Source organism: Furipterus horrens, unplaced genomic scaffold, assembly GCF_987537825.1.
Source record: "Furipterus horrens unplaced genomic scaffold, mFurHor1.1.pri manual_scaffold_33, whole genome shotgun sequence".
Lineage (NCBI taxonomy): Eukaryota > Metazoa > Chordata > Mammalia > Chiroptera > Furipteridae > Furipterus > Furipterus horrens.
In genome coordinates, this window is record NW_028327203.1 from 568,205 (window position 1) to 639,768 (window position 71,564).

A 71,564-nucleotide genomic window follows, 5' to 3' on the forward strand; every position below is an offset into this window, starting at 1 on the left:
AAGCCTGAGGATGTGCTCGAGGATGCGCCTGCACCGACTGCTCCAGGGATTGGTAGGCTGGTGGTCCTCTGACTTCTTGCAGTGTTCCCAACAGAGGCAGAGCCCTTGGGGGTGGAGGCTGAGAGGGACACCACGGTAGAGGCCACTGTGCTGCTGGTGGTGCCCAGCCCTTGGTTGGAAGCATGGGAGCTCTGCTTGGGTGCAGGTCCGTGGGTGGGCATGACGGCGGTCGCAGCAGCGCCTCCGAGCGTACGCTTTTTCCCAGCCCTGGCGCCAGGGGTCGTGACCAGGGTGCCCTGGCGGGTGCGCTTCTGCGTGTTCTGTCCGGAGCTTCCCCCAGGGCACTGAGTGGCCGTGCCAGACGGGCCGGGAGCCGATGACGAGGCAGCCAAGGCAGGCCTGGGGCCGGCGTGCGTTCCCGGGGGGGCCTGGGCGATGCTGCACAGGGCTGGCTGGCCTACAGTGGAGACTGGGGCCTGGGCTGGGCCTGAGGCTGCCCATTTTCTGCCTCGAGAGCTGGGTGGAGCCCCCGAGGGAAGTGCATAGGGAGCGGGGCTGGTGTCCATGGGGGTCACCCTGCTGTCAGAGGCTGGCCTGGGAGGTGGGCTGGTGTCCATGGGGGTCACCCCGCTGACAGAGGCTGGCCTGGGAGGTGGGCTGGTGTCCATGGGAATCACCCCGCTGTCAGAGGCTGGCCTGGGAGGTGGGCTGGTGTCCATGGGAATCACCCCGCTGTCAGAGGCTGGCCTGGCAGCCAAGCCTGCAGATGTGCAGGCCGAGGGGCTGGCGCTCAGCAAAGAGGTGACTGGAGCACCGGCGGACACAGGGGCACTGAGGGCAGGCACAGGCTGCGGGCAGGAACGCAAAGGCTCTGGAGCCCCGCAGCCCGAGAGGGCCCACGCCTCACCACGCAGAGCCCTGAGGATGGTCCGCCACCGCGCTTCTCGGTCTCTGTCCAAATCTTCTGGGGTCACCTTGTACCCAGGGTCGGGACCTGGTGGCAGGCTTAGAGGGGGCCCTCGCCTGCGCGGGAGCAGGCAGACCTTCCTTTTGCGGCGCCTGGAGGGTGCTGTGTCCCCTCTGGTGGCACCCCGGCCCTGCTCAGGCTGGCTCAGCCTCCGTGGCAGGGCGGCAGCTGAGGAGGGAGCCCCAGGGCGCTGCTGCCTCAGCGTCTTCCCGGCACTCTGGGGCAGCCCGGCTTGGCAAGGGGCGGCATGCGTCCCCCTCTCCACCGGAGGGCAGCCTCGGGTGGAGCTATAGGAGCTGGTGCTGGGGTTCCTCTTCCTGCAAAGGCAGGGGGAGCCCCTCACGGAGGCCTGGGACTTACCACGCCTTCCGTCTTCCTGGCCCTGCACCTGGAGGGTGCCCTGCAGGGGCCCAGGCCTGAGCACCGCGGCACGGAGGCCTCCCTGGGCCCCAGGGAGCCTGCAGGTAGGCGGGGCTCCCTCACAGCCCTCACCCTCACTCTCTGGCACAGTGGGCACCCCACCCTTCCTCACCTACCTCCTCCCCGTGCCCCCCACAGGCCCACTGGTACAGGGACCTCAGGATCCCGAGCAAACGCCATAGGCTCTGGGGGATCCTCACACAGACACTCACGAAGGCTGCAACACCGCATGTGAGCAGGTGCTGGCGGGCTGGCCCTGCAGGAGGTGGAGGAGCGCGGACAACTGGGTGCCGCTGGCGGATCAAGGGAAACTGGCCACCTGGGGGAGCTCTGAGCTGGCCCCCTGGTCCCCAGGACGGGGGGTGGGGGCAGAGTGCACTCAGGCAGTTGCCCATTGGGCGCGTCTGGGAGCTCTGTCCCGGAGCACAGAAACCTTCCTCAGCAGCCAGCGAGAGCTCGCCAGGAAGTATCCCTTGGGGCTGTTGCCTGGATACACTTGGAACTCCCTGGTGGGGGGGCGCGGGGAGGGCCGGCAGGAGGAAGGCGCTCGCGCCAGCTTGCCCAGATTCTGTGGCAAGGGCGCGCCCAGATGCCTCTCGAGGTCGCTTCCGTGCTTCTCCACCTCGAGCTGGGGCACGGGCAACGGCCGCCGCGGGCCCTCCGACGGCCTCTCCTACCTCCGCAGCAGCCGCCGCTGGGAGCGCCGCCGCTACCACTCCAGCCGCTGCCACCCACCGCTCCTGCCGCTCCCACGGCTCCCGCCACCGCCGGCCCCGGTCCGATCACCGGCTCCCCCGCTCCCGCTGACGCCGCCCCCGATACCGCCGCCGCGGACCCCGGTCCCAAAGCCACCGCCCCCGCTCCCGCCGCCGCCGGCCCCGGGTCCCACAGACCCCGCTCCCGCTCCAGCCGCCCCTCTGAAGGCCTCTCCTACCTCTGCCGCCACTGGGACCGCGTCCTCCGCCGCCGCCGCTCCCGCCGCCCCTCCGACAAGTTCTCCTACCTCTTCCGCCGTTGGGACCGGGGCCGGCAGCGGCTAGAGCGGTAGCGGCGGCGGCGGAAATAGGAGAGGCCGTCGGAGGGCCGGTGGCAGGCGGCGCGGGGTCGGTGGCGCCGCCTGTCGGATCAGCGGCGGCGTCTTTGACAGAAGCGGGGACGGCGGCGGAGGTGCTACCGGCGGGAGGGCCAGGAGCGGCGGCGGAGAAGACGGGAGCGGGGGCGGCGGGAGAGCCGGTGGCCCATAGCACCTCCGCCGCCTCCCCAGCTCCCGCTCCCGGCGCTCCCGCCGCCGCGGCCGCCGACCCGGTCCCACCGCCGCCGCCCTCCCCGCTTACGCCGCCGCCGGACCCGGTCCCACTGCTGCAACCCCCGATCTCGCCACCACCGGCTCCGGACGCACCGCCGCCGCCCACGCTCCCGCCGCCGATGGCCCCGGGTCCCACAGACCCCGCTCCCGCTCCAGCCGCCCCTCCGAAGGCCTCTTCTACCTCCGCCGCCACTGGGACCGCCTCCTCCGCCGCCGGCGCTCCTGCCGCCCCTCCGACAAGTTCTCCTACCTCTTCTGCTGCTGGGACCGGGGCCGGCAGCGGCTGGAGCGGTAGCGGCGGCGGCGGAGGTAGGAGAGGCCGTCGGAGAGACGGTGGCGGGCGGCGCGGGGTCGGTGGCGCCGCCTGTCGGATCAGCGGCGGCGTCTTTGACAGAAGCGGGGACGGCGGCGGAGGTGCTACCGGCGGGAGGGCCCGGAGCGGCGGCGGAGGAGACGGGAGCGGGGCGGCGGGAGAGCCGGTGGCCCATAGCACCTCAGCCGCCTCCCCAGCTCCGGCTCCCGGCGCTCCCGCCGCCGCGGCCGCCGACCCGGTCCCACCGCTGCCTCCCTCCCGGCTCACGCCGCCGCCGGGGCCGGTCCCACCGCCGCCGCCCTCCCCGCTCACGCCGCCGCCGCCGCCGCCACCGCCGCTCCGGGCGCTCACACCGACCGCACCTCGGCCGCCGCACCCCCCCCTCCGCTCAAGCCACCGGCGCTCCCGCTCCCGCCGCCCCTCCGACGGCCTCTCCTACCTCCGCCGCCGCTGGGGCCGTCGCCGCCGCCGCTCCCGCTCCGGCCGCTGCCACCCACCGCCTCCTCCACCGCCGCAGCTGAGAGTACTCTGCGGGCCCCACACCAGCCCACCCAACCTGAAGGATCCATCGCCGCGCCCCACCTTACGCAAGTGACCTTACGCGGCTGTCCAGACGCCCCGTCCACACGTACGCGTGCGCAGATGACCCCACGTGGGCACGTACGCGTGCGCGGATGACCCCACGTGCGCGTGCTCGCAGATGACTCCTCGTATGGAGGCGTGGTCGGCGCAGGGCTCAGGAGGGGCGTCAGCTGCGGTGCGCGGGCGGCGAGCTCTCAGCGAGGACAGCGGAAGGGGGCGGCGCGGGCGCGCTCTGTTCCAGAACGGCGGGAGGAGGACGAGTGACTCGGAGGCTGCCAGGTGCGGGCCTGGAGGGGTGCGACGGGCGGAGGTGAAGGCGGGGCTGCCGTCCCGGCAGGTCGGGGTGGCGGTGAGGAGAAGCCCAGGTGAGAAGGCGGACGGAGGCGCGTCTGGAAGGAGGGCCGGAGCCCTGTGAGCCGTGCGGGAAGAGGTGGGCCGGGGAGAAGGCTGGACCGGAGACGTCCGCGGCACGCGGTGAGAGGGGGAAACTGGAGGCGGGGTGGGGGGAGGGCCCGGGCAGAACTGGGGGGAATAGGAGCGGACTGAGGCCTGCGGAGCGGTGACCTGTCGGTGGGCGGAGGTGACAGAGGCCCCGAGAGGCTGGAAGGAGAGCTGGGGAGGCAGGGCACGGGACAAGGGGCCCGCCGCTCCCACAGGTTTGGGGGTTCCTTCCCCGTGCGGAGGAAGAGGGAGCAGAGCGAAGCAGCGTCGCCGCAAACCGGCCCTCCCTCCAGGCCTCAGCCGTGACCGGGGCGGGAGGGCAGGTCGGGCGGGTTTGCGCAGCTGGCGCCGGCTGGGGGTTCACGGCGCTGTGCTGGCCAGGGCCGCCGGGCTGCTGCTCTTTTCTCCCGGGAAGAAGAGAGACGGGGACCCTGGCGCCCCGGGAGCGTGGTCAGGAGCGCAGGACTTCTCCGGTTGCCAGCGGAGCCGGAGGAGGGAGGGAGCGGTGAGCCGTGCTGCCCCCTGGGGGCCGAAGCGGGCGCTCTGGACGTGCGGGCGAGGGGCCGGGGCCCGCGGGCGGCGTCTGGGCAGCGGGCTCGTGGCGTGGGCGCTGTGCTCTCCAGACCGTTCTCCTGCTGCTCCGGGGCCGGGAGGGAGACGTCCTGGGGTTCGTGTCTCCACTGCAGCTGGAATGTCCCCCAAGGAATGGATGTAAGCAGGACGGCTAGAAGGGGACCCAGGGCCCGGCTGAACTGTGCGGCGCAGGCCGGTGCGGCAGGGGGCGCCCGACCGCCCCCGTGTCCCAGGGTTCTCCCGTGCGCCTGCGTCTCGCTGGTCCCGGGCTGGCTCTGTGTTGTCAGGCCGCGTCCGTGGCTCCGCGCGGTGCCGCTGGGCCGAGGTGCTTCACCGGCTTCTGCAGCCCCGGGGGGCGCCTCCGGGGACCGGGAGGCGCAGGGGGGCGGCGGGAGCGTCATCTACAGAGGGCCCGCAGAGTCGGCTCGGTGAGGACATTCGTGGGGTTTTGAGGTTTTTGTGTGGCGTCAGGGAGAGTTTGGGTGAGGGTTAGGCGGACAGAACACAGGCTTGTTTGTGTTTTGCTGCAAATGATGGACAGATTTAGGCGATTTGAGACTTAGTAAACACGTCTTGTGGAATATTAAAAATGTGTGCTGTGAATAAGTAATCTCTAGAAGTGATCGAATTTGTTTATCAGTGTCAACCTAAAGAATACTGGTGTCCCAGAGAATTGACAATTTCTTACTCTTAGTTTTCACAAGGAATTAAAATTTTTTAAAGGTTAAGAATTCAAGTGAAAGGTCCAGAAAAAAGCCGTAAAGTACTGTGTGTAAGAGAAAGGTATTGAGATACGGGCATGTATATTTCAGAGAAATGTAATTAAGTTTGTTCTAAGTGAGGCTGGTTGTGCCAGAGTGGACAGAGGAAAAGCAGGACAAAAGCTGAATGTCAGAAGGAAAGTGGAAGGTCCGTGATGAGAAATGCAGAGAGAGGACGTTTTCTATACGGTGAAGCCGAATACGATGGGACGAAATTCCATTAAGTAAATGAATGTAAATATGAAAAGTGAGCTGACGTAGAAGCACGGTTCAGTTCTATTTTATTTTGTTGAAATGACAATAATTTTTCCATATTGTGTAGCACCAGATAAGGTAGTATGAGAGTTTTTCTGCCTATAAAAGAGATACTATGTTTCCTTAAAATGTTTCTGCTTCATATCGTTTCAGTCAGGTCTTTGATTACTAAAGAAGACAGTCTTCTGCATCCTAAGAACGGAAGATGTGATAATCACATACTGACCCAGAGCTGCTGTCACAGGACCCCTGCTCTCTCAGGTAAGACCCCTCCTGACACTCACAGGACTCAGAGGGGCAGTGACTGGACACCCCACACTCCCTGCCAGGACTCAGAGCTGACATTCCAGCACCCCCTAATCTCTCATGCTGGACTCCTCCACACCGTCCCATGGCCAGGGCTCCGTACTCTCTCCGGTAAGACCCCTCCCGGCACTCAGAGAATCCACGGCTGAAGTGACAGGAGTCTCTATGCAGGCAGAGAGAGTGGAACCCCCCACAGGCTCAGATGCACACTCCAGGAAATGCTCTTCCCTGCTGCCATCTAGTGCACATCCTGAGACCGGCGCCTATGTACTCAGCAGCAGCTCTTACCATTTTGCAAGGGCAATATGAATCTCCAAGGCAACTCACGCCACACCTTGCTCGGGATGTCTTACAGACGCATCCGTCGTGGTAGGGCCCGCAGTACCTGTGGCAGGACCCGCTACTCTCACGTGACACTCCTCTCCATGGTGGCTCGGGGGATAGTGTTGCAGCTACATAGGTGAGATGGAACGCTCTGAAGCCGTGTATAAAGTAAGGAAAGGATTTTAATAATGACCAGGAGTTGGGCAGACCCTGAGCCGGTCTCTAACATGCTCCAACCTGCAATGGAGTCTAAAACGCGGACTTTTTATACTGATGAGGCCCCCTTTGCTGCTGCTTTGGCGGGAAACGGCCTTAGGAAGAGGGGGCTGGGCAGGACTGCAGGAATGTCTTGGCAGTAACAGGAACAGAAATTGGCAAGGCTATAAGGTTGTCTCTGGTGGCAGCATAGCTCTTCAGCCAGGGACGAACTCCCTGCGAAGCAATCTGTCTTCAAAGGGCTAGACATTCTGCAAAGCACAACCTTCACAAATGTTCTAAACCAGACACAAGTAAATGGAAGGTGATAGAGGCTGAGGTCCTTTTAGCTTGTAAATCACCAATTGCTACACTCCTTCTGACATTCCTCTCTTCAAGGCTTTTTAGCAAGTCCTTGCTACTTTTTACAAAGAACATCTGAAGCCCCTACGTGTTTACGTATTTAGCAGACCTTTGAAACTTTTTACAGGGACTATTTGGTGCCCCTACAACAAGATCCACTATTCTGTCTGGTGCGACCTTTCCCCAAGCTAACAAGACATACAGCTAGTTTGACCAGACCCCCAGTTCTCCCAGAGAGAGCCCCCTGTTCACAATCACAGAACTCAGAGCTGAAGTGACATGGCCCCTTACTCTGTCAGGTGGGAGCCCCTCCTCATACTCATAGGACCCTGAGCTGATGTCACTGGACCCGCTATTCTTTCTGGGTGAAACCCCTCACCACATTCACCGGACCCAGAGCTGACGTGACACAACCCCTTTTTCTCTCTGATGGGACTCCTTCCAGTGCTCACAAGATGCAGCGCGATTTTCAGAGGACCCCCTACCCTCCCAGACTGGCCGCCTCCACTCACAGGACCTTCACCTGATGTCACAGATCTTGCTCTACTCTTGGGTGGAACTCCTCATCATAGTAATAAGACTCCACACCGAAACAACAGGGCGCCTCACTGTCTCTGGTGGGTCAGCCAACGACCACAGGAGCAAAGGCTGAAGTTACCGTACCCTCTGCCGTCTCAAGTGTGACCGTACCCGACAATCACAGGACCCAGAGCTGATGGGACAGGATGACCTACACTCTAAGGGAGGGGCCCTTCCCCACACTCAGGAGACCCAGAGCTGATATGACAGAAACCACTGTTCCCGCTGGTGGGACTGTTTTCCAAACTGATAGGAGACAGAGCCAATGTGACCGGACACCCTACTCTCTCTAGTCAGACCCCTCCCCGCAGTCACTGGACACAAAGGTGAAAGGTCAGGACATTCCATTTTACAGGGAGACACCTTTCTGACCCTCACAGGACACAGTTGTGTAGTAACAGGACACTCCAGCCTCTCATGTGTGATCCTCTCCACATTCCAATGACCCAGACCTGATGTCACAGGACCCACTATGCTCTCAGGTGGGGCCCCTCCCCTTGCTCATAAGCCCCAGAGCTGACCGGACACAAGCTTTGATTTTCTTTGGTGAAGACCCAGAGCTCGCATTACAGGGCTCCATGCTCTCTTAGGTAATACTTCTCCCAACAGCCAGAGGACCCAGGGCTGATGTGGCAGGTCGCCCTGCCGTGTCAGAGTGGGGCCCCTTTGTACACTCTGCTGCACACTGCCTGCCATCTAGTGCGCATCTGTGGAATAACAGCCGAGACGAGGCCGCCAGGAAATGCTCTTTTTCGTTGCCATCTTGTACATCTTGGGAATAGCACCTTTTTTCGAAGCATCTGCTCTTATAATTTTGCAAGGAGACTTGAAGCCCCAAGGCACCTTACACCACCACTAGCTAAGTATGTTGTGTACACCTGTGTTTCCATTCCAATTCTAATACTCTTCTGCACGTGGGGTTTCTGACTCTCATGTGAGTGAGGTTCCCATGCCTACGTATGTCTAAAATTTGGTTATTTTCATTGGCTAATCTGTGTCATACCTATTGGGTTATTGGACCAGCCTAAAGATTCTTGAGGTTAGAGGAAAGATTGCTTCTCCACCACGTAGGCAAGCGAGCAGTGAGGTATTTAATAGGTAAATTTGGGGAGTACATATATGTCACCATTTCCTTAAGTAAGGTTTAGCAATTTAGCTAAAGCAACTTATTCTCAAAACTGAGTGATTATGTCAGTGAAATATGGAACAAGGCACCATTTTAGCTTGTGGCTATAAACCTTTTATTCAAACTTTCAAAGGTGGTAATGAAGGGGGCCAGAATTTTCTACTCGGCATGTTGATTTTAAACTGGCTGTTAAGAAAGGAAAGACTGAGAAATTACTTATGTTTATCATCTCAGTTCTTCCTAAGCAGTTTAATGGCCAAAATTTGGTTTAGGAAAAGAGCTTTAGCACAATCACCTTAGCTTGAGACAGTAATAGTCCTAGCAAAAGCCCGTCCACCCTCTTATCTTACTTCTTGTGTGTTATAGTCTTTGGGGGGTCGCCGAACAAAAATTAACCTGCCAGGTATGCTGCCTTTTTTCTAAATTAACCTGAATGTACCCATTTCACCATTAAAGTCCAAGACTCTGTTCTTCCGTTTTCCAAAATGTCCTTTATACCCGATATCACCTCATTGTGTTTGGCATTCATTTCAATATGAATTCCCCTTGTGCATGTATTAAACATTGAGTATCTCCTCTTAATCTGATTGTGCGAGTTTAACTATTATCTCAGGTGTCAGAATTTAGAAGGTATGACAAAAGTAGTTTTTAATCTCCCACAGTTTTGGTGAGCCGGCGCGGTGACATTCATGGCAGGGACACTTAACTTCTGGAAGGTGCAGCAGCCGAGAGATCATGGACATCTCTGGCAAAAGTAAGCACTATTTTTTCTTGTTGTTGCTCGTCTTTTTGGTTTATTTCTGCAGGGTTTGGCGTTATTTAGTAATTCTGTGAGTTATTTTCCTCTCTTGTACATTTACATTGGCCTGAAAAATATTTGTGACACTAGCTGCTCCGACTTAGTGAGTCACACGAGCTCTTCATTAACTCTCAGCTCTGCTCACAGGGTGAGGACTTGGTTCTGCTCCTGCATCTGGCCCCTGGCAACTGGGGTCCATTGTCCAGCTCCAGCTCTGGAGTCTGGCTATGGGTTCTTGCTTACAGATGTGGATTCTGTCTCCAGGGTCCGTGGCCCGGGGTCGAATCTGTATTTGGCTGTGTGTCTGGGAGCTGGGGTCTCTTTGGGTGTGTCTTTGTGCTCTGGGTTTGTGTGTGGGGTCCACGTGCAGTTCTGGCTCATGAGTCTGATGTATGGAAGCTTGTGTCCAGAGTTCGCTGTCAGTCTCTGGTGTCTGGTGTCTGGCATTCAGGGTCCACGGTCTGGCTTGGGTCTTGGAGAGAGTTTTTGGATTGGGGCAGGGGTCTGGGGTTCAGCTTTTGGTTCTGAGTCTGCTCCAGGGTCCAGGGTCCAGGGTCCTGAGTCCAGGGTCTGTGTCTGGAGTCCTGAGTGTGTCCTGGGTGTGTGTGAACTGACACCAATTCAATGTCGACAGGCGTTCCAGAGGTGGGGTGCGTTGAAGAAGGAAAGCTTATTGAGTGCAAATAGCTCGGTTTTGGTACAGAACGTCTGTGAGTGGGTGCACAGCCGTTAAGAAACCCAGGATTGTTACGGGTGAGTTGTGAAGCGGCACTGCCGCGGGTCAACTCAGTGGTGCCGCTTCTCAGTTATGGAGCGTCACGGCTGTGGGACAGCCCGGGGACAGACTCCCTCAGGCTGTGGTTCTCAGCTCTTCGCTATTTATGTGAGTTCTGTTCCCATCGTTTCCTCTTTGCTCTGCCACCTTGGCACAGAAAGCAGCACAAGTTTGCAAAGGAGCCCCTCTGGGTGACAAGATCAGTGCAGGTGAGCAAACAAAAGGCTTCTGGTGTGGTTATTTTTAAATTATGCCATGTTTTCCTCTAGAACTCCTTTTTACCCAAACCGAGAAAGCCTTTCTTTGTTGCAGGTTACTTACATTATCTAGGAGAATAAAAATGTATTCAAAATCCTACCCAAACAGGTTAACTGCTACTGTTATAAGTTTAGACCCTTCAAGACATCTCTACTTGCATAATTATATTCTTCTGCTTCCTCTGGATTTAATTTTTGTTACTCTGGGTTTGTGATATGATGCAAACCTTGTGAATTCCCATAGGTTCTTAAAATATTACTTCTGTCTTAACTATATTTTTTAGATTTTATTTATTTATTTTCAGAGAAAGGGAGGGAGGGAGAAAGAGAGGTAAAGAAACTTGGATGTGTGAGAGAATCATCCATCGGTTGCCTCTCTCATGCCCCCAACAGAGGATCCGGCCACGGCCCAGGCATGTGAAGCAACCGGGAATCAAACCTGCATCCTTTTGGTTCGCAGGCCAGCGATTAACTCACCAAGCCACACCAGCCAGGGCTCCAGTAGGTTTTAATGCATGTTTTTTTATTATTCAGTTCCAATTATTTTTAACTACAACTGCGATTTATTTTGAGAGTTATTTAGAAGTGTATTTCATATCTTTTAAATGTAGGGATTTCTACTTACCATGTATTACTGATTACTCTGTTAACTACAATGAGAACAAGAAACTCACTTTATATAATTTCAATCCTTTGAATTTGTTTGAAACTTGCTTCAGACTACAATAGGGTCAGTGTAACAGACGTTCCAGGTGTGCATCTCTGCTGTCATCTCTTGTTCATTTTGGGAATCACAGCGTCGTGCAGGTCAGCGGGGAAAGTTGTGTGCGCTTGGTTGTCTGTGAATGTTGACTCCAGTTTGCTGCTCACGTTCCTTATATCCTTACGGAATTTTCTGAGGGGGTCTATTGTTTCTTAACGAGGTATGCGCTATCCCTAATGATTATAAATTCTTCTTTGTATCTCTTCTATATAATTTGAGTTTATTATATTGAGTATGTTGTGAATGTGGATCTTCCTGGTAAATTAAACTTATTTATATGAAGTGCTCTTCCTTTCTAGTATTGCTTTTTGCATCGAAGTCTGCTGGATGGTATTATGTCATTTTCACTTGGTATGTTTGCCTGATACAGGGTGAGACAAAAGTAGGTTTAGAGTTCTGAGTACAAGAAACAAAATTTATTGTTTTATTATTATTCAGTGTTCATACTATTAAACCTACTTTTGTACCATCCTGTATGGCTTTTCCCATTCTTTCACTTTCAGTCTTTTTGGACACTGTGTTTTAGGTGATTGATGTTTTTGCCCAGTTTTTGTCTTGTCTTTTTATTCTGTGAATAAGTTCTTTTACAGAGTAGTCTTTAATTTTATAAATTATACATTATAAATCCATTTCTTCATGAAACTTCATGTCCAAAAGTATACCTGATTCCTGGCTGATTTTGTTGAAACGGATCACTAAAAATCCAACTTAGAGATGAGGGGCGGGGCCTGTCTTAAGGTGAAAGGCGGAATCGGGCTGGAGGTGAGAGGCAGGGTCAGGCCAAGGCTGTGGGTCCACGCTGGGTGGGAGGCTCATTGAGGCTGGCAGGCCTGAAGTGAGGGCAGTTGTGGAGGAGAGATGAGCAACTAGGTGGTCCTGAGATCAGGCGCTGCCCCGCCGCCTGTCTCCGTGGGTCATGAAATGACACTCATGGCCAAAGGTGATGCAAGCAGTGAAATCCAGGGAGGTCAGGTGAGCTGCGTGCAGGTATGAGGTGAGGGGATTGGGGAGCGGCTACAGCCAACCTGTAAGGAGCAGAAGAGGGTGGCCAGAGTGTTTGTGGGGTACACATCTCAGGTCCCAATTTAAGCGACACTTCCTGTGGGACAACTTTTCTATTTCAATATAGATACTACATTTAGAGAGAACTTTGGTAAATAGGTATCATCATTCTTTTATCCAAGAACTTGATAATGCTTTTCAGTTGTTAAAGTGTCTGTTATTGGGTAGCATTTTCCAATTTTGTTCATGCAGATCTTGTGCATGGTTGTTAAGTTGATTCCCAGGTTTTTCATTGTTTACATGTTTTGTTGTTAGTTTTTTTAAAAATTATATCTTTAACTTACTATTTCTAGAAATAAAATTTATTGCAGCATGTTATGTCCCCTTCATTGTAGTAAATTCTATTTGTAATACGTTTTAGTTGATTCCCATTAATTATCAATGTAAATATGCTATCACTCAACAATGATCATTACATTCTTGTAAGCGTATATGATGTAGGAATAGTTAAAACATGTAAGAAAAGAGAAAATGAGGTTCTGTTAGGAGCTAGAAAATATTTTCTGTTAGTCACAAATATCTCCACGACTAAAGAATAGAGTAACATCATTCTTAGCATTTTAAACTAGGCCATAGCCTGGACACATGGTATTATAGAAATCCAAAGTACTTTGTTAGTGGAAACGTGCTCCAGGTAGGCTCTCTGAGGAACACACGACATAGCAAAGGTCCACACTTTGAAAGAGGAAAACTTTTGATGGTGAATTCCGGAATCCAAAAGAGTAAGGCCGTTTGTTCTAAGTGACATTATGAAACAGTTATTCAAGTGCTTTGTGAGCAGTGAAAAGAAGCAGTGACCCTCAGATGCCTACTGTGTTTATCACAGGGTATAGGAGACTGAATTGTAGTCTCCTAGGTTGTCAGATCTTGTTTTGCCTCCTACTCTTTTCAGGTGACTTCTCAGCCTGGGACAGTCCTCCCCGATATTTGCAGGACAGCTGGCCTTTTTTGTTCCGTAAGTTGCAGACTCCATGCTGCCTAATCAAAGAAAGGCAGCATTTCTGGCCTAGGAAGCAAAGTGACATGCTGTTTTAATTCGAGTGGACTCTTCATGATATGGAGCAGGGTTTCTGGACCTTTTGGGCCAGGTAATTCATTCTCCTGGGGGACTGTCCTCTGCGTAGTAGGTGCTTTTTGGCATTCATGACCTCTGTTCACTGCATGCAGATAAGACCCTCCCTTCCCCCACCCTCATGACAATCTAAAATGGCTGCAAACATTGCCTGGTGTCCCCTAGGGGGCAAAAATCACTTTTGTTTGAGAATCACTGATTTTGAAGCTTTTATCATTTTTGAAACCAGAATGATCTGGCTTTGGTATGCAGTATTATTATTTTTCCATGTCCATTATTTTCTAACTCCAACTGTGACTCATTTTGGAGACTTATTGGAAACATCTAATATAGGGATTTTCTTGTTACCTTGTTAACTGGTTTCCAGGTTAATGGCAAAGAAGGCAATAAAGGTAGTTTATGTGGCATTCGTTGGAACTTGCTTTACAGCTTTCGTCAGTTTTTGAAAAGTTCTAAGTGTGCTTGAAAATCATTGGTAATTTGTGTTGTTCGTTGCAAGTTCCTTAAACAATGAGAAAAATAAAAATTACTCAGAATGCTACACTGAGAGGTAAAAACTAAAATAAAATAAAATTGTAATCATTTTATGTATGTACCCTTCCAGACATGTGTGCAGTCAGTGTTTCCTTCCGTTTCCACTGGATTTCATTTGCTATTTTAGGTTCCTAATACGAGTGCAAAAATGCTCACACGTCCGTCCTCCAAGGGTTGTGTGACGCTCACCGCTGGTAGCGATGGGGCTTGGCCAGCGCCGCGTGGCACCCCTAAGTTGGCGAAGTCAGAGCACATCCAGGGGTCCCCTACTTGACCTCAATCCTCCTCCACTCCCCCTTCCTCCCCGCCCCAGGGTCGGCCCACGTGTGTGCTTCAGCCAGCCCTGTCTTGAGAAGGTTATGATCTCGTGGTGAAGAGAAGTGAGCAGATCAGTGACTGCATGTAGACAGCATAGAATGACCGGTGTCCTGGTATGGATGCGTGTACACACACACACACTCTCTCACACACAGACACAGACACACTCACACACACACACGCTCAGACACAGACACACACACTCACACACACATTCAGATCCAGGCACACACTCATACTCTGGGGAAGGAGAGGAAGTTAATCTCTGTCTTCAAGGTGCTTTCAGTCTAGTGGGAGAGATCGCAGAAATAACTACACCCTGCGACGTGCTGAAAGGAAACAGCCTCGCTGGCGGGAGGGGACAGACCTTCCCGTCTCCACTTAGCAGCTCAGGGTGTCAGTCTCTCCACGTCCTGCCCTCCCTTGTTGTCCTTCATCTCCTAGGTGTAGCCTTCTGGGGAAGATGTCGCGTGGTCTCAGTGTGCGTTTATCTAATTACTAGTGATGCGCGGCATCATTTCACGTATTGTCCGTTTCTGTATTTTTTAGTAGGAAGGAAATGCCTGTTTACACCCTTTGCCATTTTTAAATGGATTCATCTATCATTTTATTGTTGAGCTGTAACTGTTTATAAAAGATTCTGGGCTACTATCTCCTTATCAGATACTTGATCTGCAAACCTATTCTTCTATGCCCTAGGCTGTTTTACTTTATTGGTGGTGTCCTTTGAATCATAATTTTTAAACTTTTGACAAAGCCCAATTTATCTTTTTTTTCCCTTGTGTTGATTCTGTCTTTGGTGTTTTATCTGAGGAATCATTACCTACTCTAAGGTCAAAAAGTTTTACACCCATGATTGATTGGATTTTAAGATCGGTGTGTTAATTTCTGCATAATAGGCAGCTTGGATTATCTAGGGAAACCAGTTGAGGAAGTGTTGTCACTTTAACAATATTAAATCTTCCTGTCCATAAACATGAGTTTTTATTTATTTAGGTGTAATTCAGTTCCTTTCAATGATGTTTTGTAGATTTCAGGGAACAGATCTTCCAGTATTTTCTTGAAATGTTTCCTAAACACTTTATTCTATTTGGTGCTATTATAAATGGAATTGTTTTTCTAATTTCCTTTTCAAATTGTTAATTTCTAGTATATAGAAAGACAATGGGTTTTTGTATATTCATTTTATATCCTTCAAGCTTTGTTTTTATTATAAAATACCAAGTAATTTACATTGTAATTGAATTTTGTTATGCTCTATTGAATTTTTGGGTTGTTTGAATGTATTTCTTTGCTCCAATAGTCTGAGTTTTTTGTTTGTTTTCTTGTTTCTTTTAGAATTCCTTATGATTTTCCACATACAAGAACCTGTCATGTAGAAGTAGATAGTTTCACTTCTCCCTCTCCAATCTAGATGCCATTATCTTCTCTTTTCTTTTTATTGATTTTTTCAGGTGACATTGGTCAATAAAATTATGTACGTTAAAGGTGTACAATTCTATAACGCATTTTAGGTATATTGTAGTGTGTGTTCACCACCCCAAATCAAGTCTTCTTCCATCACTCTTTATCCCCCAGTGACCTTCTCCTACCCCTCCGCACCCTGCTTTTTCTCTGGTAATCACCACACTGTGGTCTGTGTCTATGAGTTTGTTTGTCTTTTTGCTTAACCCCTTTATCTTTTTCACCCAGTCCCCCAATGCCCTCTCCCTGACAGCTGTCAGTCTATTTTCTGGACCAAGGAGTCTCTTTCTGTTTCGTTTGTTAGTATATTTTGTTCGTTAGATTCCACATGAAGGTGAAATCATATGGTACTTGTCTTCCTCTGACTGGCTTATTTCACTTAGATAACATTCTTCAGCTCCATCCATGCTGTCGCAAAGGGTAAGATTTTCTTCTTTTATATGGCCGATTAGAATTCCATTGTGTAAACGTACCACGGCTGTTTTCTCCTGTCGTGTACTGACGGGCACTTGGGCTGCTTCCATGGCTCGGCGATCGTAAACAATGATGCGATAAACACGGGTGCGTGTATTGTTTCAAATTAGTGTTCTGGGTTTCTTCAGATATATTCCCAGAAGTGAGATGACTGGGTCAGAAGGCAGATGCATTTTTACTTTTTTGAGATAACTCTACACTGCTTTCCACAGTGGCTGTATCGATCTGCATTCCCACCAAGAATGCACAAGGGTTCCTCTTTCTGCACATACTCAGAAGCACTTGTTACCGATTTCTTGATGGTGGCCATTCTGACAGGTGTGAGGTGGTATCTCACTGTGGTTTTAATTTGCATTTCTCTGATGATTAATGAAGTTGAGACTTTTTTCAGATGTCCATTGGCCATCTGTGTGTCCTCTTTGCAGAAGTGTCTATTGAGAATCATTGTCCATTTTTTAAATTGGATTGTTTATTTTGGTGGTAGTTGTGGAGTTTTTAATAAATTTTAGATATTAACCCCTTATCGGAAGTACCTTTGGTGAATATGTTATTCCATTCAGTAGGTTGATGGTTTCCTTTGCTGTGCAAAAGTTTTTAGTTTGATGTATTAAATAGTTGGGGTGTTTTTTTTTTCTTCTTCTTCATTTTATCCCTTGCCTGAAGTGATGTATCAGAAAAAAAAATATTGCTACAGGAAATGCCTGGGATTTTCCTCCCTATATTGTCTTCTTGGATTTTTATGGTTTTCAGTCTAACACTTAAGCATTTTATCCATTTTGAGTTTATTCCTGTGTGTGGTATGAGAGGTGATCTAGTTTCACTTTTTTGCACATATCAGTACAATTTTTCCAGTGCCATTTATTGAATAGACTCTCCTTACTCATTGTATGATTTTGTCTCTTTTGTCAATAGATTAATTGGCCAGATAGGTGTTGGTTAATTTCTGGGCTCTCCTATTCTGTTCCATTGATCTAGGTATCTGTTTTTAGGCCAGTTCCATGCTGTTTGATTACTCTGGCCTTGTCCTATAGTCTCACGTCAGGTAGTGTGGTTCCCAAAACTTTTGTTCTTTCACAAGATTTTTGAAGCTAGTCAGGGTCTTCTGTGGTCCATATAAGTTTTAGGAATATTTGTTCTACTTTAGGGAACACTTTTTGTATCTTGATAGGAATTGTGTTGAATCTATAGATTTCTTTGGGTAGTATGGACATTTCAATGATATTAATTCTCCCTATCCATGAGCACAGTATGTGCTTCCAGTATTTGTACCATCCTCAGTTTTGTTCTTCAATGTCTTATAATTTTGTGAGGACATACCTTTTACAATCTTGGTTAGTTTTATTCCTAGGTATTTTACTCTTTTTGAAGCAATTGTGAGTGGGATTGTTTTATTCATTTTCCTTCTGTCAGTTTCTTATTTGCATATAAAAACGCAACTGATTTCTAAATATTAATTTTTTATCCTGCTAGTTTGCGGAATTCATTTATCAATTCTAAGAGTTTCTTAGTGGAGCACTTGGGGCTCTCTATGTACAATATCATGTCATCTGCAACTGAAGACAGTTTGACCTCTTCCTTTCCAATTTGGATGCTTTTTACTTCTTCTAGTCAAATTGCTGTGGCTAGGACTTCCAGTGCCATGTTGAATAAGAGAGGAGAAGTGGATATCCCTGCCTTGTTCCTGATCCTAAGGGAAATGTTTGTCGTTTTTGCCCATTGAGTATGATGCTGGCCTCAGGTTTGTCATCTATGGCCTCTATTATGTTTAGGTATGTTCCCTATGTGCCCACTTTGCTGTGAGTTTTCTTCATCAAAATTGGTGCTGGATTGTATCATGCTTTTTCTGCATCAATTGATATGGTCATGTGGTTTTTATCCTTCATTATATTTATGTGGTTAATCACATTTATGGATTTGTGAATGGGGCACCAACCTTGAATTCCTGGAATAAATCCCACTTGATCATTGTGTGTGATCTTTTTGAGGCATTGCTGTATTTGATTTGCCAATATTTTGTTGATGATTTAGCATCTTTGTTCATCAGGGATATTGGCCTATGATTTTCTTTCTTTGAGAAATAAGTCATTTAAAGAAAAACAAAACAGTAAAACTGTCACTCTTTGCAAATGACATTAGACTACATAGAAAAACTCAAGAGAATCAAACAAAAAATGAATAGAATTAATAAAAAAATTCAGTGAGATATCAAAATGCAAAGTTAATATATATAAATGTGTCACATTTGTATAAAATAACAAAACAATGTGAAGATGAGTCCTCAGTGGTGTGAACAAGTGGGTTGGGCATCAGCCTGCAAATTGAAAAATCGCTGGTGTGATACACACTCAGGGTACATGCCTGGGTTAAGGGCCAGGTACCAGCCTGAGGGCCTGTGAGAGGCATCCAGTCCACGTTTTTCCCATACACCAATGTGCCTCTCCCTCTCTTTCTCCATTTCTTCCTCTCTCTCTAAAAAATAAATAGATGAAAACTTTCAAAAATCTGAAGAAGAAATAAGTTCAATAATAGCATTTACAACTACATGAAAAAGAATTAAATGCCTGGAAATTAACATAATCAAAGATGTGAGAGGTGCTTGAATCAAAGTTATATGACATTGAAGAAAATTTTGACTAGAACATGAGAGAACTAGAAGAATAGTTTATGCTCACAGAGTAGAAAGGTTAAATTTTTAAAAATGACCATACTTTCCAAAGCAATTTACAGGCTTAATGCAGTATTTGTTAAAATACCAATTTTATTCTTCTCAAAAATTTGAACAAATAATTTTAAAATTTATATGGAACAACAAAAGATCCCAAATAGCCAAAGCACTCCTGAGAAGAAAAAAAGAAGCAAAAACTTGGAGGTATCACGAAACGAGATCTCAAACCACACTACAAAGAAATAATAATCAAAACAGGATGTCATTGGCAAAAAAAAAAAAAAAAAATCCCACAAAGATTAATGGAAATAATAGAGAGCCCAGAAACAAACCCTGCCCCATATGGACAAGTCGTGTATGACAAAAGATGTAGAAATCTACACTGAAACAATGACAGTTCCTTCAAGTGATCTTGAGAAAACACGACAAATACATGCCAAAAATAGACCTAAACACTCTCTTAAACACTATACAAGAATACTCTTAAACTGAAGCCAGCCCTACACAATTTTCCCAGAATCCCAACTGACACCAACCGTGCCCACCTATTTCTGTCTTTAAGCCGATTGCAGATTTTCCCACATCTGTTTACCTTCCAGTTGACACCAGCCTTGCTCACAGTCTGCAGTCCAACTGATGATGGCCCCAACAGTGTGATCCCAAACAGCCTCTCTTCTTATCATGTTTCTTCACACCTCATTTTTTAAAAAAGCTCAAAACCTGAGATCACAAGTGTTAGCACCAGTGTTGGAACACCCCTCTTACTCATGTAAAACCTTCAAAGAAGATGTCCCAGGGAGAAACATTAGAGATTCTCACTCCCAGTTGTCTAAGACTGGGTCTCATTTATGGCCTCAGCTCTTCCCAGCTTTCCACCTGGGACAGCATCTGTCTCTCTGGTTAATGGCCCCTGGGCCATGCTACCAAGCTTTCTGTCCTCCTGAGCCTCACACCCCTCATGCCATAGTTCTGGAATCACATGACAAAATGTAGCAACTCGGAATTTTTACCAAATTCCTCACACAGGACACAGCTTTGCCCCATCACAGAGCCACATCCACAGGCTACAGTGCCTTCAAACTTATACATATTTTGAAGACTAAAGGACAGCAAGCACTTCGTATGCATCTGCATTGGGGCTTTTCAAGGAGAGCAACTATTGACATTGTAGGTCAGAGTGTTCTTGTTCTGGACGGCCATCAACCGAATCAAAGAATATTCATTGGGTCCTTTAACACAACCCAAAATATGGTAGTCCCCAAGTCCCCAAAATTGGTATTAAAAAAGGAGAAGAGACGGAAAGAGAAAGGGGAGAGGCAAAGAGAGATAAAATAAAAGATTGAAACAGAAGTAAAAAAAGGAAAACTCAAAAAAGTTTATGAGAGAAAAGTGACATTATCGTTAAATACAACTTGCACGTGACTTCATATCACCTGGCTGTATCGTGTGCTGGAGTATGTGGTTGGCAATCACTCAGTGGTGATACAGAGATGTGCATATCAGGAGGCAGGGTCCACTCGGAGCCATTGTGGCGTCTGCCCATCATGCAGGCCCACATGACACACAAGGTCTGATCCTAAGTATGACAGGACAACATAAAAGGCTTATATGAAATAAAGGATAATACCTTTGCTTTCCTAACTTCAACCTCTTTAAGGGGAAGACCTAAAAATGTGGCCCAGGGCAGTATGACCCTCTTAGGATCACATTGCTGAATCCCAGGCCTAAGCCCTTCTTTTAATTTTGCCATCTTTGAGTTTTGGGATCAAATCCTTGTAACAGTGGCCCACAGATAGTGTGGGTTTTATGTTATACACACCTGACAATGTATGTAGGAATTAGTCTCTTGTGTCATCTCCACTGTGCAGGTAAAGTTACTCAGGAGGGCCAGGAAGACTCATGGATTATGCGGGAAACTAAGCAAGTCAGAAATCGCAGGTCTAAATGCAGCTGTCTCTCCTGAAAGCCAGGACCCTGGATTCATTATGAAGAAGGTGTGGGGAGGGCTGTGTTGGGAATATTTGCATATTTATGGAGGTGCTGGCAGTGAGCTCTTGAAAGTTCTGAGGGGTTTACAGGCAAGTCTGATGATTGGAGAAGGCCCATGGGATAGAATGTTGAAGAAGTTGTTTCACTTCTTTGGTGATAGAACAATAAAGGTGTTAGAACCCTGGTAACCAAGCACCCACATTTCTGAGACAGGCCTCTGACTACCTGCCTTCGGTAAAGACAGTTGAGAGAGTAGGATGTTTTCCCATTGTCTCCAGACCTTCTTAGGCTTTGGCATTTGGAAAGCCTGTAATAAAATTGTTTCACCCACGGTAGACAGTGGCTCCAACCTCTTGTTTAACAGCTGTGGTCAGTGAGCAGTGAGCAGCCTTGGGTCACGTATGGCAGCTCAGGGCAGGCCACCCAAGGTAAGGCCACATCTGTCATCTCACGTGGGAACCTTCCAGCCCCTGCCACTTCTGTGTGCTGGACTGGGTGAAACTGCAGGTAATTGTTCACAGCATTCTTGAATGATTCTAATCTGTGGTGTCAGATAAAGCATTTTTTATAATTTCTGATTATTTCTATTTTTTCTGCTGGATGAGTCTTACAGGAAGCTTGTCAATTTCATATATTTTGGAAAGAATCAGCACTTGGTTTTACTAGTGTCATCTTTTGTATTTCAATTGCATTCATTTGCACTCTGATCCCTGTTATATTCGTTTCTGCTACTTAAGTATTCTTTCTGGTTTGTTCAAGAATAAATTTTAAAGTTTTTAAAAGAGTTTCTCCTGGTGAGATAAACCCGTACAACTATAAATTTTCCTCTTGTAAGTGATTTTGCTGTATCCCAGATTGAGTTAGGTTGTTTTCCAGTTTTCCTATGTCTCTAGGTAGTTTCTGTTTTTTTTTGTTATTCTCTTTGATCTGCTGGTTATTTACAAACATGTTGTTCAGATGCTTGTACTGCTCTCTGTTTTATTTTCTTGATATTTTATTTCAACTTTCCTACCAATGAGGTCAGAGAACATGGCAGATATAATTTAACATTTTGGGCTTTATTTGTGGCCTCGTACAATATCTGTCTTGGGAATTGTTTCATGTGCATTAAAAATGCATAAAATGCAAGTTTTTGCCTTAAATGATCTATAAATGTCTACCAAATCAATCTAGTCTAAAGTGGAAGGTAAGGACATTAGTATCTTAAATATTTTTAGCCTCACCTGAATATATGATTTTTAACTGAAAGGAATTTAGACAGAAAGGAAAAGAGAGGAGTAGAGAAAGAGAAAGAGAGAAACTTTGATGTGAGAAAGAAGTAGTGACTGGTTCCCTTTCCTGTGCAGCTTCACTGGAATTGACCGTACAGCGTTGGTATGTGCCCTGACTGAAAATTAAACTCACTAGTCATTGGTGCAAGGGATGATGCTTAAACTAAATATGCCACCTCGCCAGGGAAAGTTCTTAAATTACTTAAAGTACTGTATTTTAAAATAACATATATTATAAAAAAGCATCTCATACCACATTTAATTTTCAAATGAAACATGAGGAGACTTGAATTGGGTGGTGAACACACAATACAATCTACACACGCCTTATGATAGAATTGTGCACTTGAAACCTGTATAATTTTCTTAACTAATGTCCTGCCAGTACATTGAATTAAAAGTGTTAAAAATAACCTTTTGAGGTAAGTGCTTTTTAAATCATGGTGTTACAAATGAGAATACAAAAAGAGTTCACTACTTTAAATTCACATTACTCATACGTGTCAGATTCACGTTTGAACATGACATTCCCTTCCTCACCTCTCCTGCATATCTTCCAATAGTGCAGCAGTTAAACTCAGAGAGAGTTAAAACAAACTGATAAAAGGAAATGGGGCGCTCTCGTCAGGGGTCTCTCACCAGGATTTATACAACTAACTCAGTGGAGCTCACTTTAGTGGTTTTGGCTGTACATTCTCTGAATGGCACAGGTTGGTGATCTAAAGTTGAATGTGAAGGGCACCAGGGCCAGCTCAGAAGCTAGAGTGGGAAAGAAAAGAAGTGGTCACGCCCTCAGACGCACGTGGACCATATGCCCGTTTGTGCCAGGCCATTTTCATATACAATTGTATGCTCTATTTTTCAAGCCATGTTCTGTAGATACATGAGGTCTTTTAAACGGATCCAAAAATCATTTAATTTTACACATGATCTTGTGACCCATTTTTCTGGTCACCATTTGGACATGCCTACAGATGCACAGAAGACTATGAGGATTCCAATCGTGACATACAAGACAGAGACCTCAAATGATGTCTAGGTGACATCATTTGTCATCATTTGTTCATATGCACAAGTGCAAGAGGAACTAAATTACCAAATTGTCCCAAATAATTGAGTTGTCCTGAGGCTTCACTGCTGCTTCCAGGGGTCCCTGATGTGGCCACAGATAGTACAGGAAAAAGAGTCCCATAGATGACATCTCCAACTGCATGACAGGTTGCTTTCAATGTGCATGCATTTGACTCTGCATGTGATACTCCTAGTTCATGAAGGCCCTGCCTGAGACACTTACCATAACACAGTGTAAGATGGAGACACAACTATTGATCTTCAATTTTGGTCACAGAATCAGGCAGCAAACAAACTACACATCATTGGAGGTCTCCTCCACATATGTCGTATATATATTTTTAGCATATTTGGATCTGCAGGCATTTTCTAAATGTGGACTTAACTGATGAATCACAGAAATAAATATAGGTTAGTGACCTTTTGAGTCCAGAGAAAGGGCCTCTTGTTTTTACAGTATATATGTTGGGAAAAGAAAATGGCATTATGGGTGAGAAGGGCCTGGAAATACTCTGGCTTTTGTCCAAACTTTTTGTAAAATCGTGGCCACTTTGTGCTTTTTTTCACTTCAGCTGGTGGTCTTGACCTTGTGCCTTTTCTCCATCAACTTTACCGGCTTCATCCTGTGCCATACAGAGGACATGCTGCTACACTCTGTGAAGTTCAGACCCACGGAGTCTGTTGTACAAACGCTAGTGAGAACCACTTACTCAGAGCCACCTAATACTCTTTCCAACCTTTCTTCTTAATCTATTTAAATTACCTTTCTGTACAATTAGAGGATATAGGTGGCTGGGGAAACAGACAGTTCCAGGTTGAAAAATGGGAGGTGCCACAGGTGAGTGTTATGATTTTAAAGTAGTTAAAATGCCTTGTAATTTCCTCATCCATTATCTGAGATTGGAAAAAGCATTTATTTAAAAGGGTCAATTTGATAGTTCAGTGTGGTATGAGATTATTAAAGAACAACACTCTTATTTTAAAATACTGCATTTTAGACAATTAAAAAATAAAAACAGACTTAACTGCAAATCAGGTTTGATTGATAAATATTTATAGAACATTGCATTTACAACTGCAGGGTGCACATTTTTCTCTAGATTACATGGAAACTTTCTGAGATAGATCTTATACAAAGGGAAAAAACAATCTTCAGTAAATTAAAGAGTTTTAAGCTATAGTAACCATATTTTCTGACCACACTGGTAAGAAACTAGAAATCAAATATAGGAAAAAACATAATAAAAGGATTGGGAGACTGTAAAACATGCTATCAAGTCCCTAGTAAATCAAAAATGGAAACAAAAAAAAATCCAACAACAACAGTTAGACAAATAAAAATTTAAACATGGCCGTAGAAAACCTGGATTTAGTAAAGCTTTTATAAGTGGAAACTCTATAGCTATATCATTCTAACTATAGAGCAGGAAAATATCAATAAAATCATTTGAATTTATTTCTAAATACCTTAGAAAAAGAAGTACCAAAACAAAAAAGTTAGTTGTAAAATAAAATGAAAACCAGTGCCATAATAAATAAATTTTTAAAAAACAATAAAAAATAATAATAAAACGAATGGCTCCTTCTTTGAACTGATAAGTAAATTTGAAAAACCTTTAGTAAGACTCATCAGGCACTAAAGACAGAAAAAAAGTAATAAATCAGAAAAAAATGAAACTATAATCCAAACTACCAGAACAGAATTATTCAACATCAGCAATTATATAAAACAGATTTGACAATTTAATAAAATGGAAAATTTTTAGATCTTACACTTTTGAAGCTAAACCAGAACGAGTCACATAATCTGAACAAACCAATGACCAGCAACAAATTTGAATCACTAATCAAAACACCTAAAAAACAAAAGCCCAGGACTAGATAGAACTACAGGAGAATTCTAGGAAATATTTTAAAAATAATTAGTATACATCCTTCTCAACCAACCCATAAATTGATGAAGTTTACTTCCAAATATATTTCATGAGACCTGAATTATTTTGATACCAAAACTAAAGAAAGACACTGCAAAGAAAGAAAATTACAGGCCTATATTCTTGATAAATGTACATGCTGAAATTCTCAACAAAATAGTAGCCAATCAAAATTTGACTATATTAAAATGATTCTATATTCTGATCAAGTGTGAATTATACGAGTGATGCAAGAATGACCCAGCACCCAGAGAACAATAGATGTGACTCATCACATGAAAAAGGAAATAAAAATGAAAAGCATATGAATATTCAAGAAATACAGAAAAAGTACTAGTATACAGTATGCATTAGTAATAAAAATATTTCAAAGAAGGTTTGTAGAAGGAAATGATCTAAGCTTCATAAAGGCTGCATATGACAACCTCACAGCTAACAGTATACTCAACTGTGAAGTAATTGAAGTTTTCCTTTTGAAATCAAAACCAAGTCAAGAATGTTCATTCTCATTATTATTTTTCAAAATAGTAGTGGAATATTTAGACATAGCAATCAGAGGAGAAAAAGAAATACATTTAAGTAAAAAAGAAAGAATTAAAATTGTCACTATTGGTAAATGACATGATACTCTATATAGAATTTCTTAAATAATTCAACAGAATTAATAGAGTTAATAAAATAATTCGGCAAGAAACAAAATACAAACCGAATATACAGAAATCTGTCACATTAATATAAACAATAAAAGAAAAATCAAAGTAATCCCTTTTCCATTTGTGTGAAAGAAATAAATGCCTGTGAATTTACATAACTAAAAAGTTGAAAGGGGCCTTTGCAAACTTTGCTCTTTCTCACTTCCTCTCTCCTTCTTTCTCTCTCTCCTCTGTTCTTTCTTCAAGTTAGGAAGAAAAAGTGTGGCACCTGCTCCTCTCAGGTGGAATCGTTCTAGACCGAGGCAAAGACAAAAGTACTGTCCTACTCATCCTTTGTCTCTTTTGTATACTTACTTGTTCTACAACTTACAAAGAAATAGTAAACTATTTAAAAATGGAAAAATATATCAAACATCACAACTTCATTTTTTTAATCCTCATGCAAGTGTATTTTTTTCATTGCTTTTAGAGAGAGAGGAAGGGAGAGACACAGAGAGAGAGAAACATCAATTGGTTGCTTCCTGCTACATGCCCCGACTATGGGTCAAAACAATCACCTGGGTAAGCACCCTGACTCGGCATCGAACCCACAACCTTTCAGTCCACAGGATAGTGCTCCAACCAGCTCAGCCACAAAGGGCAGGGCCAAGATCTCATTTTCATTTCAATATGTTATTTCGACACAAAACATAATTTATTATTTTTAACACCCTGGCTTTAAGGAGGCTACCATAGCCATTATATTTTAATAGGCTCTTCTTTGTTTATTTTGTTTCAAATGTGATGATTACCTTATTTGACATATTCTCAGGAACGAGGGGTGAATACACTATTTAACAATGATTTTCAGCTTACTAAAATGTTCTTCCAGCCCTGGCTTCTGTGGCTCAGTGGATTGAGCATCGGCCTGCGAGCCAAGTGTCGCTGGTTCACTTCGCAGTCAGGGCACATGACTAGGTTGCACGTCAGGACCCCAGTTGGGGGCACGAGTGAGAGGCAACCACACAGTGATGTTTCTCTCCCTCCCTTTCTCCTTTCCCCTCTCTCTAAAAATAAAATAAACAAACAAATGTTATTTAAAAATATAAAAAATAAAATAAAATAAAATGTTCTTCTGCAGACTTTTCCTCCATTGCTCCCCCACAGCCCACCCCCTCTCCCACAGTTCAACCCCCACCCTGTTGTCCATGTCCATGGGTCATTTATAGCAGTTCCTTTACTAAACCCGTCCACTACTGACCCCTTCACTCCATGCGCCCCTCTCCCCTGGTGCCTGTTACTCTGTTCCTTGTTTACGTGTCTCTGGTTCAGTTTTGTTCATTTGCTCGTGCTGTTCATATGGTATTTTTCTTTCTTTGCCTGGCTTATTTCGTTAAGCATAATTCTGTCCAGTTCCATCCATGTTATCACAAATGGCAGGAGTTCCTGCTTTTTTTCTGCTGCATAGTTTTCCATTGTGTAAATGTACCACGGTGTTCTAACCCACTCATCTACAGATGGGCACTTAGGCTGTTTCCAGCACTTGGCTATTGTAAACAGAGCTGCTATGAACATAGGGGTGCACAGGTTCTCTTCAATTGGTGTTTCAGGATTCTTCGGGTATAATCCTAGCAGTGGAATCGCTGGTTCAAAAGGCATTTCCGTATTTAGTTTCTTGAGGAAATTCCACACTGTTTTCCACAGTGGCTGCACGAGTCTGCATTGCATTCCCACCAACAGTGCAGTAGGGTTCCCGTTTCTCCGCATCCTCGCCAGCACTTGTTGTTTGTTGATTTGTTGACGATGGCCATTCTGACTGGTGTAAACTGGTATCTCATTGTGGTTTTTATTTGCATCCCTCTGATGGCTAATGATGCTGAGCATACTTTCATATGCCTATGGGCCCTCTGCATATCCTCCTTGGAGAAGTGTTTGTTCAGGTCCTTTGCCCATTTTTAACTGGGCTGTCTTCTTGGTGTTGAGATATGTAAGTTCTTTATATATTTTGGAGATCAGTCCCTTATCTGATGTATCATTGGCAAATATGTGTTCGCATATGGTTGGTTCCCCTTTCATCTGGCTGATGTTTTCTTTGTTGAGCAGACTCTTTAGTTTGATGTTGTCGCATCTGTTTTTTCCTTTACTTCCCTTTTTTTAGGAGACGTGTCAGTGAAAATATTGTTACGTGGGATATCAGAAATTTTCCTGCCTATGTTTTCCTCTAGGATTTTTATGGTATCATGTCTTACATTTAAGTCTTTGATTCATCTTGAGTTTATTCTGGTGTGTGGCATAAGTTGCTGGTCTAGTTTCATTTCTTTGCATGTCACCATCCAGTTCTCCCAGCACCATTTGTCAAAGAGGCTCTTCTCATGCCATTTTATGTTCCTTCCCCCTATGTTGAATATTAGTTGACCATAGAGGCCTGGATTTATTTCTGGGCTCTCTGTTCAGTTCCATTGATCTATATGTCTGTTCTTATGCCAGTACCAGGCTGTTTTGATTACAGTGGCCTTGTTGTATAGTTTGATGTCAGGTGTCGTGATACGTCCTGTTGTGTTCTTCTGTCTCAAGATTGCTGCGGCTACTCGGGGTCTTTTTTGGTTCCATATAAGTTTATGAAGTATTTGTTCTAGGTCAGTGAAATATGTTGCTGGTATTTTAATAGGGATTGCATTGAATCTGTCAATTGCCCTGGGTAGTATGGATGTTTTAATGACATTTATTCTTCCCACCCCTGAACATGGTATATGCTTCCACTTATTTGTATCTTCCTTAATTACTTTCTTCAGGGTTATGTAGTTTTCTGAGTACAGGTCTTTTACCTCTTTGGTTAAATTTATTCCTAGGTACTTTATTTTTCTTGTTGCTATAGGAAATGGAATTTTTTTCCTAGTTTCTATTTCTAAGAACTTATTGTTGGTGTAGAGAAATGCCTTCAATTTCTGAATATTGGCTTCGTACCTTGCTGTTTTGCCAGATTGACTTATTGAGTTGAGTAGTTTTTTCGTGGCGTCTATAGGGTTTTCTATGTATACTGTCATGTCATCTGCAAATAATGAGAGTTTTACTTCTTCTTTTCCAATATGGATGCCTTTACTTTCTCTTCTTGTCTGATTGCTATGGCTAGAATTTCCAAACTACGTTGAATAGGAGTGGAGAGAGTGGACATCCTGGTTTTGTCCCTGATCGCAGGGGAATGCTTTCAGTTTTTGTCCATTCATTGTGATGTTGTCTGCGGGTTTCTCATATATGGCCTTTATTGTGTTGAGGTATGCTCCCTGTGTTCCAAGTTTCCTGAGTGTTTTCATCATAAATGGGTGTTGTACTTCATCAAATGCCTTTTCAGCATCTATTGATAATGATCATGTGATTTTTGTCTTTCATTTTGTTTATGTGGTGTATTACATTTATTGGTTTGCGAATATTAAACCATCCTGGCATCCCTGGGATGAATCCCACTTGATATTGGTGTATGATCTTTTTAATGTGTTGCTGGATCTGATTTGCCAACATTTTGTTGAGGATTCTAGCATCTATGTTCATCAGCGATATTGGCCTGTAGTTTTCTTTCTTTGTTGTGTCTTGACCTCGTTTTGGAATTAGGGTAATACTGGCTTCATAGAAACAGTTTGGGAGTCTTTCCTCTTCTTGGATTTTTTGGGTAGGTGTTAGTTCTTCCCTAAATGTTTTGTAAAATTTGCCTGTGAAGCCATCCGATCCAGGGATTTTATGTGCCTGGAGTTTTTTGATTGTTGTTGCAATTCATTCTTTGTTATTGGTCTGTTGAGACTTTCTACTTCTTCTTGATTCAGTTTTGGAAGGTTATTTGTTTCTAGAAATCTGTCCATTTCTACTAGGTTGTCAAGTTTCTTCCCATATAATTGTTTGTAGAAATGTCTTACAATCCTTTATATTTCTGTGGTATCGGTCGTGATCTCTCCTCTTTCGTTTCTCATTTTGTTTATTTGGGTCATCTCTCTTTTTTTCTTGATGAGCCTGGCTAAAGACTTGTCGATTTTGTTTATCTTTTCAAAGAAGTAGTTGATCTTTTGAGTTGTTTGTTTAGTCTCTATGTCATTTAATTCTGCTCTGATCTTGATGATTTCCTTCCTTCTACTCGCCCTGGTCTTTGTTTGTTGTTGTTGTTGTAGTTCCTGTAGCTGTAGGGTTAGATTTTTAATTTGAGATTCTTCTATCCTTTTTAGGTCGGCCTGTATTGCTATGAACTTTCCTCTCAGGATTGCTATTGCTGTGTCCCATAGGTTGGGGGCTGTTGTGTGTTCATTATCATTTGTTTCCAGAAACGTCTTGATTCATTCCTTGGTGTCATTGTTAATCCATTCATTACTTAATAGCATGTTATTCATTCTCCATGAGTTTGAATGTGTTTGAGTTCTTTCCTTGAGGTGGATTTCTAGTTTCAAGGCATTGTGATCTGAGAAGATGTTTGAGATAATTTCAATTTTCTTGAATTTGTTGAGGCTTGTTCTGTGTCCTACCATGTGGTCTGTGTTTGAAAATGTCCCATGTGCATTTGAAAAGAATGTATATTTTGCTTCTCTGGAGTAAAAGGTTCTATATATATCAATTAGTTCATTTGATCTAGAGTGTTGTTCCTTGCTTCAGAGAGCTGTGCATTGTTCACAATGGGGTGTTAAAGTCCCCTACTGTGAGTGTGTTGCTGTTGATATCTTTTTTGTAGCCTCCCAATATTTTCCTTATATATTTTTGTGCACTTAAGTTAGGTGCATATATGTTTATCAGGGTTATATCTTCATGATGGATTGTTCCCTTACGTATTTTAAAATGTCCTTCTTTGTCTCTTTTTATGGCCTTTGCTGTGAAATCTGTTTTTTCTGATGTAAGTATTGCTATCCCAGCTTTCTTTCATGTTCATTGCTTAGAATATTTTTCCATCCCTTCACTTTCAGTCTGTGTAAATCTTTTGTTTTGAGATGCGTCTCTTGTAGATAGCATATATGTGGATCATGTTTTTGTGTGCATTCCGCTACCCTATGTCTTTTGAATGGAGCGTTTACTCCATTTACATTTCAGGTTATTATTGACGGGTATTTATTCATTTCCCTTTGTACCTGTGTTCCTCTCCCTCTTTATTTTCTTTTTCTCACCGCATCCCCTTTAGCATGTCTTGTAATGCTGGTTTGGTGGAGATGCGTTCTTTTAGTGTTCCTTTGTCTGGGAAGCTCCTTGTTTCACCTTCCATTTTGAAAGGGAGCCTTGCTGGGTAGAGTAGTCTTGGTTGTCGGCCTTGTTTTTCATCGTTTGAAATATTGTTTGCCATTCTTTTTTGGCTTGTAGTGTTTCTGTTGAGAAATCCGTTGATAGTCTTATCAGAGCTCCCTTGTATGTTATTTCCTTTTTTTCTCTTGCTGCCTTTAGGATTCTCTCTTTGTCTTTGAATGTTGAAGTTTTCATTATGATGTGCCTTGGAGTAGACCTTTTTGGGTCATATTCATTTGGAGCCTCTGTGCTTCCTGGATTAGCAAGACTTTTTCTCTCATCAAGTTAGGAAAATTTTATGTCATTACTTTTTCAATCAGGTTTTCTAGCCCATGCTCCTCTTCTTCTCCTTCTTTTATCCCTATGATATGCATATTGTTTCATGTCATGTTGTCCTGCAGTTCTCTTAAACCATCTTCATTCTTTTTAGGCATTTTTTCATTTTTGCGTTGCATTGTCTGGCAATTTTTTTTATATGTTGTCCTCTAACTCACTGTTCCGATCCTCTGCTTCCTTTAGCCGGTTTTTGATTGCTTCGCCTGTGTTCTTCAGTTCAGAAATTGTATTCTTCATTTCTTCGTGGTTTTTATTGATAGTTTCTATGCCCTCTTTTTGGTTGGTGTAGTTCTCAGTAAGTTCTTTGTAGTTTCCCTGGAGTTCTTTGTAGTTCCCCTGGAGTTGGTTGTAATTTTCTTTGACTTTGTTGAGTTCATTGAGCTTCATTTGAATTCCATGTCTGATGGTTTGCTTGCCTCTATTTCATCTATCCATCCTTCTGAAAATTCCTCCTTTCTTTTTGGTGGGGTGTTGTTTCTGTTTGGTGGGGTGTTATTCTGCCTCCCCATTTGGGGTGCTGGTCTTGTTTGTATCTGATTATTAGATTGATCTGCTTTTATGTACTGCCTTTGTGGTGTGACCGTTTGTGGTAGGAACCTGTGTCATACAGCGGTGCTGTCTCCTTGATCTCCTGAACTTGATGCTCTTGGGATGCCCTGCATGCCTTTTACTTGGCCTCGCTAGAAGTGTTTTGGTTTTGTTTGTTGTGTTGATCTTTGGTGGGCCCTTCCTGTGTATTAGCTGAGAGTCTCTCTGCCCGCTTCTGACAGTAGTTGAGCTGCCTCTGGCTGCAGCCTCTTGGAGGGGAGTAGTCTGCTTATGAGACTTCTCCCGCAGCACTGATGTTGAGTCTGCCCTGCGATCTGGTCTGCTGGCTCTCCAGTATTTCCTCCAGAACCAGCATCCAGTGTTTTCCAATGCTCCTCTAGTTCTTCCGCCTTCTTTCAGCTACACGGCAGGTTGAGTGTGGGAAGTGCACTTTTTTCTCCCTGCCTGCAAGCCGGCGGGAGCAGTGGGAGGGTGCTGGGGGGCCTGCCGGGAACGTTCTCCTATGCTGGTGGGCGGGGGTGTTCCCTGGCGCTGGCTGTCGTGGGCGTGGGCCAGTAGCGGTCCTGTGGTCTGGCGTGTGGGCCGGCACTAGCTCTCGAGCCCTTGTTAAATATTCGGGTCCTCCTCAGCACGCTGCAGCCGCTTCGCCTCCTGTAGAGCCGCCTCAAGTCCTGTTCCCACCACAGCCACGGGTGCTGCTCTCCTGTGAGTATTCTTGGTTGTTCTTCAAGGATGCAGTAGCTTGGAAACAGTTGCATCTTCTTAAGGTTTGCTTTTAAGCTTTGATGAGACAGACTAGAGAAACTCTAACTCTAGGGCTATTTTTGTCCCCGCTACTGAGACACTGCACATCTTAGTACTCTGCCCGGTAATTTACGTGGTTTTCTACTCTTTCTGGTGGGAACACACTTGAGTTTTTGTGAGTCAGAGGTTTTCTTTGCTCCTTTTCGGGGGTCCTTTCTTCGGGCCACAGGAGGTTTTCTTTCCAGACGTACTCATGCACTATGCTGGAGACTTAAGGAAAATCCTCTGCCAAGTATCTGCAGCCATATGGACATATCTCTCCTCTCTAAGATTGTGCCCTGCCTATGCATGCCACCTAGGCCTACCCTGGATCTGAAGAACGTCTCAACTAAAGGAGACCTCAGCATAAGATGTGGGCTGGATCTTTCAGTTGGTCAGTGGGAATCTTGGGGCTCACCTTCCCTGTTTCTCCTCCCTCAGATATAACTAGCCTGTCTTGCCTGCATCCAAGCAATGGAAGCAATTACTTCATCCATTTTGTTTGACTTTCAGTAGTTTCTTGTAGGAGTTAGTTATTCCGTGTTGGCTCCTAGAAGTTCTTCATCAGAAAGAAACCTGTTTTCATCACCTTTCAGAGTGCTTTATGTTTAAGTTTTAAGGCAAAACTATTATTATTATTATTATTATTATTATTATTATTAGAATGCTTCCCTCTAGGGTAGTTACCTCCTTTTGCACCACAATATACTTTAGAGATACAACTACATTGTATCATTAACAGTGGTTTCTGGTTGCAGTGATTCCCTTGGGGTAGGGCATGCTGGTATGGTTTAAAAATGACACTTAAAAGAGCTGCTAGTATGCAAAACTCCCACATTTCTACTATTTCCTTCTTACATACGATATTGGCCAGAGAAAGAATCTTTTTCCTTACTTCTGAATGTTAGAAATAGTTCATAAATATAATCAACATTTTGCCTCCCCTAAAACAACCTAAGTTTAATTATTTAACCTATTAACATGCCATTTTCTTACATGGAGCCTAATTATAATCCCAGAACAAACTTGAGATGCCTTTATATTAATGTATCCGTAAAGCTGTTTATAGTATTTAAGATTTCCAAATAAATGAACAATAGTGCGAGTAATCAAGTTTTAAATTTTTGGTCATCTGTTTAAGATCTGGGATATTTTGTTGCAGGCCATAGGGATTGGTTGCTTGTGAAGCAAAATTTTAATTAATGGGGAAAAAATGCCCACAGAATTGAAGAGAAAGGGAAAGGACCAGAGAGACACAAGGGGCACTTAAATATGCCGTTCTCATTATGAGTTCATCTCAACCATTTTCTTCAGCTATTAAAGGAACAGCTAATCTAATGCAGTTTTGGTAGCGTCTTGACAATAACATTCAGGAAAGTAAGTGACTTGAGAGTCCCCCCAAGAGGCTCTCCTGTGGGGAATTAGTTAACTCTACAGATGAGGATTGAGGTACAGCTTTAAAAAAGTGCAGTAAACATAAAATGAAAAGATGCTTATATTGATTAGGTTGTGCGTGCCCTCACTTTTCCTGTGCTCACGAACGTGGGGACCACCAGTTACGTGCAGGGTAGGAATGACTCACCCGCGCGGTCACGCGGACGCTTACTTAGCGAGCTCTGGGGAACCCTCGGTGTCAGCGGAGGCGCCGGCCGGAGGGGCGGGGCCGGGAGCGTCCCCTCGGGGAGCGGCGGCCGGGAGCCGGAAGGTACGCGCATGCGGCCGCTGGGCGCTCGTGCACTCACTCGCGTGCCCCGCGGGGCGTCTTCTGGCGCAGGAGCCTCTGCGGTCCCGCGGGAGGGCAGCCTCGGGGCCCCAGGTGCCGGGTGACGCTTCCTGGAGCCGCAGCGGAGGGAGATGGGCCGCGGCTGCCCTGAGCCCAGACCCACAGCCCCAGTCTGTCCCTGACCGTGTCCTGCCCTTTCCTCGTGGGATCCCCGGTGTAAGGGCTCCTGTGAGGGCCCCACGGGGGCGGGGCGCCGGCTGTGGGATGCAGGGACAGACTGGTCTTTATGGGGACCCAGGGCAGTGCGCCCAGAGCCGGACCTGCGGGGTGGCCCGAGGTCACTTCGTGCTCATCCCGGGGGTGGCCTTCGTGCCCCCAAGGAGTGTCATCCGTGCGGTTCATGGCGCAGCGCGGGCAGCCCTGTGTAATAAAACGGCCTCTGTGGCTCCCACGTGTGCAGTAAAACCATCTTCGACCTTGTAAAGACCATTCTGGCCACAAAAAGTAACGAATCCCAAGGACCTCATTGGCTGTAGATGGGATTCTGTGGAGTGGCCGCACAGTAAGGATTTGTATTTGTTTTTCTTTTTCAGGCAATTACATATGAACCATCTAGCATCAGCTTTAGCTGTATCTACTGTTTAGTACTCTGTGTAGATGCTTTTAGAATATCACCTCTGGTGATTTCAGTGCTAGAAGGCGATGATATTTTTCACCATTTTACAGTTAAAATTGAGGCCCAGGCATGTTAAGTAACCTTTTCAAGGCAGGAGGTCATTTCTGAGGATGAATTCAGGTTTAAGTCTGCTCTGGGCGAGACACTGAGGTGCCCTAGAGTGTCGGAGCGCACGCACGTGCACACACAGCGGTGCAGGGTTCTGCTTCTAGCGGGTGACAGGTGGGTTTGTCACTGATGCAGGCCCCCAGGGACTGCTCATGACTGCCAGTTTCTGTATTGCAGCAGCTAATATTGATGTGAGGTTGGATTTTATTTCTTAATTAGCAGTGGGGTCCTGGCTGGTCCAGTAGGCTACATAGGGGACAATAAGTTAGACCAAGGGCCAGCCTGCAGAACTGTTATCTGTTGGTAGGGGACAGGGTAGAGAGTCAGCTCGGGGGAGCAGGGGCCAGTCATTCAGTTCCCTCGTACTGTTCCCTTGTTGTGTGCCACGGGCCACGCTGCTGCGGGGGGTCCAGTGTTGTATAAGACCTGGTCTTGTGCTCTAGGATTTTACAGTTGGGTTGAGGCTGAGGGACAACTGTGTTGATAGGGCTTCTCCAGTGAAAAGTGACTTCTTAAACATAAGTCGCCATGTCTAGGGCACATTTTAACAATTCATACCAAAGGTACTATATACTTTGACTCTGAAAGTTCTGTATGTGTATGTGTGTGTACCAATTAACCAATTTGTTTACTTTTGGTATTTTAGATATTGGCAAAACACTGGAGGGATGATGAAATCAATCAGCTTCCTCTTTTGCTTGGAGAGCCTGCATTGGTAAAGTATTAGGCATTTTCCAATATAATATTCTAGCATTTATGCATGCGATTTGGTCATCTTCCATGTGGCATTAAATTTGGCCTGTGATAGGCTCAAAGAGAGTGCTTCTGTGCCTGCCAAGCCTGTCTGCACCTCGTCGTCTCCGCAGCAGACATTGGCTGAGCTCTGACTCCAGCTTGGGTCCTGTGCAACGTGTCCGTTACTCAGGTGTCTTTTTTTCTAAGGCCTGATGACTAGCGGCCCTGCTCCCAAGCAGTGGGTGCATTTGCTGGTTATGTGCATGTGCTGGTAGAAGACACTCTATTTGCTTTGGGAGCTGCAACAACAATCAAATGAGACTCGAGAATTGGATGCAAGGAGGATTTGTGATTGTTTCGAACCACTTTCTATTTATCACTTTATTGTACTTTATGAAGATACTACGATGACTACTTTGGAGTATAAACAGAAGTTCTATGTCTCGGGAGTCGGCAGACCAAGATTCTAGTTCCTGTTGTGCTAGTCAGATTCTGTACACTGTTCAGGGGTCCACTCTGTCATTGGGATGTTAGGACGATGAGCTCCTTTGCTAATGCTCTTCTCCATCTTGAGTCTGTGACTCTTCTGTCCTTCCACAGTTTGCCTGGGTCAGCAGTTTGCTGACCCTTTTCCCTCTAACCTTCAGGACAGGCCCTGGACTTGGGCTGTTAAGAGAAAATCAGCTGTCTTCATCTGGCTTCGGGATGAAACAAAGGGCACCTGAGGGAGAGAGGGGTGTGAGGAGACAGAACGCAGGGATTTCTCTCTGGCTTAGTTACTCCAAGATGTGGACACAACAGGTGTCTTCCCTGCAGCTGTGATTATCAGAAAGGGTGAGTTTCACTAAATCTGAATCCACTCATGCAGCTCAGTTTCAGTGCTTAGACCCCAGACGGCTCAGTCCTTTTCTCAGTCTGGCCCCAAGGCGTGGTGTTCAGTTAGCACAGAGTTCTCCTGAGAGGGCAAATGCAGTTAGAACAGGGGGTCTTGGGAGAGTCCTGCCTTGGTTAATGGAGTGCAGGTAGAACAGCGGATTCTGGGACAGTCCTGCCTGAGGGAGAGGGGTGCAATTAAAACAAGATCCCAAAATAGTCCTGCCTTAGGTAATGAGGGGCTAGTAGAACAGGCGTTTCTGGGACAGTCCTGCCTGAGGGAGAGGGGTGCAGTTAGAACACAAGTTTTATGGAGAGTTCTGTCTAAGAGAGCAGCGTGCAGGTAGAAGGCGTTCTCGGCATTTCTTGCTCTGAGGTACAGGGGTGCACTTAGAACAAGGGTTTTCAGGACGGTGCAGCTGGGACTCAGTTGTGTGGCCTAAAAGTCAGTCCCTTTGAGGCTCACCTCTGGTCTGTAAATGGACACTGTGCTCCTTACATGCATCAGTGTGGCCTTGGCACTTTCCTTCTCTCTGATGAGATTACTAACAAAGTATTTTCTATGTTTATTTCCTAAAGGGAATGTCTCTGGGACCCTGAACCCTCAGGAGCATCCTCATGTAAGAGATCATTAAAGCCACAGGGAAAGCATCTCACCTGAATTTCCAAAAGGAATAACAACAGATCAGCTGCTTGCGTTGTCCGCTGTACTTTCACTGGGGCTTGTTGATGAAGATCCAGCACCAGTGTTGAAGGTAACATATAGGGAAGGAAGCAGTCCATTAGATCACGGTCATTCAGCTACGAAAGAATATAGTTTATTTTTAAGTACAGTTAACTCAGTCATCTTTTGCTTAATTTATCTGAATTGAGGTATGCTCCCATCAGAACAAATAATCGTGAATGGATTACGTGTGTGCATGTATTTTCTAGAACAAATCAGTAGTACTTAATTTATTTAATCTACATAATTTAACCCATTTCTTTTATTTTTATTCTATGAGCTTTATTTTTAGTGTCAACAGCTTTATTTATTTTTTCTCTTGTCTCGTACCCAATAATATTTTAGCACATACTGACATAGACCTAGCTTTTACTATGATTATTAATAATCAGGCAACAAATACACATACTAAAAAATATTTCAATATATGACTAGTAACTTTGTTACTGTATTCTCTTAAGAGCTTAATGCTACAGCATAAAATATTTCCTTTGGTCATTTTAACAGGTCCTGTCTTTATCACTTGGACTTTTAGTCATCCTCAAATTTCCAGAATATTTTTCAAAAACTATTAAAATTTTTTTGTGTAATGGATTTGATACATAGTCAATAATCATTTTGGGACTGATGACACTAATGTTCTTAAAATAAAAGAATCCAGAAATTTAATTTTATATTAATTCCTTTTATACATTACTTTTATATACTAACCCATTTCTTAAGAACACATTTGCATTTGTTTTTAACATTACTGGGAAATGGCAAACCCAAGAATGAAAGACTATAAAACAGGATTCATTAAATATAATGGAAACTTTTACAGGTGTCCATTACATTGGTGGGGTGCAATATTTGTGTGTGTTAATAAACTAATGTTTTATATTCAAATAAATAATGTAGGGTAGAATGTTTATTATTGAGATTTTAATTTGTTTTAGATTATACATGTCATAATCATTGTTAAAGTTGTTTACAATTTCAAACGAGATAGAAAAAATTAGTGTAGAGAGTGAAAGGGCTCAGGAATTCATCTTAAAACCTATAGGAATGAGCCCTGATGGAGTCACTCAGGATCATTGGCAGCTGGTGCAGTCTCGAATGTTGCTGCCTCACGCCGTGTCCCCACACCTGAGGCCTTCCCTCCATCGGCCTCCCCACCCCAGGGGCAGGGCCTTCCCCGCAGGAGGCTGCCAGGCCCGAGGCCGAGCCTCCTCTCCTCACTCTCCCACGTTCCACATCCGTCCTCCACTGGACAAAGATGTCCAGGTCTCTTGTCTCCCCGCTCCCAGGTTACCCCTGGGACAACTCTGCTGCACTTTCCCCTGGTACACCACTGGCTCTCAGGGGCCTCCCCGCTCATTCTGCTCTCAGCCCAGCAGACAGATTGGGGTTTGCGGTGCCTCCCTGCTCATCACCCTCCTGGGGTCTCCCTAGAGCAGAAACCCTGGGCCCCGTCTCTCTCGCATCATCACTGACCTCCCCTCGGGGGTCTCGGCGGCCCACTCGAATGTAGACCCCTGAGGGTGCATGCGTGTCTGTTGTGTGGACTTACTGCCCTGCAGTTCTTAGGAATTTGAGTGAATGGAAGTTAACTCCTCTTCAGTTAATGTCTAGCTCTTTTAATTATTAGTTTTTGCTCCTGAGAATTCTGGGTATTTACTGATGACATGCAGTAAAGCTATAGAAATTTGTCAGCTGCCAACTCACTGACCTTTCCTTTTCCTCCTGTTAATTTTTAGTTAGCTGACTTGGCTTTTCTAGTTACAGTTATATCAGCTGTAAATAATAATATTTTTACTTTTTTGTCAATGTTTCCATGTTCAGCAATTACACGTCTAGACCTATGTAATTCACTTTAGTTGTATTGATTTTTAATGTTTAAATTTCTATTCTATTATTTTTAGGAGAATCTCTGCATTTTTCTCAGTGTTTGGAATTTTTTCTCCTTTGTTTTTAGCTTTGTTGCATTGTGCAGAGGGAACGTGGCCTTTTCAATTTATCATTGTTAATTGGCTTTATTTAAAATCATTTTGTTGGTTATGATTTGACTGCTATCTCAAATCACTTCTAAGAAGAGCTTTACTTTATTATAGGTGATGGAATTTTATGAAGGGATATAATGAGAAATTGGGACTCTTACGTGACTGAAAATTCAGTAGAACACGATGAGAAACCTAACCAAAAGTTGCAGTAATTTATGTCTGTTTTTTTTCTGAAGTAGAAACAGTAGCAATAAAATCACCTTTGTGTCTCACAGAAGACCACAGGGCTTGCTTCTGTCCCGGTGCTCTGCTTGAAGACAGGTTTCCTGCATCAGGCCGTCTGGGAGAGGGGTGTGCTTGTCCCCTGCTGCAGAGCTTCCAAGGGTTCAGTGCGGCCTCGTCAGGGCAGAGTTCAGGCTCAGCAGATCTGGCTTTCTAACCACAGGGTGTCACTCAGGAGCGTGTTCTGTGTGGGGGTCGGGTGAGTGTGCCTGCATGCTGGCTCGGTCACGTGTCCTTGGGTGCTGGCTCAAGTGCATGGTCTTGGCTGAGGTGCTCAGCATTTTGAGCCTCAGTCTCTGTGTGCAGCAGCTGAAGTAACGGAGACATGTGTTTTGTCAGGTGTTTCTTATACTAAGCGGGGGACTGTTGGACAGTGCCAGTGAAGTGTGTTATTATTATTATCATGAACCCGGGACTAGCAACAGTGTTTGCTTGTCAGTGATAAAGTCCAAAATTTTAACTGCCTTTTGTTAACTTATAAATTAAAGCAAACAGCAAAGTTAAGCATTGCTGCCAGATAGTTCCAACTTAGAAGTTAGTTTAGGTGGTACTTTATTCTACATATTGTAGGACATGAAGGTGGGCCAAGGGGTCAGAAAGGGGTCATCCCCGAAAGTATAATAATCACGCCAGTTGCTGATGTAGAAATTCATCAGTGAGACTGCCCTGTGCCAGGAAGCAGTAGGGTCAGCACAGAGGTCCAGGAGAGTGCACAGGTGAGGAGGGACACAGCGCCCTGAGAAGACCAGGTCTGGAGAGCAGTGACACCAGCAGGAAGGGGTCTTCTGGGCGGATGTGCAGAGACACGAGAGAACCCTTGGGGCACGGCCGTTTGTGCTGTGTGGGAGCAGGTTCCTCCCGTGGGCCTGGCTGTTGGATAAGGAGGTGCTGAGGAGGGACTCCTGGGCTTTGCGTCATGCAGATCCCGGGATGAGGAGGAAGAAGGATGATGGCCCAGCTCAGGGCTCCGTGGAGGGCGGGCCTTTGCGGAGACCAAGAGTGTCCAGTAGAAGCAGTCAGTGGGCAATTGGAGGGGATCTGGCTCTCAGGAGAGGAGTGGAAACAGAAGTTTGGGATCACAAAACCAGCAGGCAGATTCACAGGTCGTCTTTGTCAACAGAACACATCGCTTGTAGCATACTGTACATGAATTTTCTCCCCTGCCACTGATGGTGGCTTTTCCACTTTATATTTAAGGAAACTAAGTTGCAGATTAAGTGCTTTGCTCCTTAACCAATCCCATAAATACGTTGCACAGGTGCTAATTGGGCATCTTAATTATTGTAATGTATTTAATTTTTTTTTTAGATTAGATGGTAATTCTGAAACAAATGCCTACAACTCTCTATTGATAAAATCATGTATACGCTACAACACCACATCCCTGAGAATCATCGTGTTTTAATGACTTGGATAAACTTCCTATTATTGAGAAGTAAGTTTCATCCTGAAAATTGTTAAAAAATTAATTCAGCACATTGTGATCACAGACTTAGCCATTTTCTGTGTCTTAAAGTGTATAAGCATGTTGCCAGCTCCAGGAGGAATTACCTGATGAGCCTCAGTAATCTCTGTGTCCGTGCTGGTCTGTCTAATGGCAGGTCCCACAGTTAAGCCTGCAGGGACGGAACTGCTGCCGTGTTTAGCTGTTGTATCAGTGACTAAAAACAGACCGACAGATGGCTGTGCTCCCTGGGATTCACAGTCTAGCAGGTCCTAGCATGGCGGCCACAGGAGGATGGCCATGGAGCCTGCTCAAGGGAGTCACGCTCTGACCCGCAGATGGCCCAGCCTCTCCTTGAACTCTGCGACATCCGCATCTGAACTCGGTGCTGTCCCAGCGCCACACCGGAGGTGCTGGCTGTGTTCAGAGACACCAGCTCAATCTGCACAGGCCTGTCCCTGCAGGTGGCTCCTCGGGGCCGAGACGCTGTAAGTGGGTGGAGAAGACTGTGCTCCCGGCAGAGGCAGAACTTCCTGCACATGTTAAGCAGGTGTGTGGCTCACACCTGTTTTGGAAGGAGCACTTGGATGCAGTTGTGATTCTTATTTTGAGAGAAATATTTATTTAGGGAAAATTATGGTACATACTGTTTTGTTTTGTTTTTTTAATTTTATTTTTTGGTTATTCAATTACAGTTTTCCCATTTTTCTTCCATTGCTCCCCCCTCCCAGCCCATTTCTTCTCCCACAATCATATCCCTCCCCGTTGTCCATGTCCATGAGTCTTTTATACAGGTTCTTTGACTAAACCCTTCCCTTACTTATCCCCCTTCTCTCCCTCTCCCACCCCCCTATTGACTGCTATTCTGCTCTTTGTTCTATTTAGTTCCTTTGTTTGTGTTGTTCTTGAGTTTCCTGTATTGGGTGATATCATATGGTATTTTTCTTTCTTTGCCTGGCTTATTTCACTAAGCATAATTCTGTCTAGTTCCATCCATGTTGTCGCAAATGGCAGGAGTTCCTTCTTTCTTTCTGCTACATAGTATTCCATTGTGTAGATGTACCACAGTTTTTTGATCCACTCATCTACAGATGGGCACTTAGGTTGTTTCCAGCACTTAGCTATTGTAAACAGGGCTGCAATGAACATAGGGGTGCATAAGTTCTTTTGAATTGGTGTTTCGAGATTCTTCGGGTATAATCCTAGTAGTGGAGTCGCTGGTTCAAAAGGCAGTTCCATTTTTAATCTTTTGAGGTAATTCCATACTGTTCTCCATAGTGGCTGCACCAGTCTGCATTCCCACCAACAGTGCACCAGGGTTCCCATTTCTCCACATCCTCGCCAGCACTTGTTGCTTGTTGATTTGTTGATGATGGCCATTCTGACTGGTGTAAGGTGGTATCTCATTGTGGTTTTTATTTGCATCTCCCTGATGGCCAATGATGTTGAGCATTTTTTCATGTGCCTATGGACCTTCTGTATGTCCTCTTCGGAGAAGTGTTTGTTCAGGTCCCTTGCCCATTTTTTAATTGGGTTGTTTGTTTTCTTGATGTTGAGTTGTATAATCTCTTTATATATTTTGGAGATCAGTCCCCTGTCTGTGATGTCATTGGCAAATATGTTTTCCCATATGGTTGGTTTCCTTTTCATCTTGCTGATGTTTTCTTTTGCTGAGCAGAAACTCTTTGGTTTGATGTAATCCCATTTATTTATTTTTTCCTTTATTTCTCTTGCCTTAGGAGATGTATCCGTAAAGATATTGTTACGTGTGATATCTGAAATTTTCCTGCCTATGTTTTCCTCTAGGACTTTTATGGTGTCACGGCTTACATTTAAGTCTTTAATCCATCTTGAGTTTATTCTCGTGTGTGGTGTAAGTTGGTGGTCTAGTTTCATTTTTTTGCATGTCCCTGTCCAGTTCTCCCAGCACCATTTGTTAAAGAGGCTCTTCTCATTCCATTTTATGTTCCTTCCTCCTTTATCAAAGATCAGTTGACCATAGAGGCCTGGGTTTATTTCTGGGCTTTCAATTCTGTTCCACTGATCTATATGTCTGTTCTTATGCCAGTACCAGACTGTTTTGATCAGAGTGGCTTTGTAGTATTGTTTGATGTCTGGTATCGTGATTCCTCCTGCTGTGTTCTTCTGTTTCAAGATTGCTTTTGCTATTCGGGTTCCATATGAATTTTTGGAGGATTTGTTCTAGGTCAGTGAAATATGTCACTGGTATTTTAATAGGGATTGCATTGAATTTGTAAATTGCTTTGGGTAGTATGGCCATTTTGATGATGTTGATTCTTCCCATCCAAGAACATGGTATTTGCCTCCATTTATTTGTATCTTCCTTAATTTCTTTCTTCAACGTTGCATAATTTTCAGTGTACAGGTTTCTTATCTCTTTGGTTAAGTTTATTCCTAGGTACTTTATTTTTCTTGTTGGCTATGGTATTTTCTTTTTTGCCTCTGTATCTGCTATTTTATTGTTGGTGTACAGAAATGCCTTAGATTTCTGTATACTTATTTTGTACCCTGCTATTTTGCCAAATTCACTTATTATATCAAGTAGTCTTTTAGTGGAGTTTATAGGGTTTTCTAGGTATATTATCATGTTGTCTGCAAATAGCGATAGTTTTACTTCTTCTTTCCCAATTTGGATGCCTTTTATTTCTCTGTCTTGTCGGATTGCTGTGGCTAGGACTTCCAACACTATGTTGAATAGAAGTGGGGAGAGTGGACAGCCTTGTCTAGTTCCTGATTTCAGGGGGAATGCTTTCAGTTTTTGTCCAAGTCCATATTTTGTTAGAACAGAGGCTGAGTGAGTATTTTGTTAGTACACAGGCTGAGAGAGTATTCTGTTAGAACACAGGCTGAGGGTGTATTCTGTAAGAACACAAGCGGAGAGGGTATTCTTAAAAGATAGACTGAGTCCGTATTCAGTTAGAACACAGTCTGAGTGAGTATTCTTTAAACATAGACTGAGATCATATTTTGTTACAGCATAGACTGAGTAGGTATTCTTTAAACATAGACTGAGTCCATATTCTGTTAGAACAAAGGTTGAGTGAGTATACTCTTAGAACACAAGCTGAGTGAGTACTCTTTAAACATAGACTGAGTCCATATTCTGTTAGACCACAGGCAGAGTGAATATTCTGTTAGAACACAGACTGAGTGAGTATTCAGTTAGAACACAGGGTGAGTGAGTATTCTGTTAGAACAAATTCTGAGTGAATATTCTGTTAGAGCACAGGCTAAGTGAGTATTCTGTTAGAACACAGGCTGAGTGAGTATTCTTTAAACATAGACTGAGTCCATATTCTGTTAGAACGTAGGCTGAGTGGGTATTATTTAAACATAAACTGAGTCCATATTGTGTTAGAACAAAGGTTGAATGAGTATACTCTTAGAACACAAGCTGAGGGAGTATTCTTTAAACATAGACTGAGACCATATTTTGTTACAACACAGAAGAGTAGGTATTCTTTAAACATAGACTTAGTCCATATTTTTTAGAACACAGGCTGACTTACTATTCTTTAGAATACAGGATGAGTGAGTATTCTGTTAGAACACAGGCTGAGTGAGAATTCTGGGAGCACACAGTCTGAGGGAGTATTCTTTAAACATAGCCTGAGTCCATATTCTGTTAGAAAAAGGCTGAGTGGGTATTCATTAAACATAGACTGAGTCCAATTTCTGTTAGAACACAGACTGAGTAGGTATTCCTTTAACATAGACTGAGTCCTCATTTTGTTAGAACACAGGCTGAGTGAGTATTGTGTTAGAACACAGGCTGAGTGAATATTCTGTTACAGCACAGGCTAAGTGAGTATTCTGTTATAAAACAGGCTGAGTCAGTATTCTGTTAGAACACAGGCTGAGTGGGCATTATTTAAACATAAACTGAGTCCATATTCTGTTAGATCAAAGGTTGAGTGAGTATAATCTTAGAACACAAGCCGAGTGAGTATTCTGTTAGAACACAGGCTTTTGAGTACCTTTAAATATAGACTGAGTCCATATTCTGTTAGAGCACAGGCTGAGTGAGTATTTTGTTAGAACACAGGCTGAGTGAATATTCTGTTAGAGCACAGGCTAAGTGAGTATTCTTTAGAATACAGGCTGAGTGAGTATTCTGTTACAGCACAGGCAGAGTGAGAATTCTGGGAGCACACAGGCTGAGTGAGTATTCTTTTTAACATAGACTGAGTCCGTATTCTGTTATAACACAGTCTGAGGGAGTATTTTTTAAACATAGCTTGAGTCCATATTTTGTTAGGACACAGGCTGAGTGAGTATTCTGTTAGAACACAGACTGAGTGAATATTTTTGAACATAGTCTGAGTCCATATTCTGTTAGAACTGGGCTGAGTGGGTATTCATTAAACACAGACTGAGTCCATATTCTGTTAAAACACAGACTGAGTAGGTATTCCTTTAACATAGACTGAATTTATATTGTGTTAGAACACAGACTGAGTGAGTATTCTGTTAGTTAACAGGGTGAGTGAGTATTCAGTTAGAACACAGACTGTGTGAGTATAATTTAAACATAGACAGACTCCATATTCTGTTAGAACACAGACTGAATATGTATTCCTTTAACATAGACTGAGTCCATATTCAGTTAGAACACAGTCTGAGTGAGTATTCTTTAAACATAGACTGAGACCATATTTGGTTAGAACACAGACTGAGTAGGTATTCTTTAAACATAGACATAGTCCATGTTTTTTAGAACACGGGCTGAGTTAGTATTCTTTAGAATACAGGATGAGTGAGTATTCTGTTCGAACACTGGCTGAGTGAGTATTCTTTAAACGTAGACTGAGTCCATATTCTGTTAGAACACAGGCTGAGTGAATATTGTGTTAGAACATAGGCTGAGTGAATATTCTGTTAGAGCACAGGCTAAGTGAGTATTCTGTTGGAACACAGGCTGAGTAGGTATTCTTTAAACATAGAGGCCATATTCTGTTAGAACACAGGCTGAGTGAGTATTCTTTAAACATAGACTGAGTCCATATTCTGTTAGAACACAGTCTGAGTGAGTATTGTTTAAACATAGACTGAGTCCATATTCTGTTAGAAGACAGGCTGACTGAGTATTGTGTTAGAACACAGGCTGAGTGAATATTCTGTTAGAGCACAGGCTAAGTGAGTATACTGTTAGAACACAGGCTGAGTGAGTATTCTTTCAACATAGACTGAGTCCATATTCTGTTAGAACAGAGGCTGACTGAGTATTCTGTTAGAACGCAGGCTGAATGGGCATAATTTAAACATAAACTGAGTCCATATTCTGTTAGATCAAAGGTTGAGTGAGTATAATCTTAGAACACAAGCTGAGTGAGTATTCTGTTAGAACACAGGCTTTTGAGTATCTTTAAATATAGACTGAGTCAATATTCTGTTAGAACACAGGCTGAGTCAGTATTCTGTTCGAACACTGGCTGAGTGAGTATTCTTTAAACATAGACTGAGTCCATATTCTGTTAGAACAGAGGCTGATTGAGTATTCTTTAAACATAGACTGAGTCCATATTCTCTTAGAACATAGTCTGAGTAAGTATTCCGTTAAAACACCAGGTGAGTGAGTATTTTTTAAACATGGACTGAGTCCATATTCTGTTAGAATACAGGCTGAGTTTGTATTCTTTAAACATAGACTGAGTACATATTCTGTTAGAACAAAGGCTGAGTGAATATTATATTAGAAGACAGGCTTAGTATTTTTAAATATACTTACTCCACACTGTGTTAGAACACAGGCTCAGTGGGTATTCTTTAAACATAGACTGAGTCCATATTCTGTTAGAAGACAGGATGAGTAGGTATTCTTTAAACATAAATTGAGTTCATATTCTTTGGAACACATGGTGAGTGAGAATTTTGTTAAACCACAGGTTAGTATTTTTTAAACATAGACTGAGTTTATATTCTGTTATAACACAGGCTGAGTGAGTATTCCTAAAATATAGACTGAGTCCATATTGTGTTAGAACACAGGCTGAGTGGGTATTCTTTAAACAAAAACTGAGTACATATTCTCTTAGAACACAGGCTGAGTGGGTATTCTTTAAACATAAACTGAGTCCATATTCTGTTTGAATACAGGCTGAGTGAATATTCTGTTAGAACACAGGCTGAGTGAGTATTCTTTAAATATAGACTGAGTCCATATTGTGTTAGAACACAGGCTGAGTGGGTATTCTTTAAACAGACTGAATACATATTCTGTTAGAACACAGGATGAGTATGTATTCTTTAAACATAAATTGAGTTCATATTGTGTTAGAACACAGCCTGAGTGAGTATTCTTTTAACATGGACTGAATCCATATTCTGTGAGAACATAGGTTGAGTGTGTATTATATTAGAACACAGGCTGAGTGGGTATTCTTTAAACATAGACTGAGTCCATATTCTGTTAGAACACAGGCTCAGTGAGTGTTCTTTAAACATAGACTGAGACCATATTCTCTTTGAACACAGGGACCCCAGTAACACACTGCAGTGAGGGGCGGGGAGGCCCCCAGGCTGGCAGGGGTGTTCCTGGTATGGACCCCCGTGGGGCTGAGCTGCGCCTCCTCCAGCCGGGCTGGTCAGGGCTCAGACACAAAGAGGTCCTTTCGAGAATCCGCGCAACTGCCTTTCCTGCCCTTGGAGACTTCGGTCACGGTGCACAGACAGGGGAGAAGTCTGCCCCCACCCCCAGGACAGAGCGGAGGGAGCCCACAGGCCTCTCCTTGCAGAGGGCGGCGTCGCGCTCTCTTCCGCTGCCTCGGAGCTGTCTCCGCGCTGCCCTCAGAAGCGCACAAGCGCGATGAATAATTGATAGGGGGAGAGCCTCCTGTCTGCATTATTAAATGCCCCGGTGCCTGCCAGGTCGGCCCGGCCCAGAGCGCAGGGGCACAAGGAAGCCGCTGCGGCCGCACTTAGGGCTCTCGGCGTCCTGGACGCTTCTTCCCTGGGAGCATGGCGAACCCAGATGTGGGCCCGAGCCGAGGGATGGCCCAGGCTGCCAGGCCACGGGCCCCGCAACCTCCACCCGCAGGGCGGGGCCTCCGCCAGCCCAGTGAGCTGGAGGGGCTGCCCACACCCCCGTCTTTGTGCCTCTGGCAGCCACACCCCAACTCGGGGGTGCACAGCACCCCCATTTACCAGAGTTTGCCTAAAAGGGCACTGTCCCCCCTGAAACTCTCTGCTAACAGGTATGTCCTCAGGTTTCAGCCGCGCACTTTCCTCCCCACAGAACATCAAAGGCCCATCGGACCTGCAGCCACGTAAAACAAGCACCTTAGGGTGCACGGAATTGACGGACGCCACCCCAGGACCCTTCCTCTCACTTCAAGTTCTGGGGCCACATTTATCAGGGAAGGAAGGGAACAAAGAAACCTCCAGGCCGGCTCTGCCCTTCTGCCCTCCCTGGAGCCTCCTCCTTCAGGCAGCGACGGTGCAGCTGTGAACCCTGAGCAGTGGGAACTAGGCTGAGCCCCGACTTCCCCTCTCCAGCTGTGAGGCTTCAGGGTTGTGAGCGACAGAGTTGCAACACCACCTCCCCCTGGGCGGGAATGGAAGTGCAGGCGCCTGCGGTCCTGGGCCCCCACAGGAGGCAGGCGCTGTGGGTGGAGCTCCCTGAAGGGAGGGACTTGCCTCCCCACCCCCTGCCCCCGACCCGCATCCCTCACTGAGCCTGAGGTGCTAACAAGACGCCTCCCCTCACCATTAAGAAAAGAAGGGCTTGTGTACACCCGTCCACCGGTGTCCCTAACGCCCGTCCTGTTAGCATCCACAGCGTCCTTTGGAATACAGAGACACGCAGGCAGGAGTCACGGACAGGACGCCGCCGCTGCCAGGCCAGCATGGCCTCTGTCCTGCCGGGGACGCCCCCACCCTGCGCCCTCCTTGGCTCGGGCGCACCCTGGTTCAGTCCTTGCAAGTGCAGGGAGCGGAGCCTCAGAAGGGAGTGGCCGGGAGCTGCCCCTCTTCCCAGCAGGGAGCCTGCCAGCCGCAGAGGAAGCAGCAGGAGCCAGCAAGAGCTGGACTCAGCACAGGTGGCCTGTCCTTGCCATGGCTCCAGGTCGGCCACGTCCATGTGCCGGCCGGAGCCACACGAGGCACACTGTCCTCAATGCACAGGGGCCTCACTGGAAACTTCTGTATGGACACCACTGCGCACGGCTCTCCATCTGCGGGCAGGGGACCCAGCCCCCAGCCCCCAGGCCAGCCCTGCCCCTGAGACAAGGGCCGCAGCCCCACTCCCTCAGGCAGAATGGGGGTGATGGCACCCGGGCCCTGCAGATTGAACGAGGTGGCAGGGAGGACACGTTCAGGCTGGCAGAGCCCTGGGGCCCCAGCTTCAGCCTCTGTCCCTGTGCTCTGGCGCTGAGAGAAGCCGAGCAAACGAGGCGCCCGCGGGCCGTGGGGACAAGGGCGTCGCCATCCCAGCCTGGGCCTCTGCCCAGGTGACAGGCTCCATCTGTCCCGGCGGCTAATGTGGCTCCAGCCGGCTCCTGCCGAGGGCTCTCAGGTGGAGCCTCTTGATCCTGGGACACTGGAAATGACGCCGTGGCGACGGGGGGGTTGGGGGGGGGCAGGAGACATAGCAGCCACCCGGAAACAATTAGGAGGACAGAGCCCCCAGATCCACTCGTCTCTGGAAAGCCCAGCCACCTCGCTGCATCCTCCCCTCTGCCCCCTGTCTTCTCTCTCTCTCTCTCTCTCTCTCTCTCTCTCTCTCTCTCTCTCTCTCTCTCTCACGCGCACACAGAACCGATCAGCAAACAGTTTATATTAACAGTCCCGTCACCCTTGTGCACCCCCATGCTGACAGTCTCTGCGGCAGGGTCTGTGGTCAGTTCTTTCTGGCCACACAGGGGTCACATGTGCCATCCCCTGTCCCTCTTTTCCTCCCCGGGGTCTTGCTGTAATGCCACCCAAAGAGCCAGCGTGGCCTGGATACTAGGCAGTAAGATGATGCCAGCTTTTGAGTGATTGCTACATGTTAGGCGCTGCTCTGAGTGTGCTCTAGGTGAGAACCTGGCACGTTGGGCTTGGATGTCCCCTCTGCAGGTGAGGAGCCTGCAGGGGCGAGGCCAGAGGACATGTGAGACCTCTGCTGTGGGGACCGCGGCCTCCAGGACCATGCACCAGGTCTGTGACAACTCACAGCGGGGTGCACAGGCCTATGGAGGGGCAGGGCCCTTGGGGTGGAAATCCCGTAAGGAGCAGCAGCCCCCACCCTGTTCCTGCTGTGACCCCTCCAGAAAGCAAGGAGGGCAGGGACTCAGCGCGGGGGCGGGGGGCAGATGCCGGGGAGCATGGGACCAGGTGGGCGCGGGGGTGGGGGCAGGGGAAGGTCACAGGCAGCACCGAGAGGAGGACGCGTGTGCTGGGGCAGCATCGGCCTCGGGCTGGGTCTGAGTCTGGGCCCCAGAGACGGAGTCAGCATCGCGCACTCAGCCCCTCCTTGCTCCGCAGTGGGGTGGGGGAGCATGCATCAGCCCCAGTGAGTGGAAGCAACGCTCTCTCAGGTGCTGGGCAGAGGCCCAGGGGCTCCAGAAACCCTGGCCTGACTGCCTCTGGCCCCCACATCCCGTCGGCAGCCCTGCTCGCTGTGGGCATAGTGGGGAGCAGGCCCTTCAGCGCCTCCCGCAGTGAGCAGACGTCTGGGGCAGTTCCGGGAACCAGTGGCCGCTCCTCACAAAGCCATTAGCTATTAGGTCTGAGAGCGGAGGGTGGGCAGAGGCGTGTCTGCAGACAGCGAGACGACCAGCATCTGCTCCCCTGGGGAGAGGACGGCGGCACATGGGACAGCTGCCTCGGCCACACCCGGACCCCCAGAGTGGCGCTACCCACTGACCCGGGAGGAGCAGCTCCCAGCCACAGGGCGATGATGGACTCTTTCCAGCCGTGGCTCCTGTGGGGCCAGAAGACCCACACCCCCACCCCATTGCTTGGCACGCCCTCCCCCCCAGGGAGTAGGGACCCACAGTGGGAGCAGACAGGGCTTCGCAGTCTGTGGAGCTGGGAAGACAGCTGAGGATTCAATGGACAGCCGCATGTGCACACACATGCACACACACAGGTGTGCACATGCAGGTGTGCCCGCGCAGGCATGTACACACGGACATGCACACATGCAGGTGTGCACACAGGCTTACACGCAGGCATGCATACACACAGGCGCATGCACATGCAGGTGTGCTCACGCAGGCACGCACACACGCAGACGAGCACACCCACCCACAACAACCTCACCACGTATTTTCTCCACCCACCAGCCTGCTCCTGCCCCTTCTGCTTGGGCGTCCCTACCCATGACTCACACTCACAGAGGTGATCTCAGGAAGCTCACCCTCTCTGAGCCATGCAGTCAGTGGCCCGGGCAGCCTGGCAGGACAGTGGCAGAGGCTGCGGCACAAGCTTGTCTGCATGATGCTGAGCCGGCCTCTGTGTCTGCAGAAGACACAGGCGGGCCTCTCCTGTGGCTCCCCATTTGCATATCAGACCGGGCACCCACTCCCGCCAAAAGGAGAACACCTGTCAGCAAACCCTCCCTCCACCTGTCTCCCTCTCTGTCTCTGTGTCTGTCTCCCTCCCGCCCGTAACTGAAACCGAGGGGACAGAAATGCGCAGAAGTGCGTGTCTAGATGTCCCCATCGTGGGCACCGCAAACAGCCCCCAAGGGCCCTCCCCGGGGCGCCTGCAAATGTGCTTCACTCCTACCTCGCTGAGAAGCGGTACAGGAAGTCGTCACTGGGAGCGCAGAGCTGGACGCCTCTTGGTCCGGCCCGAAACCGGCCACTCCACTGCTGACTGTTGGCTGCAGTCACGTCACTGCCGGACCAGCAGAAGCCAGCCTGTCGGTTTTTACAAAGCTGCTCGTCCTGTCACTGCTCAGCTGACAGGGGCCCAGTGCCTGCCTGTTGATTCAAGGAGCAGACCCAGATGTCCAGGCTGGAGGCTCAGGGGATCCTCTGGGAGACGCCAGCCAGCCGGGGTGTGGGACCCCCGACGGGCCTGCCAGCCGCACTGGGCGTCCCACAGAGGCAGGCTGGGCACTTCCATGGAGAGCCGGGAAGGAAGTGGGGCGTGCGGGAGGCTCGGCCCTGCTGGCGCTGGGGCTGTGGCCTTTGGGACGCCTCTCCTTCCTTGTCCTGGAGCAGCAGGTGCCAGGACCTGACCGTGGGGCTGAGGCTGCTACTTCCCCGGGCCGGGCTCAGCCTGCCTCAGGGGCTCGGATGCAAATGCATTCAGTGGCTTCGTCACCTGGAGGGAACAGCCTGGAGACAGGAAAGAACTCACATAGCACTTGGTGGGCTCTCCCCGCCTCTGACCATCAGAGCAGATGCCCCCTGTCTCCCTGCAGACGGCACCAGACAAAGTCCTGGGCCCCCAGCCCAGGCGTCCAGCACCCACTGCACGCTCCTGAGGTCGGAGACATGGGTGCATAAGGCCTGGCGCCTGCTGGGGGTGGTGGGGAGGACAAAGCGTGAGGAGAGGGCATTTGTCCCCTGTTGTCGCCATAGCCAGGTCTTGGGGGATGCTGCCCCTGGCCAGGAGCCTTCCCCGCGGCGCCCTCTGGTTCTGAGGCCTCCCCTCCCTCTTGCGGTCTAAGCCTCCAGTGGCGGCCACCGGCCTTGACTAGCCCAGCAGTTAGTGGGACCCTGCCCTCTGTTTGCCCTGACAGACACAGGCAGTGAGCTGTGCGCCCGGCGGTCAGAGGACACGTGACGGATGTGAGTCTTGGGCAGGTCCCACCTGCCAAGAACCTCCGGGCTGCCAAGGGCACTGGAGGGGGGCGGCATCCCGATGTCAGAGGGCAGCGGAGCTTGGCACAGTGTGCGCACCTACCTCCCAGCACCCAGCAAGCAGCTGCCACACTGTGTGCAGTTCCCAGCACCTGCCTTTCTCTGCTTGGCCATGTCTTCAGAAGCACCTCGTCTCCGCCTCCCTGTCCAGGTCCTCCCAAGCCACGTGGCACGCTTCGGCTTGCCAGGCAGGACAGGCCCCCCCAGCACCGGGCTCCCTTCCCGCCCTGCTTCCCACAGAGGGAGCTGATTGCCAGTTCCCTGGCCAGGTCTCTGGTCCCTCCCCAGTTACTGAGCTCATGTCAAGGGGTCCTGGCAGCTCCTTTCTGGCAAAGCCACCCCCACTCCCCTGGGGGGAGCAGGGCCGTGCATGCGGAGCGAGGCCCCAGCACCCTGCGCCCATCAGGAACACCCTGGGCCCCCTCCCCCTCGGGGACCATTTGAAACTGCTGGCGTTTCAGATCGGGCATGAGGCGTGGAGAAACAAGGTTTGCTGTGGATTTCCTCCCTCAGCTGGAAGCGGCTGTGTTTCCCCAGAGTCGTGCCTGAGACACTGAAACAGAACTTGGGAGCAAGAAGAGGGGTGCTTTTGCAGGAGGGGGGATACCTAGGCTGCCATTCTCGTTAATGAGCTGCACCTGACAGGGAACCAGAGGGGGGCGCTGGGGGTGCCCAGGTCCCTGTGCCCCTGCCCAAAGGGGCCCAGCTGAGGAGAGTCCCTCTCAGCAAGTGGCCCCTGCTCCTTGGGGCAGTGGGAAAGAAGAGAGCCCTTGATGAGTAAGGCTTAGAAGGCACCTGCCACGTGGCCTGGCGGAATTCCTCAAGGGATGCCCAACACCAGCACTGAGGGCCACCCCGCCAAGCAGGTCTCCTCCTGTGATGGGTCCCGGGCCTCCCCCGGCCCCAGCGGCCCACACCACCCAGTGGCCTTTGCAGTCTCCCCTGGGACAAGATTAAGTTCGGTGCAGGTGAGTCACTGAGCCTTCCAGCCGCCGCCTCTATGAGCTCCTTCCAGGCCCCGAGAAGCAGACGCGTCCCTCCTGGTACCAAACACACCCCAGTGGCCGTGCTGGACCCCTGTCACCCCAGCAGCCATCCGTCCGTTCTCCAGCGAGATTCGGAACCACCCACCGCTCCATCCAGATGCTGAGAAAGCCACCCTGGCCCCACAACGACAGAGCCCCTGGAGCCGGGGACGCGCCGATGCCTGAGGAATTGCTGATTCCTGCCTCAGTCTCCGCAGTCCCTGTCCCCACGGCCCCTTGACTTGTGGGACAAAATGCGCTGTACCATCTCCGCGGCGTCCCCATCCCAGTCCTTCCCTGTTCAAACGGCAGCCAAGCTCCTGCTTTGGCTGGTTTTGGTCTCCATGACGGGGCCTCCTCCATGTCCCCGGTCCCCTCCCTCCCTTCCGCAGCTCAGGCCGTACTTGGAAAGGCTGGGTCGCTGTGAGTTCTGGTGTCTGGTGCACTGGCCCCACAGGTGCCCTCACCGTCATGTCCTCGGCCTCCGAGCATGTTTCCGGCTGCCTCCCGGCCCCTCCTTCTCTGGGGCACCGTCCCGGCACACCCGTCCGGAGGCCTCCCCAGAACACTGACTGCACCCCTCTCCGCTGTGGCCAGAGCACCCTGGCCCGGTGCCTAACCCTGTGACAGTCGTCCCAAGCGCTCGCAGGCCCCCCTCTGCTCTGGCCCCCAGCACGCGTCTCAGTCTGTGAGCTCTGTCCCACCACAGCTGACCCGTCCCTGCCACTGCATCCGGGGACTGTGCCGTCTCTAGTGGCACTTATTTTGTTTGAAATAAATATTTCCCACTGAAGAAATGTGCATCCACCTTCACGTCTCTATGTAAAATTCATGAAAATCAAAGCAACGAATCGCCCACACAACTGCCAACAACTGTCCTGAGCAAAGAGGGGCACACGCCATGGAAGCTCAGAGACCGGGGACACTGAGGTCCTTGGGGGAAGGGGAACAGTTCCACAGGACGGAGCGCCGGCGTCCACCACGTCACCTGTGAGCAGTGACATTATGTCCCTCGTATCCTGCGTACAGGAAGGTGTGTGGAACATTTTAGAAATAGTTCCGTTAAAAATTCAAAATGATGTGTTCATTTGGCTGCTCAAACTGGTAAGCCTGCGTTGCGTGCGGAGGGCGTACAGGACGGTACCGGCCGCTCCCCGAGGCTGGGCCATGCCGCGTCCCCCGCACAGCTCTGAGCAGTGGGTGGGGGGCAGTCAGGAGCCACACTCAGACTCCGGTGAAGCATCAGGGGTCCGGCCTGTGGGCACCCCGTGAGGCCGCTGACGGCTGCACTGACAGCAAGTACGATGTTCCGCGTGGGGCCTGGGCCCGTGCTGAGCGTGGACGGCGCATCCACAGCGCGGGTGCGTGTCGGTCAAGCGGCAAACGCATCGGGGGAGCCCCAGGCTGGATGTACTGCTTTTGCTGACATTTGGGAGGAAGAGCAAAGATGAGGCGGATGTGAAGCACATGTTTCAAGACTGTCCCCTCTGGGACCCATGAGAAGAGATGACGGTGCCTGTCGGAGGCTCTTGCTGTGCCCCTGCTCCTCCTCCCTTAGTCTGCTCCCGTGGGGACTCCCGCCTGAGGCCCACAGCGCGGAGGGGACTCGGGTCTCTGACTGTGCCCCGAGGGCCTGGCCCCACGGAGACGGAGAACAGAGGCGAGAGGCCAGCCGGACTGTGGCAGTGCGGCAGGGGACTCGCCTTCAGCGAACGCTTCCCATGTGATGGCTGGCCGGCACCAGCCCACGTTGCTTTACGAATGTAACTTTCATTCTCCCTGAGGACATCTTTTCATTGCGTCTTAGAGAGAGAGGGAGGAAGGAAGGGAGAGAAAGGAACATCGATTGGTGGCCTCCTGTACACGCCCTGACGGGGGACTGAACCTGCAACCTTCTGGTTACAGGAGGACGCTCCAACACCTGAGCCCCCGGCCAGGGCTGCAGGTTTTCTTTAATCTCATAAGAACCCTACGGAATGGGTGTAACCGTCTGTTGTCCAGATGTGGAGAGAAGGGTTTACAGAAGTTCTCAAGGAAACAGCAAACGTCACATATTGTATTAACCAACGCGCGTACTTTCTAACTCAGTTAAACCTTCTGCTTCTCTTAAGGAGCGTGCTCCGGGCGGGGTGTTGGAGAACAAGGAGGAACGAAATACAGTGGGACGCTTCCTTCCTGGGCGCTTCCCTCCTGAGTGCTTCCTTCCTGGGGCGCTTCCTTCCTAGCAGGGGGCATCATAAATCAGCAAATAAAACGTGGAGTCAGGGGTCAGGGACAGGCCAGCAGCGGGCATTGAGCTGGAAGTGTCAGAGGGCCAGCCCAGCCCCACAGGAGCCAGGACTCGACCCCCAGGGTAGCAGGTGGCCTCAGGAGGCAGATGGTCCCATGGGGGGGTTCCACTGGCTCCAGGTGGTGGTGTCTGAGTGACGGGGGAGTGGGACGAGCCCATCTGGAAGAGTGGCAGCAGTGTGCCCGCAAGTGTGTGTCCTTGAGGTGGGGACTGCAGGGACGGGGTCAGGCCCTTCCCGGACTTCTCTGCACTGCGCTCCAGGCTTCTCTGGCAGCGTCCAGGGCAGCTGCTCCGTCAATATTTGCCAGACAGAAAGGGCGCAGTGGTCAGACACTGGTGGGAAGGACCCAAACGTCCATCTCTCCTTTGCGCCTGAAGGTGGGACGTGAGGGACTGGAGCTGAACGGGGCCGGGAGAGTGAGCCGCCGGCAACTTGCCCTCTCTCCATGGTCTTCGTGGCGCAGAAGGAAAGATCTCAGACTGAGGCATCATGAGAAGCCGCACGGAAGCCGGAACCAGCGTCGGTGCTGGGGTGGTGAGTTTTTGCGCAGCTGGGGCACCCAGTGTCAGGCGGGCTGAGCAGAACTCGCAGAAAGGCAGGACCTCCCTGCGCAGCGGTGGGTGTGCTCCAGGCGGCTGTGGGGGTCCTGAGGGCAGGGCAGGGCCCACACAGCTCTGCACTCGCCCCCACCTGACCTGCCGCGCCCCCGTTCCCAGGTTCAGCCTCAGCTGCTAATGGACTCAGCCGGGGGCACATGAAACAACCGACCGCTTTGGCTCTGGTCTAATGGATCTTGGTTGCGACAGGGACGTGGGGGTTTTTAGAGACCCCGGGTGATTATGATGTGCATGAAAGGCTGGGAGTCACTGCTCTGCGCTCCGATAACACGTCTGCTCACCAGCAGGTCTGCTGCGGTTCTCACCAAGTCCCAGGCAAATGGCCCCCTGGAGCGACCCACCTCTTCGTTCCCAATCCCTGAGATGGGGAGCCCCCGCCCAGCTGCCCTGCCTCCTGTCCCCGCTGCTCAGACGCGGAGCTCAGGCTCCATGACCCGCAGCGCAGCCCTCGCGGAAGCGAGCGCCCGGCCCCAGGCCCAGCCTTGGGGGCCGCCCTTTCTGTCAGCCTGCTGGCCTTCAGTGCCCCTGGAGCTGGTCTGCAGGCGCTCAGCCCGCGCCCCCTGCCCGCACAGCACACAGCGCCCTGGCTCTGCAGCACAGGCCCGTGACCCCCCGTGAGGCACCCTGGTGCTGGCGGCCCTGAGCCTGTGAGAACAGCAGGGCGTTCTAAGTCACGTTGTTGGAGAGAGCGGCCCAGCAGTGATGCAGAAAAAACCACAGAAAACATGCATCCCCGCCCTTCACAGCTTACCCAGATGGCGTAACCTTCCCAACACAACCCAGTTATTAAGGGAGGGCTGGGTTTCCCAGAAAACACGTCTAACTGGGTATGGACGTGGTGTCTCGGAACTCGCCCACCCACGTGCGGGTTCATGGGTGGCAGGTAAGAGACGCTTCTCGACACAGGAAGCAGCGTCCGCCCCCCCCCCGGGACACAGAGATGCGGAAGGTCCACAGGATGGGGGCTTAACTCCCTGACCCTTCACCTGTCACCCCCAAAGGGACATGATGGCCATGAAGTCCTTATAGGTCACTGCAGAGACAAGGACAGGGACGTCCGCACTCAGCGACCTCAGCTGTGAGAGACACGGCTGAGACCCAAAACGTGCACGAGGAGCGCGCGCTCAGAAGGCGGCGGAGCGACCCCGCGCCCGCTGACGCTCGGGGCCAGCCCGGCTCCCCGGTCCACAGCCTGCGGCGCAAGGGGACCACCAACGCCTTAAAACCGGCAGCTGTCAGGGAGGGGAACGGTGGACCCGGGGACGGGGGACGGGCAGGAGCCAGCGCCGGGCTGGGGGGCGGGGGTCCATGCGATGGCTGAGGGGCAGGCCCTTGCACCCGGGGGAGCTGGGGAGAGCTCCAGAGTCACACAGCCACGGGGGTCCTCGTGTGAAGACACCAGCGAACGGGCACCCGCCGAGAGCGATTACGTGGGAAAAGCTGCGCACATGTCAGCGAGAGGAGGCGCGGTCTGTGGCGGGGGCGCGGCTTCCGTTGAGTCTGGGCGCCGGGGACCTGAGAAGACCCAAGTTCAAGGTCTGAGGACCTGGGTTTGCGTCTGGTTTGGCCGAAAAGGCACCGTGACTGTGGGTAGTGGGACCTTCCCGAGACTGTTTCCTCCTTTATGAAAAGCACGGGCGGGTTCTCCTCGTCTGATCACTCCCAGGGTCACGGGTGAATCCGATGAGACATGATCCCCGAATCTGTTCTGTGTGGTGTAAGTTGCTTTGAAAAGATAGTGGATGTTTATAATTGTGCAAATAAATGCAACCAGCTCACCCACAGGCAGCAGGTGACAAGGGTGGACCCTGAGCACCGGGCGCTGGGGACGCGCTGAGGCCACCCCTGCGCCCCAGCCCCCCGGCCCCCACCCCACGCACCACGCCAGGACACCGTTCAATGCGTGCACGACAGCCCCGGGTGGCCCCTGCCGCTCCCTCCGTGAAGGACGGGCGCTGTCACGATAAACTGCAAGGAGAGGCTGCGGGTCATCGGTGACGCAGGAGGCAGGGAGCTCCCGGCTCTGCGCGTGAACGGCAGCCCTCACTGTGGTGCCCGGGACACAGAGAAACGATCAAAGGAGAACGAAGTCCCCAATTCCTCATTACAGGGACAATAGGAAGCTAATTGCAAAATTATGTTTAATTCAGATACTTTGGCGCACAAATTTTTATAAAATAAAACCGAGTACGAAGGTTGGAAGCGTCCTTACCGGCCGCCCTCAGCCCAGGCTTCCACATGGGGCACAGCTGGGAGCCGGGGGCTGAGCCCCACTCCTGTCAGGAGCAAAGACACAGCCCCAGACGGGAGAGGCAGAGACTCAGCCCCGGCCGGTGGCTCCGTGGGTGGGCGTTGACCAGCAGGCAGAAGGTCGCTGGCAGATTCCCGGTCGGGGCACTGCCTGGGTTGCGGGTTTGGTCCCCAGTCAGGGGCGTGCAGGGGCAGCCAGTCGATGATGTGCTTCCCTCTCCTTCCCCCGCCCCCCCTTCTCTCGGAGGATGACGGTGATGAAGGTCGCTGCTCACGTGTGTGTCAGGCATGGGCTTTGTGCGGCCCACACACGCCCTCTGCCCCTGAGCTACCTGGGCTGTGCTCAGGTAGTGGGACCGCCCCCCTGTGCGGAGGAGGAAGCAGGTTTGTAGGAACTGAGCTGTGGGTCTGAGGTCACACAGCGAGGCTGTGTTAGAGCTGGGACAAGAATCTGGGGCCCAGCTCAGTGTCTTCCCTGAAAACACACGCGAAGCCGAGTGAGCGGGGAGCTGGGCATCTTCCCCACAAGAGTGTTTCTGAACGGGCTCTGATACTACTTTCCCGGTCGCTGCCATGCCCGGCTTGCTGGGGAGGGACCCACATGTCACCGCGAGCCAATTTCCCTCCCCGGGGCTCCCACCGTTTTGGCCCTGCTCTGTGTGATGTGAAACCCATGTAACCTTGCCTCCCAGGAACTATCCTGGGCCACGTGTGCCCAGGACACCGAGTCCCAGGTCTGCAAGGGCCTCGGCAGGAGCGACACCTGGTGACAGCCCAGCTGTGCCCGCCTCCTCGTCCCCCCACCCCAGAGCACTGGCCTCCCAGGGGACGAGGGCCACGGCTCGGCTGTGCCTGGAGGTCGGCCTTCTCGTGTCTTAAACTCGCACAGCAGCGTCCTTGCTCAGTCTGCGGCCGCACCCCAGGGAAGAAGAACACCCCCCATTACTTGTGGAGGCCAGGTGAAGGGTCCCAGACATCATCTCCCCTTAAGGGCCAGGCAGGGGGCAGGGGCATCTCCGGGGAAGCCACGGCATCGGCGCAAGCCCAGCTCCCGGGAAGTTATGTGCGTGTGGGGGGCAGATGACCTCTCTGGCTTCCCCGCGGTCCCTTCCGTCAGCGTCCACGGAGCGTGCGGGCAGGAGCGCTGACCGGTCAGCAGGCACCTGCGATTCTGCTCCCAGGTCGCTGGGGTTCCTGCCTGAGAGAGCTGCCTCACGCTCCCACCTGGGAAAGGCCTCACGTGCACCTCACACTCATTCACATGCCCACGATTTAGAAGAAAAGATCAATCAACCAATGAAAATAGCAAGGGTGTGGGTGTGGGGAACAGGCGCCCTTGGGCCCTTCGGTGGAAGCATGAAACAGTGTGGCCACAGGAGAGCACAGTGCAGCAATCGTTAAAAAATCAGAAAATTTCCACATGCTCTAGTGATTTCACCTCTGAATATATACCCTAAAAAGTGACAATGAGCTCTCCAAGGGACAGCGACACAGCCATGAGCCATGTTCACGGCAGGGTGGTTCACAACAGCCGAGACTGGAAGCAGCCGGAGTGTGCACGGACGGATGGACGGACGGACGGACAGACGGAGGGACGGACAGACGGAGGGACGAACAGAACGCGGTGCACCCACAACGGAGCACCACTCAGCTGTAAAATGGGAGGGCCTTCGACACCTGCCGCCCCATGGATGGACCTTGAGGACATTTGTGCCCAGTGGAGTAAGCCGGACACACAGAGACAAAACTCCGTCTAGAGCCACAGATTCATAAGAACAGGAAGTCAGTGGGGGGAGCTGGGGCTGGGGGAGGGGCATGGGGGTTGTTGCTCAGTGGGAGCTGGTTCGTTTTTGCAAGACGAGACCGGGAGTTAGTTACACACGTTCATGCACACGTCGGAGCTGTGCACTCAGAAGTGCTGACGAGGGTGAGTTCTATGTGCATTTTACCAGGACTGACGGAAGAGAGACCCTCCCACACCCACATAAGGCTGGGAAAGTCACTCCCGGCTACACCATCGTTTGGGGAAGGCCTGGGACGTCATAGGTCCTCAGCAGCCTCTGCCGTCGTGACTCGCAATGTCCAGAGCCAACCCCCCGGACCGGGCCCTGGGACCTCCCAGGGAACAGCTGGAAATGGAGAGTGAAGTGCTTGATCGGGAGGAGAGTCCCTGGTCTGATGGAGGAGCTGGGTCCCAGGCATGTTACTGGCTAGAGAGAGAAAGTCACCGCTGAAATTTAGGCAAACTGAACCGTCCCAGGCACAGCTTCTCTCTGTGTCCCAGGACCACAAGTGACGACAGTGGGGACCGTGCGCTCGGGACCCTGCCCTGTGAGGCACAGGAGACGGTCGGACCAAGGCGCAGGGACGGAGAGACAGAGAGCGCCCTGAGGCCACCCGCTGCCAGGGCCCCCCCTTGTCCTGTGACCCTGAAACATGTAGGGCCATCAGACCTCGCAGATGTCCCCCATTTTTAGAAATAAAATAGCAAAGTACCCTACGCTGCATTCACAGACTCTGATCAAACCAGAGCTTTGCTGCCATAGACGCCTAACCCAGAGGGACGTTCCAGGGGCGCCGCCGATGGTCCGAGAGCAAACAGCTCTTCCCCCGAAAGACAGTCGCTGAGTCAGGAAGCAGCAGGCAGTACCTTTCCCTTCCTCTTCTGGCCGCGGGGACGGTTACCCCCGCAGTGGCGTCCGCAGCTGGAGCAGCAGAAGGGACGTGATGGTGGCTGACGGGTCACCGCAGAGCTGGCGCTCACCTGCCTGGCCCTGGCGTGTGCAACCTGGTGCGGCCGCAACGAGACAGAGGCAGAGACCGGAATGCCGTGCACGCGCGGCTGTGCTGAGGTGCTCCCTGGGTGTCCCAGGTGGCCCCTGCCCCCCGGGCCCCTCGAAGTGGGTGTCAGCGCAGGAAATGACTGAGACGGCCGTGACCGAAGCACAGGAGGCTCCGGACGGCACAGAGGGCGGCAGCAAGCCCGCGTGTGCAGCCACGAGGCTCCAGCCGCGCGCGCTGTCTCTCCCGAGAAGAAGCCTGGGCCAAAGGGGTTGGTCCCAGGTCTGCTCGGCTCCCCCCGGACGTTCCTTCGATCCTGGGAGGCGGGCAGTAGTGTCCGGCTCTGTCCAGTTGAAGCAAAACAACTGCTGGAAGGAATACTGGTGCCGCGCTGTTCGCCAGCTGCAGACACCCGTGTGGGCACGTGGCCCGGGACCGGTTCCGTGTTACGTGAGATGCTGGCGTTGGGCCTCTCTGTCCACGGGCCTGAAACGGGGTTCAGATCTCATGGGTGGTCAATTAACTCCTGCAGCTGATTGCTGTTGGAAGGGGCTTGATGGACAGGTTGACTTAACTGTCTTCGTGAGGATCTAACCGTTACATAAGAGAAAACTCTACACCACGTACCGTACTAGACCAGTCTACCCTGCCAGGGAAGTTCCTCCCGGCCTCCACCGCACGATGATGTGTGATGTCATCAGTTCCCCCTGCGCCTTCCTTACCTGTGAGTGGAAGGTTTGGTGTGTGATGTCCCCCAACGGTTTGCTGTTTGCAAAGCCAACAGAGAGACCCGGACAACACGAGGTGGCAAAGCCCCGGTCACGGGCACTGATGCAGCCTGCACTCTGTCCACAGCCGCGTCCGGGTTCCAGGGCCTCGGGCCCGTCCCAGCGAAGCCAAGGACAGTGAGCAGGACTGGGACAGATGGTCTCTGGCAAGGAGGCCACAGCGCAAAGGGCAGGGAGACAAAGCAGGGACAACTGTCAATAGCAGCTAATGGTGATCTGCTCCGATTTTCCTCAGTAATGGCTGGTCTGCTGCGCACCGCACGCTCCAGCATGAGTATTTAACGAGAAAATATGTCATTAGAGCAGGGCCCCACAGCAACGTATTAATATTAATGGGACAGACGCAGCCTCCTTTTGAACCCACACAGGAGGCTGTGAGGGCAGCTGCTGTGAAAGAATTCGGGGTCTCCGAACTGACCTTGACCCGGGCAGGGCTCCGCAGCAGCCCCCCGAGTGGCAATTAAATGTTCAGTGTGCGTCTCCCTCGGGACCGGATCTGGGGGTTAGGAGCTCCCGACAACCTGCATTGAGAGCTGATCTGCCTAGAGGCTGACAGGCCAGGACAGGGACACAGCGGGGCCTGGGAAAAGAGCAGCAGGTGACCAGATGTCCCGTTGCCCCAAGGATGGATCAGGACCAGATGGAGCTGGGTCTGTCCTCGGCCCTGAGCTGCAGGTGAGGGATCTGAGGCTGGAGAAGCTGTCACTGACTCCCCCAGGCCCTCATCAGGAGTGGGGGCCACATTTTCTCCCAGCAGGCCCAGGTCTTTCAAACACCTAAAACTGTCCCCGGCACCCAGTAGGGGCCCAGTGAAGATGAGCCCGCTCTCCAAGAACTCCAGACCTCTGCAGAGTGAAGGCAGGTACGGCAGAAGCCTGTGTCACCTCCTGAAGCAGCACCCAGGCCCCCTGCAGCATCACGGGGCTCTGGGCTTCTCCCCCACATGTGGCTTTGGAACTGGACCCTCTGCAGGGGTCACGCAGGGTCTCCTCTGGCAAGGAGAGTCTGTCAGGCTCGATTCTGTCAGCAGGAGGTGCTCAGCTAATGTAATGTACTCATTCGCTTACGTATTCATTCAATAAAGGAACAGTTAACACATGTAATAACCGATCTGGGATTCGACAGAAACCAAAATCAGTTTCTTCACCACATGGGGGGGGCAAGAAATGGGAGATCAGGTAAACCAGTCTTTCAAGGGGACTCGATACACCAGGCATTCGCTGAGGGACAAAGAAAAGGCAAAGGCGGTTCTTCCAAGGATGGAGACAGAATCCCGCTTCTCTTCCGTTGGAAACAATACAACTGAGGGGGCGAACGGCAGTGCAGGGGGCACCGTGCAGAGTGGCTGGGAAGTAATGTCTCTGAGGAGCTGAGGGATGTGGAGCCCAAAGGCCAACAGAAGGGTCGCACTTGGCTAGACATCAAAGGGTCACATTCAGTCCAAGAAGCACTGGCTGGAGGGGCAAATAAATGGATGACAGATGGATGGATGGACGGATGGATGGATGATGGGTGGATGGATGATGGATGGATGGATGGATGGATGGATGGACCGATGGATGGATGGATGGACAGACAGATGGATGGATGATGGGTGGATGGATGATGGATGGATGGATGATGGATAGATAAATGGGTGGATAGATGGATGGAAGGACCAGTGTTCAGCAGATGGGTGGGCAGGTGGATGGTGCTATATGCTGGATGGATTAATGAAGATCAGTTCATTTTGGGGAGACCTCAGGCCTTAGGTGTAGCCTCTGACCCAGAGCCCCCTAAAAGCTCAAGCACCTAAGACCTGGGGAGGTGGACCAAGTCGGGCCAGCGAGCAGCGGAGCAGCTGTCAGAGACCAAGGCGTCCAGCATGGCTTCCTAGAGGCACACGGCTGATGTCGTTTGTGAATTTAGAAACAAGAGCCTCCTGCCCGGCTGCTGTCCTGCGACTCTCAGAAAATCATCTTTCTAGAACGCCCATGTGGTCACATGGCTCCCCCGCATATGGTCCTCTGCTGGCTTTCCCTTGCCCTCAGGATAAAATACAAAATTCTTGCTATGACCCACAATTCTGTCCCAGCTTCTTCCCTGTGTGTATAGAATGGCTGCTCCAGCCTAACGCTCCACCCCAAAATGGTGTCGTTTCAATTAACAGCTGTTTCTTATTCTTCCCCACACCTGTGAGCCGCGGGGCAGGTCTCTCGGGGACAGACATCCGCTGCTGGGTCAGCTGGGGCCGCCGCTCCGGGGCGGCTGTGGCTGGCGTAGCTGGACCTCTGCCTGGCTCTTCATGGGCTGCGGTGGCATTAGAGGGATGAGGGGATGCGCACAGGCCCCTGGAGCTGCAGGTTCAGAACAGCACGTCATCACCGTCACCACATTCTATGGTCGAGCAAGGTCAGTCCAGATTCGGGGGCGGTGTGAGGGCCGGGAGATGAACTCCCACTTTCGATGGGGGAGCTGCACTGTGTGCGTGAGGCTGCGGGCACCGGGGTCGGGGAGTCAGGATGGCCCGCTGTCAGCCCTGTACTGCCGACCGCAGCGCCCTGAAAGCTCAGGGGTCTGAGAGAGGGAGAGGTCCTGCCTAACAGCCTCCCCCGTCCCCCGCCATCCCCTCTCTGTGGGCACCCGTGGGGCTTCTTTCCTCCCCCAGCCGAACCCTCAGCCGTCTGACGGGTTCCAGGCCACCGAAGGCCAGCCAGTCCTCAGGAGGTGCCACGGCTGCTGGCACTGGCCAGACCTGGTGGCCTGTCACCACAGACCCTGCCTGAGCCCCCCTCCCACCCACGCAGAGGGTGGGCTTCACGGCGGCCGCCCCCATGGGCAGCGAGCTGGGGGAGGACACCTCTGCGGTGGGCTTGTCTCCAGCTCCTGGACGACGCCCGCCACAGCACACGGGCTCAGTGACTGCTTTCCTCATAATCGCATGAATTAATACAGGCACCTCTCGGCACCATGCACGACACGTCCCGCTCCTGCCTCAGTCCGCAGCTCGCCCACTGTTTTTATCTCCCTCTCCTCGGGCAGCTCTCCTTGGGGAATGGGACACCCTGCGGCACCACCTCTTTGTAATGGGTGTTACGCCCACGGACCCCACTGGCCTGTGCGTGACCCTGTCCCCTGCTGCCATGGGAAGGGGCGCGTGTGGGCGAGGGCGGGCTGGGCCCTGGAACCTGCGTCCCTGGGCTCCTGTGCAGGGTGGGCCCGTTGCTAAGCCTGCAGGTGTCGCGGGCAGCGGGAGGCTGGCCTCACGGACCCTCAGTTTCCCCACTGGAGAGGACGGAGGACGGCCCGCCGAGGGTGATGACAGCAGGTGCCAGCGCCTCTCACTGCACTGCCCTCGCCTGGGACGCCCGGCTCAGTGTTCTCAGCCTCCCTGCCGCTCAGCGACCTGCCCTGCCTTTGCCCGCGGATGACAGGGCAGAGCCACCTCAGCAGGAACCTCGTGGGAGGCAGCAGCCCAATTAGCGCAGGTCCACTTCGCCGCAGGCAGGGCCTCTCTGCCCGCCTCCCACCCCCAGGTGAGTCACTCAGGGACAGCAGTGTCCTCGAACGAACCACCCTGCCGCCCCTGCACAGGTCTGGGCGCTGCTGAGAGACGCATGCGATGTCTGGGCTCTGGCCAGGCCGCGGACGGTGCCCGGCAGGGCCCTGGCCGAGCCTGGAGCACCCAGGTGCCAGGACGGGCAGGCAGCAGGAAACGTGCCTCAGGGCCTGAGAGGGGTCAGAGCCGGCTCCCGGAACTGGGGGGCCCAGGGGTCTGGCCAGAGCTCTCAGCTCTGGTCTCCGGCTCCGGCCAGCATTGCCACTCTGGAAGAGGTGACTGGCTGTGCAGTCCCGCTCTCCAGTGTTCCCAGCCGTGAAAAGGGGAGCATGTGTGTGATTGTGCGGGCATGTGTTTGCACGTTTGCATGTGTGTCGTGTGTGCACGTGTGTGCACATGTGTTGTGTGTGATCACATGTATATAGGCTGTGTTTGCGTGCGTGTTGTGTGTGCACATGTTCGCACATGTGTTGTGTGTGATTGCGTGTATATAGGCTGTGTTTGCATGTGTGTTGTGTGTGTGGTGGCCTATGTATAGGCATGTTTGTTTGCACATTTGCGCGTGTGCGTGTGTTTGCATGTGTGCGTGAGTGTGTGTGCTTGGTGGAGTGTCCAGGGCAGACATGGAACATTTAGCCACACACACATCCCGTAGCCTGAGTCGCCCAGACTACACGGGGACACTCTTTGTTCGGCGGAAGCTGACCTCCCTCAGTGCGACGAGCCCGAGGGAGCAGGGCTTCTCGGCACCACCACCAAACACGTGCAGACGCGGTCTCGGGTAACCGTCGCAGGGGCCCGAAACGCACGCACCCGAAACGCACGCACCGCGCTCCCTGCTTCGCATTCCTGACAAGCAGACAGGCTGTGGGGTCCACGCTCTCAGCCTGTCCCACACGCCTGCCGGGGAGGCATCATGGATGCAGGTCTCGGGGGGCCGTGGATTGACTCGGCAGCACAGCCTCGGATGGCAAGCGTGAGGATGAGACAGGGGCGTGGGGCTCAGAGCTGGAGAAGCTCACAAGATTTATCTGAGCAAAGCATCCATCCATTGATCCCTCCTGCTCACCTAGACAGTGTTACCATGGAAACAGGAAATCGGCGGAATTTTTCCAACCGACGCTACACAGAACTGCATCCCCTCGGGAGCTCCGGATCTCCCGAGGTCAGGGCTGCGGGGAGCGGGTGTGCACTGCGGGTGGGTGTCTGGGGCGGGAGACCAGTGGGGGAGGGAGGGCCGGGACTCGGGGTGGAGCCCATTCCGATTAGCGCTCGAGGAACGAGGCCAGTGCAGGGATGCCAAAGAGGAGTCGGGCAGCAGCTTCTGGAAGACATGGAGCCAGTGAGACACTAAGGAAATGACGCAGGGCCAGGGATGGGCACGGAGAACCCGGAACACGCATGTCCAAGGGGAAGACGCCAGTCTGAGGACGCGGTGCACTGTGGGGCCGACCACGCGGCATTCCTGTGAGGGCCGCCCCAGACCTACGCTGCCGGGGCTGCAGGGGCCGGCAGGGGGCAGGGGGTGCGGGGCTGTGACACCGGGCGGCACGATGCAGGGGCGGGGGCTCCATGCCATCGCGCACTCGCCCGAACCACACACCAGTGTGAGCTGTGGACTTGGTCACTAACACTCACCAATATCAGCACATCGGGGCGATGACCTGCCACCCCAGTGCAGGAGGTCAGGGAGTCGCCATACTTTGGACTTGGTTTCTCTGTTAATGTAAAACCGATCTAAAAATAAAGTCTGTTCATTTAAAAACAGTAGAGCCGGATCTGATTCCGCCCATCCCTGTGGCCTCCACCCACACCTACACACGACGCTCCTCAGTCCCGGGTGTCTGCTCCGTTCCCATCTGTGAACTTCCTCAGTCCCCACGCTGGCCCAGAGGAAGCAAGTTCCAAGCAGGCAGCCCAGGTGAGACCTCGCCCAGGCATCCCAGCTCAGAGCCCGCGTCCGGCGTCCGCTCCACCAGCCGCCTCGCCGCCCCCGGCCCAGAGCACCACAGGGACGTGATTCTCACCAATGACCCTGTAGTGTCCTCACTGACCGGCATTCAGGTTCTCGGCCACTGTCCCCACCCTGCCTTGGCCACGGCCCTGTCCCTCAAGGCTCCGGTTTCGGCTGCGCCGCGGGGGCTCCACACTGACGTCTCCGCGCACAGGAGAAACCACTCCTTCCAAATGAGCGGTTGGGTTCACGGCCCCCTCCTGGCCTCCTGGCCGCCATCCTGATACCTGCGGTGGAAGACACTCCAAGCCAGGTGCCATGAGTGACAGAGAGGAATGAGATTCCTCCGGTTCCCAGCAGCAGCGGCCTTGGCAGACACACAGGACAGCAGGTGGCAGGTGACAGAGGATGGAAGGGGACTGAGGGGCCCTCGCAGCTCCTGCAGCCCTCACCACTCAGGCTGCCAAGGCCCCCCTGCTGCCGGGAGCAGGTTCTGCCAGAGGCAGCGGGGTCAGCAGCCAGCCCGCGGGCAGAGCTGGGTCGGTGCCCCAGGTACCTATTCATCGGCAGCCGTCCGTCTCGAGAGACGATGGTGTAGCTTCTTAAGAGTCTATCTGCACTGCCGAGAATGGCTGTGCAGTCCGACTCAGGAGTGACACAGTATCTGTCTCCTCCCGTGTTGAATCGACATCTTGTGATGATGCTGGAGTGTCCTCTCCAGTAAAGCTGAAGCTACAGAGCCTGGGCAGGGTGATATGGAGGGTCTGCTGTTGCCCATGCAGCAGACCCCCCTCTCTTCGCAGCTGAAGGGTCCAAGGGAAAGACGGAGTCAATACAGCTTGGCTTCAGGTGCGCCGCAGGAGTTGCCGGTGTTGAATACAGCGTCAAACCGCCTTAGGGACTCCGGCTCCGGATTTTCTGTCGGGGTTTACTCCCTTAGCCTTTCCCCTGAAGAGGTATGCCGCAAGGCAGCGGAATATGGACTCAGTCTATGTTTAAAGAATACTCACTCAGCCAGTATTTTACCAGAGTATGTACTCAGCCTGTGTTCCAACTGAATACTCACACAGCCTGTGTTCTAACAGAATATGGACTAAGTCTATGTTAAAAGAATACTCACTCAGCTCAGTGTTCTAACATAACACTCACTTAGCCTGTGTTCTAACAGAATGTGGGTTCAGATCAAAAATTACTTACTCAGTCTGTGTTCTAACAGAATATGAACTCAGATTTTGTTCAAAAATTACTCAGTCTGTGTTCTAACAGAATATGGACTCAGTCTATATTTAAAGAATACTCACTCACCTCAGTATTCTAACAGAACACTCACGTAGCCAGTGTTCTAACAGAATACTATCTCAGCCTGTGTTCTAACAGAATGTGGATTCAGATCAAAAATTACTAACTCAGTCTGTGTTCTAACAGAATGTGGACTCAGATTTTGTTCAAAAATTACTCAGTCTGTTTCGAACAGAATATGGACTCAGTCTATGTTTAAAGAATACTCACTCAGCCAGTATTTTACCAGAGTATGGACTCAGCCTGTGTTCTAACAGAATACTCACACAGCCTGTGTTCTAACAGAATATGGACTCAGTCTATATTTAAAGAATACTGACTCACCTCAGTATTCCAACAGAACACTCATGTAGCCAGTGGTCTAACAGAATACTAACTCAGCCTGTGTTCTAACAGAATGTGCATTCAGATCAAATATTACTAACTCAGTCTGTGTTCTAACAGAATGTGGACTCAGATTTTGTTCAAAAATTACTCAGTCTGTGTTCTAACAGAATATGGACTAAGTCTATGTTTAAAGAATACTCACTCAGCTCAGTGTTCTAACATAACACTCACTTAGCCTGTGTTCTAACAGAATGTGGGTTCAGATCAAAAATTACTAACTCAGTCTGTGTTCTAACAGAATATGAACTCAGATTTTGTTCAAAAATTACTCAGTCTGTGTTCTAACAGAATATGGACTCAGTCTATGTTTAAAGAATACTCACTCAGCCAGTGTTCTACCAGAATATGGATTCAGACTATTTTCAAGAATACTCACTCAGCCTGTGTTCTAGCAGAACGCTCACTTAGCCTGTGTTCTAACAGAATGTGGACTCAGATATTGTTCAAAAATTACTAACTCAGTCTGTGTTCTAACAGAATTTGGACGCAGTCTATGTTTAAAAAATACTCACTCACCTCAGTGTTCTAAGAGAACACTCACGTAGCCTGTGTTCTAACAGAACACTAACTCAGCCTGTTTTCTAACAAAATGTGGATTCAGATCAAAAATTACTAACGCAGTCTGTGTTCTAACAGAATATGGACTTAGATTTTGTTCAAAAATTACTCAGTCTGTGCTCTAACAGAATATGGACTCAGTCTATGTTTAAAGAATACTCACTCAGCCAGTATTTTACCAGAGTATGGACTCAGCCTGTGTTCTAACAGAATACTCACACAGCCTGTGTTCTAACAGAATATGGACTCAGTCTATATTTAAAGAATACTCACTCACCTCAGTATTCTAACAGAACACTCACGTAGCCTGTGTTCTAACAGAACACTAACTCAGCCTGTTTTCTAACAGAATGTGGATTCAGATCAAAAATTACTTACTCAGTCTGTGTTCTAACAGAATGTGGACTCAGATTTTGTTCAAAAATTACTCAGTCTGTGTTCTAACAGAATATGGACTCAGTCTATGTTTAAAGAATACTCACTCAGCCAGTGTTCTACCAGAATATGGATTCAGACTATTTTCAAGAATACTCACTCAGCCTGTGTTCTAGCAGAACGCTCACTTAGCCTGTGTTCTAACAGAATGTGGACTCAGATATTGTTCAATAATTACTAACTCAGTCTGTGTTCTAACAGAATTTGGACGCAGTCTATGTTTAAAAAATACTCACTCACCTCAGTGTTCTAACAGAACACTCACGTAGCCTGTGTTCTAAGAGAACACTAACTCAGCCTGTTTTCTAACAAAATGTGGATTCAGATCAAAAATTACTAACGCAGTCTGTGTTCTAACAGAATATGGACTTAGATTTTGTTCAAAAATTACTCAGTCTGTGTTCTAACAGAATATGGACTCAGTCTATGTTTAAAGAATACTCACTCAGCCAGTATTTTACCAGAGTATGGACTCAGCCTGTGTTCTAACAGAATACTCACACAGCCTGTGTTCTAACAGAATATGTACTCAGTCTATATTTAAAGAATACTCACTCACCTCAGTATTCTAACAGAACACTCACGTAACCAGTGTTCTAACAGAATACTAACTCAGCCTGTGTTCTAACAGAATGTGGATTCAGATCAAAAATTACTAACTCAGTCTGTGTTCTAACAGAATGTGGACTCAGATTTTGTTCAAAAATTACTCAGTCTGTTTCTAACAGAATATGGACTCAGTCTATGTTTAAAGAATACTCACTCAGCCAGTATT

At 49.6% G+C, this 71,564-nt stretch overlaps 1 long non-coding RNA gene across 3 annotated transcripts; it reads left to right on the plus strand.

Annotated features, from left to right (window-relative positions):
• The first annotated feature begins 3,787 nt into the window (after nt 1–3,787).
• Nucleotides 3,788–37,243, plus strand: LOC149990054 (uncharacterized). 3 transcript variants are annotated; one of them, XR_016508969.1, is made up of 6 exons: nt 3,788–3,867; nt 5,772–5,879; nt 9,174–9,265; nt 26,082–26,173; nt 35,657–35,725; nt 37,198–37,243. It is a non-coding gene; the product is annotated as an uncharacterized LOC149990054 (long non-coding RNA). The 3 variants fall into 3 exon arrangements; XR_016508970.1 differs by lacking the exon at nt 26,082–26,173; XR_016508968.1 differs by lacking the exons at nt 26,082–26,173; nt 35,657–35,725; nt 37,198–37,243 and adding an exon at nt 13,060–13,372.
• The last annotated feature ends 34,321 nt before the right edge of the window (nt 37,244–71,564 follow it).